The following is a 72,089-nucleotide window of genomic DNA, read 5'->3' as shown; positions in this document are numbered from 1 at the left end:
GCTTGATTAGGTGACCACAAGGTCAAGAGGCATTGTATTCTTACTATTTAGGTCCCCCTCAGATTGATAGATGGTGGATGCTCCTTGATACAGTGGTACCATTATCATTCTTTCTCTTATCTTGAAGACTTTTATTCATTTGATGTATCTATTCATCACATGTTTTGAGATCTTATGAGATATTGTATTGTATATTGATGTACTGGTATCTATTTTCACATACCCTGTGACATGTGTAGTGGATGTTATTCATTAGATGTTCTTTCATATTGTTAGTTGTACTTATGCATTTTCTTATATGACTATGTACATGTTTATTCTTTTAATGATTATGGACATTGTAATTGAGATTTAAACTTATTAATAAAGCTTTCTTAAAAGTGACACAACATGAAGGAACCCTTCAGGAATTAAAATTGTATTTGTAATTGATTACATATTTTTGATATGTATGTATATATTGCTTCTTCATTATTGTTACTTTAATGTTTTTTAAACTTTTAAAAGAAAACAGTTCAATAAACTTTGTAACATATTAGGTTTATTTCTTTTGGGTTTCTAAGTGGGGCATTACAGTCATTATTGTATACTAGGTTGATGTCATGGTGCATATCATTGCCATCAATTCTCTCAAACTTTTCATGGAGTGAATATATCAATGAGTATCCTTTACATGTAAAAATCTACTAGGTACTTGGTGGATCATCTTCAAGGGAAATGTGTGGGTGCTTCTTATACTTCTACCTATGTCATTCACTTAAATCATATGCTATGGAGTTTCTATTATTTTGAATTAAAACCTTCAAATTATGATTGCACAAGTGATAAATACCTTTAAATGTCATGATAATAGGGCACATTGGATTTGCTTTCAATTTTCATCAACACACTTCAATTCTAGTCTCAATTTATTTTTTATGCTCCTTAACTTCTTACACCATCAAATGGTACTAAAAAAATGATTTCAACCTTTAAATCCTTTCCAATTTACTTCTGTATTGATTGCACAAGTACACATGCTTCAATAAGTTGTTCTTATTAGTGAGAGAACTTGTGTCTCTTTGCAAACTCACATATGAATTGTGAGTCTTCTCGACACTTACGTGTTTCTTGGTTACATCCATATCTATCTCATATTAATTATGAAAACCTTGATTCAATCATACAATGGTTAAATAATTTTTAGATGCTAACTCCACTTTATTTTCATTTTTTGATCTCAGATTGGTTTTGACAAGTGAGTGTCAACACAGTTAAGTTGCTTACTTAGTTCATGCCAAACTAGTAGTACATGTCAAGCACAACATGTAAATACTAGACCATGCCTAGTCATAGTGAGTGTCAAGCCACTCATTAGCCATGTCACTCAAGTATTCAGAAAATAGACTATGTTGAGTGATACAGAAGCTCAGTAAATAGTGGATGTCAAGCAATATAGGTGTTGAGTCATAGTATAAAGATTAGTGTATGCTGAGCATCAGAGACTTTAGATGCTAAGGTAAATAGTTTTTGACATATTTTTTTTTAATGGCACAAACAACTATGTAAACTATTTTAGAGCTGACTTAAGATTAGATTTTGATAGTTTGGAGATAAGGGCAAATCTCTAGTTGGATTCCCTATGCAATTACATGCAGCCAATCAAAAAATGGGAAGGTTTAAGTGGAAAAATGGATGAATCTCAATTGTAGATTCATACCTAACCCTAGGTCACCAAGTCTTCTTAAGGAGGATGAAACCCTAAACTCTTAGAGAGTGTAAAAGGAATTGAAGGAGTGAAGAGAGAAGTTTGCATTCGCAAATAGAGCATTCATGGTGACTTAGAAAGTTATGAATTGAAGCTACATTATAGAATCAATTACAGAAAAACAAAGGATAGAGAAAAAGATACAGCAAAGAGACATTTGATCAAGAAGGATCAAGAAAACATTGCTCAAAGGTGATCTATTATCAAGAAAGAAAGTGCCAACCACAGGATCTATACTGAGACATTTTAACAGGTTATTTTAGTCAAATCTCTTTATAGAGTAGTCCAAACAGGTTGCATGAAATCATTTAATAGGGTGTTTACTTAGTTCTAAGTTAAAGTCCTTTAACTAGGCACACTTTTAACAGGGTGTTGAAGTTCTTTAACAAGGTGAGACCTAAATGTCTTTGTAAGCCTTTAATAGGTTAGACCTTTCACAGGGTAGATCGTGTTCCATGATTAAAACATTGTAACCTTCATTGGATACACTCTATTGCTATATTAGTGAAGATTTTTGCATGTCATCCTCACCCCAGTTTTACCTTCTCACTTGGAGTGTTTCTGGGTAATCATATATCATGTTATGTGTGTGAATGCTTTCATGTTTACATGATTTAGATTTATATTCTTTACATGTTATTTCAGTTTATCTATTAAATGTATGAGATGGATGTATAGTGAAAATTTTATGGGTCCAAGTTTTAACTACTGATTCACCCCCCTGGAAGAAATTCACCTTTCCTATTGTAACTCTAACAATTGGTACTAGAGCTAGTTCTCTGAAAGAGACGCTTTGCAACTTTGAGGAAAGATTTTGAAATCGAAGTCTAAAAATTGGGAAAGATTATTAAGAATTAGAGAATTGAGATACAACTCATTCCTCATCAATTGGACGGAGCAAGAGAAGAACTAAAGAAGTCCTTGAAGAGAAGGAAAGAAATTGCTATTGTAGAAAATGACACACAATACAAAGAGATTGAAATTACCAAGCTATTTACCTATGGTGACTCCAATGAATTTGATTCAGTAATTCCAAATCTGATGAAAAAGAATAGAGTACAAGATGAGAAAATTAGAAATCTCAAGATAGAGTAAGAATCACAAGCCATACTGCTATGTGAGATAACTAAACAAAAGAAGAGAGCTATGGAAGACAAACCCATGATTGAAGAAGACAAAAAAATCTTGAACAAAAAACTAGAAGAGAAGTCAATAGAGCTAACCAAGATCTCCAATATGCAATTGGATATTCTAATTCAAATGATGAATGCCAACTATGAGTTAAATGTCAACGAAATTGAGATAATTACATTGAAGTTGCAGAATGAACAACCGCAGAGTGACCTAAAGAGAGAAAAGGAATTTGTTGAAAGTTTTAACAAGCCAAATGAAGCCATCAAATACTTTTAACAATTATTGAGATCCCCTATATCCAATAATGATACATCTAGACTAGGATATACAACTACTAAAGAAGGAGAGTCATCCAAAAGTGTTGAAGAAAAAAATAACAAAGGTAAGAACTACAAACCTACTTGTCATAATTGTGGTAAGAAAGGACATACTACTAGTGTGTACGAGCAAGACTACAAATAAGAATGTTAAGCCCAAGAACATGATTCATTATTTTAAGTGCAACAAGAAAGGTCATCAAGCACATGAATGTAGAACCAAGACCATGTATACACAGAGATTTGAAGTTTATTGCTATAACTATCAAAAGAATGGACAATCCATGTGGTCATCAAGTAGGCAAGAAAAGGTAAGAAACAATAGAAACTCTTATAACTAGGATTATAATACAAAATATAGCAATCATTAGCATCAAGAATATGGACATGTTCCTAAAAATTGCATTAGGACACATTTTAGAGGTAACTACCAAAGGTGGTTGAGTCAAACCACATGTTTTAGCTATTTGAAAATTGGTCATATCAGTAGGTATTTTCCAACAAAGTTGAAGGCACCAAGTTGTAAATTTGATAAAGAAAAAGGCAAGACATCAAATGGAGAAGGGATCACTTCAACCAATGGGTCAGGTGATCACACCTCATCAAACTAGGCAATCAAAATGTATGTGGGACTGACATCTAAAAGTTATATCATACATCAGTTCTAAAAGGTTCTAGTACTAAAAGGACTATATTAGCATAAACAAAGATGTAAGATGTTGTTAGGAATTCAAGACAAATCTTTGAGTTTTTCATGTTGTTGCCAAGAATCAAAAGTTTCCTAAATGTGTTGGGTAGAATGTTAGTTGATGTTGAACTCACAATGGTTGCCAAGTAATTGAAATATCAATGGATCCTGAGTGAGCCTAAAATGAGTTGATGTCAAGCTTACAGTTGTGTAAGCACTTAGCATTAATTGCAAGGTTTTCAAAGGGCATTTGATCAATTTTAGCTCATTCTTCATCATTTCAATTCTAAGAAAGAGCGAGAAGAGTAGAAGGTGATTTAGAAATTTGTTTTAAGCAATTGTAGAAAATTCTAGTAGCAATCTCACACCAATTTATCATATTTTCTATGGTATTTATCAAGAATCGAGCTACACAGTTTTAATTTTCATAAACCCTAGTTTTACATTGTGGCATCAAGTTCAAAGAAAGTAGAAGGGAAGGAAGTTTTGAATGCTTAGCTAGTGCATAATGAAGTTAAGCAACCTATTTTCAAAGATATCCCTGACATTTCTTATAAGGAAGACCCTTTTGGTGCATTGTCAATGATTCTGCCGAATGTAATAATGGTGCAAGATGTAAGAAAATGCTACAATTGTAAGATAAGAAGCATTGGGGATATGGAAATCAGAAAAGCATACAACAAACTTTGTGACAATAGTGTTTTGAAAGAAGAATTCAAAATTGTTGAGAGCAAAGGGTTAACACAAGCCCTAGATTTTCCAAATGTATTTAAAATGGAATGGATAAGAATTATACTTATCTGAATCAATGATGGTTCCTTATGGCTAGAGAAAAAACTTATCAAGATTACTAAAAGAATAATCCATAGGGTTATTGGCTAACCAACCCTAGATCATCCTAAGACATTGAGGAGTGATTCAAAGGAAGTAATTAAAAAGAACACTGGAGCTATTTGGAACAAGAGATGTATGATAATAGAAAAATCATTGATCCTCTAATATAATTTTTTGTAAGAGTCATACCTCATAGGTTCTATCAATCTAGTAGATTTAATAGTGTGCCCAATATAGCCATGGATATTGGATATAATATTGTAAAGAAAGATCATAGATATGATCTAGTAGAGCTACAATTGCAAAAATTCATGTAGAATCTTGGAGCAATCAGGAAAACTAAGAGTGCACAATGAAAATTTAGCTCTATATGGATTTGTATATTCTTTTATGTGTAAAACACATTCCCCTTAGTTGGTATTGTGGGATGGAAAACAAATAGATCAATAGTTGTATAGATTGGTGAGTTTATTGAGTAGTTATGAGAGAATTTTGAATCCCTAATGACAAGCTACTTTGAAGATTTTAAGAAGTCAATGAAAAAGAGACTAAGAATACTAGTATCCTTAGTTGAGAAAGACTATGATGACCTTTTTTTTCTTGTGGATATTCACTATACATTTATACAAGCTACTACACAAAGGGTGAGATGGTTGAGATCCTTAAGTTATGAAATAAATGTGGATGAAGCCTCTCTAGTCATAACAACTTTACTTGTAGAAGAGATAGACAAAAGTACAAAAAAATTGGAAATTTTGAAGTTGTAAAGTCTAAGATCACCATGGAAGTGAAGACTTCTTCAGTTATCAAGAAGAAGGACAAGCTAGTGAAGAAGTTGAAAGCTAAGTTTGGAGAGGGTGCTAAGGAGGAAGAAGAAAAAGAAGAAGACGAAGACGAAGAGGAAGAGGATGGAGAGGAAAAGGAAACCCAAGCACAAGGACCTCTAGCATTGACTCAAGGTATGGGAGAAGACAAAGAAGATGAGGAGATTGAAGGTGCTGAGGGAGAAGAAGCTGATGAAGCACCTACTCCTTTCAAGCCAAAGAAAAGGAGGGCCAAGGTGCAACCTTTGGAAAGGATAAAGAAAATTGCCAAACCATGTCAACCAGAGCCCATTGCACCTACAAAAAGAGTTAGAATGCAAGAAACCATACAAAAGGATAAGGAAAAGATAAAGAAAATAGAACAAGGAGGTCAAGAGAAAAAGAGACCATGGAGAAAGTATGTTGCACAACTAGATTCTGAAGAGGAGAAAACAAAGTCAGATGACATTAGCCATTTCAAGGTGGTGATTCATAAGCCTCTTTTAGATCTTGAAAATTTATGTGAAAATGTTAAGAATGCAGATTTATCAGGATTTAGTCATGTTGATTTGTATAAATTGGATAAAGTGGAGAAAAACCAAGTGTAGGAGGCCCTATATTCCATGATGGAAAAATTCAAGACAACTCCACTAGAATTTGCTAACACTATACCTAAAAGTCTTTATGACATAGTTGAGCAGAAAAGACATTACTATCTTAACTTGGAGAAACAAATCAAAGAGACTACACTAGCCCAAGTAATGCCTAAATCAACTCAGGCACAAATTGCTAAGGTTTTAAAGAAGTATGCTATTAGGTTCACACCTAAATACAAAGCCTTTAGCATTTTGAAAAATAATAAATAAGATATAGTCAAAGAGTCCACACAAATATGGAAAGTAACATATGGATTGACTACAGTAAAGAAAGGAAAACCTAAAATTCCTAAGGCTGATGATGATGAGAAAAATAACATAGTTGGAGGAGAAATAGAAGTGGAAGTAGGTGACAAGGCAATAGTTGAGCCTAAGAAGATAGAAGAACAGAGTGTGCAAGACATACAATTGTTGAGTGTCATCCCTCCATAGGACACAACTGAGACAACTAAAATAATAACTTTCAACGATGTTTTTGATATATCAATTGAGAAAATCAATCCCCTTATTGAAGAAGATATTAAATCAATCTATATTACAAGCTAAACTTTTCAATAATCCTAATTTAATCAGTGTATATGAGCTACAAAAGTCAATGATTGATGTTGCAAGGGAAAAGGTGAACCAACAAGAACCACCTTCCATCATCCCTCTAGTCGTTAATGTACAAAATTTGATCCAAATGCCAAAGGATACATCTACCAAGGTTGATAAAATTGCCAAAATTGATATTGATGACAAGAAGATAGCAAAAGAACAAGCCACCACTATAGGACAACAGGAAACAGGTCAGATAGACCTATCTACACAAGGACAAGGTGAAAGTCAAGTCATAGTGCTAGAATAGGTAAAGCTTGAAGAGAGTGAAATGACAACACAACTGAAGGAGAAAATTGCCATCCAAGCCCTCATAACCTTACTAGTATTTGACACTCCTTCCACACAAAATCTTCAAAAGTTGAGTACAGAAGCTACTCCACTACAAATCTTAGTGCGAAGCCCAAGCTCATCAAAGGTTGAAAAGGTAATTCATTATGGAGATGTAAGCCTTGATGAAGAAATTATTATACCCAAATATGATTATGAAACCAAGACATTAGAACAAATAGGCATATCATAGTAGGCCCTAGAAAGGAAAAAGCATCAAGAAATGCTTAGGAGAGACACATGTAGAAGCAAGAACTATAGGACATCAAAGACATCTTGTTAGATGCATTTAGTCTGCCAATTCTAGATGAGACCAAGCTACTACTGGAACAACTATCAGATATAGTGGAGAAGGTCAGTAATGAAGACCTTGATACTAATGCTAAATTTTTAGAATGGTCAGAAAAGAAATTCTAGAACAAAGTAAATAAGAAAATATCTGGTGACATAGCACTCACGCAAGTTGCATTGGCAACTAAGGTTGAGGATGTGAAGAAGGTACTTGGGAACATATTCTCATTTTACACTAAATTTTACAACCCATCACTCTTCACCCAAGAAACTAGAAGTCATATTCTAAGTCTGGAAAGTCAAATTTCTACATCAGGTGCAAAACTACCAACAAATCTAGGTCAGAGCCAGAAGCATTTCAGGACATTGCATCAAACATAGAATTAGATAGTTGTACTGATAGCAGATGAGGCCAACATAAGGGCTAAACTAACTAGCATCCAAGAAACCCTCACCCCCCATATGGAAATACTACACAAGGAGCTAGGGTATGTTGAAACTCTACTAAAGAAAGATGCCAATTTGTCTACCTTAGATGGTCTAGTTCATTATGCTATCGAGCTTGCCATCCAAATCAAGTCATTGGATGTTGCATGTGATAACTAGGATGCAACCCTCAAGATGATATTGGATGTTCATAAATCCTTTTTGGACAAACACACAATAAGTGTATAGCCCATTGACATAAGTGTCAAAAGGGGGGAGATATATTTTTGAGGGGGAGACTAAAGTGAAAGGGGAGATACATTTTTTGAAGAAATTGAGAATAATAGAGAAAAGGGTGAGAATGACATAATAATTAGCAAAACAAACCATGAAGTCAAAGTGTATTAGTAGAGACACATTTACTCAGTAGGAGTACAAAATTTTTGTTTCAAAACATATCAAGTCAAGGGGAGTTATCAAATTTTGAGGTATGTAAGTTATTACAAAATTTTGATATTTTGAAGTTTTTATATAAGATGAGTTAAGATATGTTATTCTTGAGATATCAAGGATATTAACATATATTCAAGCTTTTTTGACACTTATGTCAAAGGGGGAAATTGTTGATCTCAGATTGGTTTTGACAAGTGAGTGTCAACACACTTAAGTTACTTACTTAGTTCACACTAAATTAGTAGTACATGCCAACTACAAAATGTAAATATTAGACTGTGTCAAGTCATAGTGAGTGTTGAGCCACTCATGTGCTAAGTCACTTAAGTGCCAAGCAAATGGACTATGCCAACTAACATAAGAGCTGAGTAAACAATGGATTTTGAGCAATACAAGTTTCAAGTCACAGTATAAAGATTAGTGTATACCAAACATTAGAGACTTTAGATTTTGAGTGAAATGGTTTTTGACATATTTATTTGTAATGGTACAAACAACTATGTAAACTATTTTTGAGCTGACTTAAGATTAGACTTTTCTATTTTGGATATAAGGATGAATCTCTAGTTGGATTCCCTATGCAATTTCAAGTAGCCAATTAGGAAATGGGAAGGTTTAAGTGAAAAAATGGATGAATCTAAATCATAGATTCATATTTAACCCTAAGTCACCAAGTCTTCTTAAGGAGGATGAAACCCTAAATGCTTATAAAGTGTAAAAAGAATTGAAGGAGAAAAGAGAGAAGTTTGCATGCACAAACAGATCATTCTTGGTGACCTAGAAATTTATGAAGTAAAACTAAACTGCAGAATCAGTTAGAGAAGAATAGAGGATAGAGAAAAGGATATAGCAAAGAGACATCTGATCAAGAAGGATAAAGAAAACATTTTTCAGAGGTGATTTATCTGGCAAGCAGGTGCCAACTATAGGATTTGTGCTGAGACATTCTAATAGGTGATTTTAGTCAAATCTCTTAATAGATTAGTCCTAATAGGCTGTATGAAATCTTTTAATAGGGTGCTTACTTAGTTGTAATTTTAAGTCCTTTAACGAACCACATTTTTAAAAACATGTTGAAATCCCCTAAAAAGGTGAGACTTAATAGTCATTGTAAGCCTTTAACAGAGTAGACCTTTCACAAGGTAGATCATGTTTCATGATCAAAACATTGTAACCTTCATTGGATACTCTTTATTGCTATAGTAATAAAGATTTATGGGTGTCATCCCCACCCCATTTTTACCTTCTCACTTGAAGGGTTTCTAGGTAATCATATTTTTTGTTATGTATGTGAATGATTGCATGTTTACATGATTTAGATGTATATGCTTTACATGCTATTTCAATTTATCTATTAAATGTATGAGATGGACATATGGTGAAAGTTTCTTGGGTCCAAGTTTGAATTACTGATTCAACCAGCCGCCCCCCCCTCCCACCCCCCCATCCCACCTCTCAGAAGTTCACCTTTCCTATTGTAATTACAACATCTATGAAATGAGTTGTTCAAATAGACAGAGGTTTTTCAGCAAAAGTCACTAATTTTAGTTGGTTTTGGGTGTCTCGGTTGTCTTCTTCTCAACCCAAAATTTGTGTGATTGTTGAAGTCTGATCATTAACAAATGTTTCATTTAATTTTTCTATGTGCTCTTTTACATTTTCCTTTTGACTATCATTGCTATTCTTATTTGTTCTAACATTGTCTATAATCCTTCTAAAGTTTGGTATTCTTATGTTGTTCCTCATGTTGTTTCATATCCTCATGTTGTTCATTCTATAGAATCTTGTTGTATGCCCCAAGTTGTTACAAAATTGACATGCTATCACATTATTTTCATATCTAGGTCCTAATTGACTAATTTTTAATCTGCAATCTCTAGCAATATGTCCAAAGTTGTTTCACTTATAACACATAGCTCCATTTCTTATGACATTATTTACTCTAATAGGGCTATTAGGTGTAGGGTTAGTATCTTGATACATATTATTGTTAAATCTTGGTTTCCTACGTTCACTAGCTCTATATCCATAAGCATGATAATTAAACAATAATTAGAGATGGGGTTAGTATACTTACCTGTATAGTCCTTATTTATATGACCAAATTCATTGCATGCATAAAATTTTCCTTGTAAATTTTCTCAGTACTCCTTCAGGTGGTTTAGATTGTTTTGATACATCTTCAAATAGATTAGACTCAAGCTTGTTCGGATATTCTTGTAGTTGTTCAGGTTGTTGGGTCACAAGATCTAACTCCTCAGTAACCTTAGATATCTATATTGATTCACCTTCATAGTAACCAATGCCAATCTTATCATAGGAAGGTTTTTGTACCATGATCTTCTCATTGATATTTTCACTACTTGAATACAACTTCTCAAGATGTTGCTTTATATGTGTAAGTTCTCCTTTCACTATAGTATTGTACTTCTCAATTTATGTGTATTGTAATTTTTAACATTCAAGTTTAGATGTTACCTTGACCTAAGTTTGGATTTTAGATTTACATTCTTAGATCTCAAATCTAATTCAATCTTCTTGTCATCATCCTTCAAACTCAATTTTAGGTTTGTGATCTCTAGCTCATGCTTCGAGATCACATTATCTTTCTTAAGTCTTGAAATTGCATCATTTTTTTTGATCTAATCATTTCACTCATTCATCTACAAATTGGTAGACTAAATCTCATTTTTCAACTTTTGAATAGTACTTTTTTCTTCTTTGTATTTCTTCTTAAGACTATCTCTTGATTCAGTTATTCTATCAAGTTACTCAAGAGCTTCTTCTAGGTACTTCTACAACTGATCCATATCCATAAATATCTTACTCAAGATTTTAGGCCTCCTCTAAGTAACTGTGCTTTGATACCAATTGTTAGAAATAGGTAATAATAAGAGGGTGGGGTCAATCAATATTCCACAAACTTTTACCCAACTATGTATATCTTTTATAACCATAAAAAATGCACATGTGAATAAATTGAAAATTAAACATAGTAGTAATACAATGAAACTCATAAGAGTATTATCTTTTACTTAGGCAAACTCTGGCGGGGATGGTACCCACAAAATGGTCAATTAATAAAAAGTATCTTGTGAAAGATATTGATCCGGTTAGGAGTCTATTAAATTAATGTAGTGTCTTGGTCATTGTTAGAAGCCTTATCCATGTTAGGAGTTGTTAATACAATTACAAAATGTATGCAAGATTAGCCCACTACCCAAACATGCAATATACAATATTTTTCTATACACAAAAGGTATATATACAAAATCCTCTTGCCAATTTTGACATCTTTAATATTTGATTTGACCTTTGCAGCTCATTGTACAATATTTTCACATATACTATGTCTTACTACTCTTAACATAAAATTCACATCATAAAACAATAGTATATCAATTTCATAGACATTGTACAACTTCACATCTATAGGTTTGTCCTTTATACCAAGTAATATAGTTCTTTTTTCCTTAATGTCTTCACACCTATCCAAAATTTAAAAAACATACTTTTCTCACTTAGGGTTTACATCTAGGATGTCTTCCCTAATTGGTTAAAAAAAAATTTCCTAAAAAAAAATCCTTAACTTAAAATACATTTTTCCTTATCTATATCGTGTTCTTCCTGTGCATACCTACAATTACTAAATCCTTCATGTCTCTATTTGTACTTATCATAATGACTTTCATATATAGGTTTTGTATCTTGACACTCTATACTACCTCTAGATAAGTGTGTGCATGCCAAAACTTTGTGTGTGAAGCACACCAATAAAAAAGGTGATTGTGTTGACAGATAAATTTGCAATACTTAGACAATTTTCTAAGTGTTTCAACCAAAATTATATCTTGATAATATGTTGACTCAATAAAAATAATATATTACCATAAATGTAAACCTTAACACACTTCCATACTTTCCTCTTAGCCAAATTTCCAACACTTATATCCCTCATGGGTGGAAAATATTCAAGTTGTTCTCCTAACACAATGTTTGGAAACCATTTCAAGAAAATATTCACCTCCTTAGGAAATGAATTTTTCTTCATCTTGTCATCCTTGGTCTTAAAAATCATTACATAACCCTAAAAAATTATCCTCCTTTGTCAATATCAAAAATTCTTTTCCTCCTACTAACATCATAGATGACACACCTTTGTCCTTGCCAAATTGTTTAGGGAAAGAGACCATCTTGAATTTTCTACCATTCTTGTTGATAAGGTATATATTTTATTCCCCATCATGTAGAGCTCTAACCTAAAATCTCTATGATCTTTCAAGTATTAAGTGACATGGATCAATAGGGATGATTTCACAAATATTTCTATCCATGTACCCCCTAATTTAAAATTCAGCCCATGCTTGTGTTAGAATATATAGTCAACCAATATAACTTGGGGGGATGGGGGAGTGGGGGTTGGGGGGTTGAATTAGTTATCCAACTATTATTAGAATTGTCAATCTTAAAAAAACTTAACCTTATGAGCAATATAATAAAAAAACCACAACAAGATACTCATGAACAATAACACTAGATATGTTAACTATTGAAACCCTTGATTAGAGGTAAAAATCAACTAAGGATGTTACTCACAAGATGATGTACTGTGTTAATATAATAGTTACTTCTTAGAGGATGGACCTTTTAGGAGTCTATAAATAGATTTAGTACATGTTTTTCCTTGTTAGGTGAATTTGACTCCCTATTAGGAGATTCCAACCCTGTTAGGAGTTATGGAAGACAGCTAGACCCACTACCCAAACAACTTCGAGGCAAGACCAATAAACCCTCTACGAAATGATCTTTGTATTATCCCTTGCAGAATAATAGAAATAAAATATGCTTCCTTCCTCTTTCTTTGTCCTAACAACCAAACTCCTACTTCTTCAGATCTTGTAGCCATATCATAAAACTCACATCCAATAATCCCTTCGATCACTCACATGCATTCAGTAAGCACTCCTCACCTTTTCACACTTCACACTTCATACAATGATTACAACACCATACATACAATAAAAACAAGGAAAGCATATTTCCTTTATACCATATCGTCAAAACAATTCCTTGAGTTGGCCTTGAAACTTTCCCAATTAATTATAATAAGATAATTAATTATAATAAGATAATTAATTAATCCATAATTACAATAGCATTGTGAACTCACAGTCTATACAAAACATTATAGATGCACACTTCTTGACATCACCATTAAATTGTCTTTTGTCCCTGACTAATTGCACATCTCTTCATTACATCTTAGATAAAGATATCATAAAAACATCAAAAACTTCTTCCAAAGCACTCTTTCTCTATACTACTCTCTATAATTTTGGAATATCTTTCACACATCTTCAACTTAGACTCTACATATTTAACCTTAGCATCAAGACACCATATAGAATATGTCCTTATTGATGCATCACCATACAATCAAAAAATTATCCATACAACTAAGATCTCTATCTATTACTCTGGCAATCTTCACAGACTTACTAGTATGTTGACATCAATGACAAACACAATCATTAATGCAACATGCCAATACTCTCCAATGTTTTAGATACTCCCCCAATGTAGTATTATCAATATTCATGCTAACAATTGCCCCCTTTGGCATTTATGACAACATAGATGAAAAATATCTAAGTTTGATGAATACCAAAATAGTACTCTAATGTTGTTGTAGCTATTCTCAAATTTTCAAATCCTCTTCATCAATCACTTCTAAAAACATCTAGAACACTACTTTATTCATCATCTTGTTAGGACTAGCAAAATATTCTCACACTAAACAACTTACCATAGATCAAGGTTCTTCATGCTGCATATCTCCCCATAGAGATACTACCCCTTCTTTCTTACATGAATCTTTCTAAATCTCCCTAATCTTCTCTTCATACATACTTAGAAGATGCTTTCTTCTCCCCCATTACTTAGGAGATATTTTTTATGCAAATTATCCCCCATTAACATCAATGTCAAAGGCTTCAGTATGTAAAATTATTGCTTCAAGTCTTCAACTATCTCAAAGGTCCAAAGACACTATTCAAGACCAAATACCAGGAGTCCTCAATGAATCAGTTCATCTAAGATACTCCCCCATATAGGAAGCATCGATGTTCAATCCAGTCTAACAATAGTGCTTTGTACCACTAGAGTAATGCACTTGTTGCAACATCTACTCAGAAGTAGGTAGGGGCATAACCCCAAGCATACCTCTCAAGTACTCAAATGTATCTTTAGGTAAAGGCTTCATAAAGATATCTACAATTTGAGCTTTAGTATTCACATACTCTAATTTGATCTCTTTTTTGAAACTACTTTCTCTCTCAACACATGATACTTAATAGATATATGCTTAGTCTAAGAATGCAATACATGATTCTTTGACATACTGATTGTACTTGTGTTATCATATTAAATGATAATAGGTTCTACAAACTCAATCCTAATATGCTTTAGCATTTGCTTCATCCACATAACTTGATTAGAAGTATTTGTTGCTACAACATACTCTACCTTAGATGTACTCTAATAAATACAATCTTTTTCCTTTCTTAGCCAAAAAACCAATCCTCCTCCAAGGAAAAAAGCTCCACCATTGGTGCTTTTTTTTCCATCCATATCATCTACCTAACCTGCATCAGTATATGCACATAGAGTGAAATCACTCGATCTATCATACCCAATTTCATAGTTAGACGTTCCTTTCAAATATTAGAATATCCTCTTTACCACTGCATAATGATACTCCTTAGGATCATCTTGAAATCTAGCTACAAATCCAACTACATTTTCTATATCTAGTCTAGTGTGACTCAGATACTGCAAACCTCCAATCATGGATCTTGACTTCTTCTACTCAATTATAGGTGTCTCATCTTTGGTGGATATCGTATGACCAATTATCATAGGTGTACCAATAGGCTTGAAACTTTCCAAGCCAAATCTCTCCAATGAGTCTTTCAAGTACTTTTCTTGTTAAATGAAAATACCATCATTGTTCTATACAATTTGCAACTCTACGAAAGACATCATTTCCCCTATGATGCTCATTTCAAATTAATTCTTCATCTCTTCAGAAAACTTATCACTTTCCTCATCATTACCTCCAAATATTATGTCATCGACAAATATTACTATTATCAACAAAAAATTCTCAATTTCTTTTAAATACAATTTATTATCTGTCATACCTTTAATAAATCCAAGTTTTTCAAAATAGTTTTCCAACCTTTCATACTAGGTTCTAGATGTTTGCTTCAATCCATATAGAAATTTCTTTAGTCTACATACCATGTCTTTGTCTTCTATCATAGGGAAACCTTGAGGCTTCTCAATGTAAAACTCTTCTTCAAGTTCTCCATTTAGGAAGCTTTATTTAACATCCATCTGATATACCTTGAATTTCTTATTTGTTGCATAAGCCAAGAACATATGTTATTACTTCCATTCTAGCTATAGGGGAATATGTGTCCTCATAATCAATTCCTTCTTGCTGCAAATAAACTTTTCATACAAGTATAGCTTTATGTCTTACAACTTCACCTTGCTCATTCATCCTGTTCTTGCATACCCATTTGGTTCCTATAACATTCTTGTCTTTTGATCTAAGAACTAACTCCCATGTATCATTCTTCACATTTTGATCAAGTTCTTCTTTCATTGCTTGAATCCAATGATCATCTTTACATGCTTCATCAACACTCTTAGGTTCAACTTGGGAAATTAGACATAATTCCTCATTAAATCTATTTCTTTTCGTCATACCTTTATCTTGGCTTTCAATTATCTACTCTAGAGGGTGATTCTTTGTCATATTTTTGTTAGAGATAGGAGTTTCTATCTCAACTCTAGGTTCAGATCTTTGTTCTCCTCTTTGCTCAACAATTTGCACATCATTCTATAGATCATTATTAGTCCCAAATAAAATCTTAAAAATTCTATCCAACAATTCCAGTATTATCTTTGTCTTCATCAAAATTGTAATCTAACATCTTTTTCTTAGTTCCAAACTTTTCATCAATCTTTACATTTGTGCATTCAACTATTATATTGTTTCTAATATTAAAACATGTATATGCCTTTCTTTTCAATGAATAGCCATGAAACATACCTTCATCACTTCTTGGATCAAACTTACCAATATCACCATCTCTCTTAATGTAACACATGCTTCCAAATATTCTGAAATACTTTACTAATGGTGAATGACCAAACAATAATTCATAAGGTGTCATGTTCATAACATTTTTGACCTATACTATGTTCAAAGTGTACACTATTGTATTGAATTCTTCTCTCCAAAATGCCTTGTAAATGTCATTCTCAATAAACATTTCTCTTGCTGCCTCTACTACTAATTTATTTCTCAATTCTACAATCCCATTTTGTTCAGGTGTCCTAGCTAAAGATAGTTGTCTCTCGATTCCATTCTCTTCACAAAACATGTTAACCTCTCTAGAGGTGAACTCTCCTCCTCTATCAGATATCAAACATTTTATCTTAACACTAGATTCATTCTCAACTTTATTCTTGAATATCTTAAACTTCTCAAAAGCTTTAGAATTTTCAAGTTAAGAAATGCCACCCACATCATTCTAGTGAAATCATCAACAAAAACTATGAAATGCGTTTTACCAAAGAATCATCTTTCTCTAAAGGGACCAATTATATCTGTGTGAATAATCTATGGCTTATTTGTGGTTGTGAACTTCTTGCTAGGAAAATATATCTTCTTCTACTTAGCCAAAATACATTGTTTGCAAACAATATTAATAGGCTTAATAATCTTAGACAAATCTCTCTAACAACATATGGGCTACTAACTTTCACAATATTATCAAAGTTTATATGAAAAAATCTCCTATGCCATAGCCAACTATTATCCACTTTAGCCATCAAACATGTCATTTTAATGGGATTCATCTGAAATGCATTACCTCTAGACCTAGTTCCAGTACCAATCATCTTACCATCTTTATCCTTGATTGTGCAAGTCTTTTTAGTTAATTGCAATAGATATCCTTTGTCCACCAACTGTCCAACACTCAAAAAATTATACTTTAATCCGTCAACAAAGTAATGGATGGTATTCTTGTAATGTGATAGGTTGCATTGTTCCCAACTCTAACAATACCTCCATCATATTCTTAGAATTTAACAAACTTATTCATGTCTCGAGTCATGTGATGAGAACATCCATTGTCTATTATCCAATCAAATTTCTTTTGTACTTGGGAAACTATAGCTTTTCTTCTTTAATCTCTTTATCAAAATAATCTTCCTTAATATCTATGAATCTTATCTCATCATCACTTTCACTCTAACCTTTTTCATCAAATTCCTCATCTTTATTTGCATACAAAAAGTTTCTAGGTCTTCTAGGCTTGAATTTTCCTTTATACTTTTTCTCTCATTTAGGACACTTAGATACATAATGACCAAACTCATTACAAGTCCAACATTTAAAGATATTCTTACCATCTTTTTTTCTTCTCACATGAAGGGCTATACCTTCCTCAATCCTCTTATCTTCATCAGATCTAGTTATGCTACTGCTACCAAAATCTCCATGTGTACTTATGCTTCTAAATAGACTTGGCTGAACATTTAAGGCATTGAATGTTGTTTCTACTCCTATCAGTTCTTCTTATTTTCTTGGACCTACTTTTTCTACTTCCAGTATCCCAATCAATGTTTCTATTGTAAAATCTATAGTACATGGTATAAGTATCTTAATCATTTGAGATACTTGCTTGAATGGTGGTGTCAAAGTTTTCTAGATCTTCCACACAATCTCATCTTCTTCCTTCTTTCCTCCATAAGACTTGATTCTTGCAAAAATATCTAAAATCCTACCAATATAGCTTCTTAGATATTTATCTTCCATCATATTAGCATCTATATCCAATTCTGCAATCTTACTCTCTTTGCATGTTTATCACCTTCAAAAATAGATTCTAATTCTTTCCAAATTTAATGAGATGTTTCAAGTGACTTTACTTGAATGTATTCATTTTCTAGAAGAGTTAATAGTAAAGCTTCTCTATCTCTCATGTTGCACATGAACATATCTCTCTCTACTTCACTACATTCTTCAAGTTTCTCTTCTTTGATAATACTCTTATTATTCTTTGTCAAAAGCCAGTAAACTAGACCTATACAAAATAGATGATTCTTCATGTTCTCCTTTCGACTATTATAATTGGCCCCCTCAAATCTTGGACTATCCTTTCTAAAAATATTCACCATGGATCCCCCTAAGCTATTAAGCTTATCCTTGAAGGAGTTGATGCTATGATACCAATTGTTAGAATATATAGTCCAACAATATAACTAAGAGGGGGGGGGGGGGGGGGGGGGTGTGAATTAGTTCTCCAACTATTGTTACAATTATCAACCTTAAAACAAACTTAACCATATGATAAATATAATATGAAACCATAGCAAGATACTCATGGATAATAACACAAGATATGTTAACTAGGGAAGTACTTGATTAGAGGGAAAACCTTGATGGGGATGGTACCCACAAGAAGATGTACTAATATAAAAGTTCCTTGTTAGAGGATGGACCCTATTAGGAGTCTATAAATAGATTTATTACATGTTAGTCCCTATTAGAATACTTTGAATCTCTATTAGGAGATTCCAACCTTGTTAGGAGTTGTGAAAGACAGTTGGACCAACTGCCCAAATAGATTTGAGGCAACACCAAAGAACCCACTATCCAAATGATCTCTATATTATTCCTTGCAGAATAATAGAATTGAAATGTAATTCCTTCCTCTTTCTCTATCTTGTCAACTCAACTTCTGCTTCTTCAAATCATGTAACCAGATCATAAAACTCACATTGAATAATCCCTTTGATCACTTGCATGCAATTAGTAAGCACTATGCTCCTTTTCACACTTCGAAACTTCATACAATTATCACAATATCATGCATACATTACAAAAAAGGAAAACATCTTTCATTTATACCAAGTCTTCAAAATAATTCCTTCAAATAGCCTTGAGGCTTTCCCAATTAATTATAATAAGATAACTAATTAATTCATGATTACAATAGCATTGTTGGCTAATAGTATATACAAAACATTACATGTGTGATACTAGGGTTTGTACACTTGTTGACATCACCATAAAAATATTCTTTGTCACTAATTGACTTCCTTTTAGGAGGTTCATGTTTCAATGTAACTTTTAGGAGAGTCATATTTATCATCATGTTCTCCATATCTAAGATAGATGTTTCACTCCCAAAGTTAGTGTATTAACACTAGTTGTACTACATTCTTCATCCACTATGATTTGGTTCCTTCTATCTCTGCATGTAGATGAACTAGAAGCACTTTCTGGATATTGATCACTTGTATGCCCAAACTAATCACATGTGTGGCATCTACCAATGAAGACCCAATTTCCTCTTCAAGGTCCTCCACTTTTTCCTCTATCTCTATTGTATGGCCTTCTTTGACCCCTAAAGTTCTTTCCACCTCTGTAACTAACTTCACGTATAAATTCATGACTTTTATTCTCTTCATTTCTATTTATCTAACCTATGTGATAGTTACATCTACTTTTACTATTCCTATCTCCTCTACCCCTATTTCTTTGATCACCTATCCTTTTGATTTTTCCATCATCTCTAATGGATAATTGGAAACACTCATCAACTGTCTTAGGAATTAATTAGACTAATCTCATCTTGGATTGTACATTTTAACAAATTCATATATCTAGCCACAAGGACTATTGGTTCTCAAATTTTTCCTCACACTAAGTTTGTCCAACTCCTCAATATACATAGAAACATCCATATATCCATATTTTTTTATGTTATGAAATTTCCTAATGAACTAAAATTCAAAGTAAGAAGACATAAATTTGTATTCATTATCATATTTATCAACATCTGTCATTTCATAATTAATTTCTTATTATTCTATCCCCTCTTATTTTGTGTGTAGTTCCATGAAATAAGTGCAAAACCCTTAAGCATGGTCCTTGCATACTTAAGACATTTCTCTTCTTCAACATCATTTAAATCAAAGTAGGTGTAGAAGGCATATATCCAATCTATTAGCTTATCTCCATCCATTTATCAACTAAAAGTAGGCACCTCAATATTGAAGACCTCTTTCTTAGTTTCTCTAATGGAACCTAGGAAGGAATGTTGTTTTTTCTAACCATAATTTCAACTCTATTTCTTTATTATTCGGGTTCTTGGATCTATTCCCCATCTTCTTCTTGTTCTTAATAGTATTACACTTCTTTAATGTTAGAAATAATTCTCCCTATCTTTCAACTTCTCCATCATCGTCCTCAATCTTTGTTCCCATTTTTGTTCAATCCTCTTCTCCATTTGTTAAATTACCATTTTGAGGTGCTTAACTCCTCTAGGTCGCATGTTGACCTATCAACACAAATGCACTTTGGTATGGTTCTAATAGATACAAATATGATGCATCTAGAATTGAATCAGGTAAGCTAAGATCGCAATAAGCAAGGTAAGTCATAACAAGACTATTATCCCAGTCTTTCAATGGTTTAGAAAATCAGGTAGAATGGTAAAGATGTTCACAATCCAACATAACACCCCCTAATTTTCCTATTTCTACAATCACCCACAATGCTTCACCAAACTCCGAGATAGCTCTTCACCTTCTTGGCAAATCTACAAGCAGCTCCTAGGATTTCCCAACTCTAACTTTATCACCACACCCCATAAGCATGTAAGAGGCTTTGAATAACTTAAAAAACATAGATTCAATCATTAAAGAGGTTACAACTTTCATCACAAATTCCCACAAAGAGAAACCAACAAACATGCCTTAAACAAGCCTAATTCAATTAGTCCTCTAAATCAATTATTTGAAAACTAACTCAAAATTTCCTTAAATCACGCCAAGGTTAGAGTTGATATTTTGAAACCCATTTAAGACTTTTCCAATATTCTAGAGTTTTATCTCTCCAAGTCGTTGCTAAGTCACAAAACCACAAAACTCTAGGATTAAAGGTTTTAGGCCTAAAAATTAAGGTTTATACTAATTGAAATTGTTGATCAATACCCACTTGGAAAAATCTCACTATCTTGATGTGATCGGCTAATAAAATCCTCTATGCAACTTTTATACTATTTCAACTATAGTTCAATCACTAATGCAATGAATTGAACACTCTTGAAATAGTTTAGTCACATAATGATGTCTAACCTAGAAGAGACAAAATTATTCTTGAATATGGTGAGTGCAAGAACTTATGGTATATTGGAATACCCGCTTTTCTTGAAATTTTCTTTATTTTCAATGCTTTAATCATGACAGATAACCCATTCTATGGTAAAACCCTAGTTATAGATTTATAGGTACTAGTGAGTAGTACTCCTAGTTGTAATTTATTCAATTCAAAAGAGGCTATTACCTCTTCATCTCAAAATAATTCAAAATACAATGTAAATAATCCTCAGATGAATTCCATTAACTACTTAGCAAGTGTAGATACTATGCAAGATAACACATTGACTTATTGGTAATCATGTAATATAGTTTTTGTTCACCAAATCCAATCATATTCTTCATTAACTGGTTCAAATATCTTCCATACTCACTACACAAGTGTGGTAGATGGAGTTTAGCCTTCCATATAGGTGTCTCCATGTCCAAAGCAAAAGGTGACTCTTCACCTTCAAAAATGCAACTTTGCAATTTCATAATATTGCAACATTTACAAATTTTCCAATCCAAAGGAAATGGGACCCAAAATAGTATGATCAATGGATCACAAAGACATACTACAACCTAAACAAATAATCACATTTCAAATTTCAACCTTCTTTAACCCTTTGACCAATGTTGACTTTTGTTAACTAGATGGCTAGCATAGCCTTATTATGGCAAAAACATGTACAAATGACTTCAACTCAACATTAAATGACTTTTACATATTCTATGCATGACAATACATTCTGCTACTAACTCTCACACCCAAATTGAAGGGAAATGGTGAGGATCATCCATGATTCTCTTACACCACCCACATCTTCTATGTTGTATCTCAATCAACAATACACATAACTATATGGTCCTTAACAACATTAAGGATTAGCCATCATGCCTTGGCATCATCCTTCTTATACGCTAATAGTTGTGTTGGATTTGTAGGTACAACTCTAGAACACTAGTTGCATATTCATTGGTACCATTCTCTTCTAGCAATAATTAGATTTTGGTTTTGCAAACACCAAAACTTGAGGCTTCATCCAATCTTACTTAATCTCTTAAATCTATGAGGCTATCTCAAAGGATAAAAGAAATTATAATTCTAAAGAGGTCAAAATAGGTTTTATAAACCCTCAATTTTCTTTCCTTGACCCATGCTAAACATTTTCTATCCTTAGATCAACTCTATACTATGTGAAAATTCTATTGCAGTTATTGATTGTTTATCTCTTATCTTATAGATTATATAACTACCAAAAGATATAATTCTTAATATGTGTTGAAAATTAACACAATTGCAATATTACAAATAAATTTACAAAAAGAAAATGTAGAACATAATGAACACAATACTTTTAGTCAAATTGTCTCTCAAAAATCCCAAAAGAAGAATCAATAATACAAATGATTTTTTTTTGAAAAAAATTTAAAGAATGGAGAAAAGACAAACCATTCATTTTATTATTCTGTGAAAAAATCAGAGTTTTTAATACTCTTTAAGTCGCCTGGTTCTAATTTCTTTCGAATAAAATTCATGTACGAATCCTATAGAATCATGTCTTACAATATTTCCCAACTTCTTTAATTTTGTTACGAATCTTTGAAACTTAAGTCTTCTCAATGAGGATCTCAGATAGCATTTATCTATTTGACACTGAAACTAGATGGATGCCAAACCTATCAAAGCTCAACATATACTGATTTTCTGAAGTGAACAACTAGACATGAAACCATTGATATTATAAATTCTTAAAATAAAAGTTTGCCAGCATAAAATCCACAATTAGTACATCTTGAATGTCTTTTGCTTCTTCTATTACTTCTGAATCAGCCCCTATAAATGTGCTCCTAGCGTCGCCATTTAAGAAGTTTTCTAATCCAGTGAGCCACGTTGTAAAATAGACCAGTGAACAATAACACATTCAATATGTCCCCTATGATATATAATATCGCGACAATCATAACGTATGGAAATGAGACTGCAACCCAAATTTTGTACCTCTCTGGGTAGAAAATAAAGAATTTTGAACGAAAGTGCAGGACATGTATGGCAAGGGGAGCAAGGGACACCATAGCCCATACAATCCCTGCTAACCATGGAGATGGTGCGATTACCAGCGATAACAGTGCTGACCACAACAAGTAAACGCTGTATAAAACCTGGGGTTGATCTCGCTGGTCACCCTGGCCTGCATGTTTGACAAGAACAGCTGATGCAATCGAAGTGCAGAAGGAAAATGCGTCGCATATCAGAAACACTTTGAATAGAAGAGCTTTAATGAGTACGGCTTTCTTATCTTCATCCGCTTGTTCAAGTCCTCCTGGTAAAGTGAAGGCTGCTGCAAACGACACTGTGGCGACCAACACCGCATTTATTGATATATTTTCTGGTTTGATCCGTGTTTTAGTAATTGAGAGCTGTATCCTTCTTGTATCTTCCAAAATTTCGGAAGTGAGCAGCGCACCACGGATTTGAAGCTCGTGTATTATCTGCACGAATGAGAAAGTCTTTTGAAACAACTCTACGAAAAGAAGTTTCGGTACTTTTAAAATACAAATTGTAAATCTTTGTATAGAAGTAGTAGAAGCATACTAAATAACTCAATCCAAACACTTACATTCCCGTAAAGTGCTCTGTCAGTTTCAATATTCTCCAGCGCTATGTGCAATGCAGTTCTCCCTGTGTTGTCGCAATGATTAATCGATTCCCTTGACATTAATGATAGCAACGTCCTTTTGAAACTGTATAGTCTACCGATATTGATAGTTCGGGTACTCCGAACTGCATTCATGATAGCTAAATGAAGAGGTTTTCTGCCCTCGCTGTCCACTACTTCGATGCTGTCCCTGCTATACCTTAGTAGAAGGCTGATAATATAATACTGTTCCCACTCCATCGCCATGTGAACCGGGGTCTGTTTTTTATTGTTCTGTCTGTAACATAACGAATTGTCTCTTTTCAAAAGCAGTCTGAAGATCTTATTGAAGTCATGAACACGTGTCCAATCTGAACCCATAAAACCAGGGATAGGAGAAGATAATGCAAGCATGTGCATCGCTGTTCTTCCACATCCATTTGTTTCTTTTTGTTGAATTGTGAAGGCCAACAGACACTTGTGTTTTTCCTTCCATTTATTTTGTCTTTTCAGCTGATCATTTGTGATCTATAAATGTTGATCGCATGTATTGTAAACTCAATTTAGTTTTCTCATTAATATTATTCCTCTACTCTCAGTGTGGACGTAGCCACGATTTGTGGTGAACCATGATAAACTCTGTGTTTATGCGCTTTTGTTGTTCTGTATTTTCTTTCGCATTCTTAGTTTTATCACAATTGGTATCAGAGCCGTAATCGATTTCGGTGACCAAATTCCGAAGTCATGGAGGAAACAAGAGTGCAAAAATTCTCAGGGAAGAATTTCAGTTTGTGGAAGGTACAGATGCGATCACTTTTTGTCAAGGACGATCTTGCAATAGCAATTGAAGGTAAAGCAAAGAAACCTACCGCTATGTCAAATGAAGACTGGACTAAAATTGATGAGAAGGCAATGGCAGAGATTTTTCTTTCGCTATCTCTGAATGTATTGTTCAATGTGAACAATGAAACATCAACAAAGGATGTGTGGGACAAACTTCATAGTATGTATCAAACGGCATCTACTGCAAACAAAATTTTTATCATGAAGAAGCTTTACAAATTGAAGATGAAGAAAGGAACAGTGATGTCGAATCACATAAATGAGTTAAATACTCTTTTATGTCAAGCACACTCCATTGGTATGCCTCAAGATGACGAAAATAAGGCAGTCATCTTGTTATGTTCCTTACCGAATAGCTAGGATGGTGTGGTAACAGAAATTAGCACTTCTATAATCGGCAAAAACAAGTTGGTCTACGATAAGGTAGTCTCTACGTTGCTTAGTGAAGACATGAGGAGAACTAATAAAGAGTCTTCATCCGACAATGCACTAATAATGGTTAGTATGAAAAATAGGGGCAAAACTCAGCATAGAGGTAGAAATAACAACAACAACCGAAGATCACAATCAACTAGAAGGTCGCAGTCCTGAGGTAGACAAAATGGTTGTTGGTTTTCTGGAAAGGCTGGTCATGTCAAAAAGGACTGCAGAAAGTATAAAAGAACTCAAGAAAAAGTTTTGGACAGCGGAGCAAACATCATTCATGATCTCGGTTATGGTGTTTTGGTTCTTGCGTCAAGTGAAACAACTTCGAATTCATGGGTAATTGACTCTAGGGCTTCATTTCATGCATCTTCTTGCAGCAAAGCCTTCACAAACTACAAGGAAGGTAAATTTGGGAATATTTTTTTGGGTGATACAAATCTTGTGAAATCGTAGGAAAGGGTGATATTTTATTATCAATTAAAGGAGGTGCTCAATTATTGCTTCAAGATGTGAGGTATGTTCCCAAATTAAAAAGAAATTTGATTTCAGTCAGTCAATTATATGCTCAAGGTTTTCTTACACTCCTCACGGACACATGAAAATTTACCAAGGGTTCCATGATTATTGCCAAAGGGGATAAAGTTGGCAATTAATATGTTATAGAAACTAATGATGAGGTGGGAGCTGCGATGACTGTTGCAGACAACGATGCCGCACTTTGGCATCAAAGATTAGGCCACATGAGCAAGAATGGCCTACAGGTTATGCTTAATAGAGAGCAACTTTTGGGTCTCCAATCAGCAGATTTAGAATTCTACGAACATTGTCTTCATGGGAAACAAAAACGTGTTACTTTTTTGAAGCATGATCATGACAAGAAGACAACACCATTGGAGTTGGTGCACTCGGATGTCTTCGGTCCAACAGAGGTAACCTCCCATGGAGGCGCAAATTTCTTTGTTTCCTTTCTTGATGATTGTACTAGAAACGTTTGGGTTTATATGATGTCTAGAAAGTCTTAAGTTTTCTCCAAATTTAAAATTTTTAAAGCTCTTGTTTAAAATCAGAGCAAGCACAAAATTAAATGTTTAAAATTAGAAAATGGAGGTGAATTTTGTTCCTTGAAGTTTGATAACTTTTGTGCAGATCATGGTATTTGATGGGTGAAAATTGTGCCATACACCCCTCAAGAAAATGGGGCAGTGGAAAGACTAAATCGAACTACACTTGAGAAAGTTTGTTGTATGCAATCTAATGCCGGTTTAGGCAAAGAATTTTGGGCAAAGGCCTGCAATACAACAATATACTTGATTAATCAAAGTCCTTCATCACGTTTGGACTTTGGAATTCTAGAGGAGGAATAGCTGGGTAGACGGATTTCTTATTCACATCTTCGAGTGTATGGGTGTCAAGCATTTGTTCATGTTCCTAAATAGAAAAGGAGCAAGCTGGATTCAAAATCACAAGAATGTATCTTCTTGGGTTATGGTGAAGATCAATATGGATTTTGATTATGGGATCCTATTGCAAAGAAGATTGTATGGAGTTGCGATGTGGTATTTAATGAGACGAAGTTTCCAGCTCTTCATTCAGTGCCACAGGCAAGAGTTGTTGAAGATTTTATTCCTATGCTAGCCTATCATTTCCACTCCTACCTCTATTTTAGCTCCTTTTCCTAGTATCAGCAGTGATTTAGAGCCTTTTTCTTCTAATATTCTGCCATCATTACAATAGTCAGAGCATACTTCTGAGTATGAGAAATTCCATCCATAGGGATATGGGCAAAGAATTGATAGCAGTTAAAATCAGTCAATTTGCAGGAGATGTGGAGTATTGGACAGCAACCAGAATGGTGAAAGTATAAGAACTTTATGTGGCAATGCTCCTACTGAGGGAGAGCATCCATATGTTACACAGGGAGATCCCATAGTCTGCTCTACATGGCAAGAATATATTTCAGCTCACGGCAGGTATAAAGAGGGTGCCATTCAAAGGGTCGATGGTCCTAGTCTTGGTTATGATGACTACCAAGGACATGGTAACATTCACTCCTGGCCCCCTCCATTCAATCTTCAATCAGTGCTTTCTCCTCCAATAGTTTCAGCTCACGATATTGACCCAGGCCACAGTAGTGAGCAAAATGTTTGCGGATTTGGGGGTCTTTCACCCATGCAGCAGTGGAAACAAATTCCTGCAAGTGAAGATCATAACACACCTGGTACTTCCTTTGGCCCAAGCAGTAGCTGGAATTCACATACCTTTGAAATATCTGCACCTTCTCAAAGACAAACTTGTGGATCTGCTGCACTCACGCCTAGGATTGGCGGTGAAAATGATTTCTATTCTGATCATTGTCATCAAGCAGAACACGGGCAAGACAATGATAGATCAGTTGGAAATCATGATTTTGGAGCTGAAGAATCAAACCTAACTCCATCTTACACTGGTAATTCGATGGATAAGTCTTGTCATCGAATTCAACAGAGGATGGGAACATCTTCAAAGGGTAGTGATTACGAATTACTAAGAAGTAATTCTCAGAATGAGCAACAAAATCCAGACTTAAGGCAATCTACAAGGCAGAGGAGGATGCCTGCAAAATATTCAGATTATGAGCTTCTTTATTTCGAGGAGGCAAAGCCTGAGATTTTAATCTATGATCAAGTAGAGCCATCTAATTTCAAAGACGCCTGCAATAGTACTGATAAAAATAAGTGGATGATTGCAACGGAAGAAGAGATGAACTCTCTTAAAACAAATAAAACATGGGATTTAGTTCCACTTCCACCCAATCGGAAAGCTCTGAAAAATCGTTGGGTATATAAGGTGAAAGAAGAAGATGGCAGAAGAAAGAGGTACCGTACTCAACTTGTCGTCAAAGGATATGCACAGAAAAAGGGCTTAGATTTTGAAGAGATTTTCTCACCTGTTGTTCGAATGACTACAATCTGGGCAGTTTTGGGCTTGGTAGCCATTTGGGATCTTGAGCTCGAACAGCTTGATGTCAAGACAACTTTTCTACATGGTGACATCAATGAAGAATTGTACATGGAACAGCCTGAAGGCTTTGTTCAAAAGGGGAAAGAACATCTCTATTGTCGGCTGAAGCAGAGTTTGTATGGGCTCAAACAAGCTCCAAGACAATGGTACGTTAAGTTTGATCGGTTCATGGCTAAACATAACTTCACCTGATGCGAATCAGATCCTTGTGTCTACTACAAAAGACTTCCTAATGGTGAGTTTGTTATTCTGTTACTTTATGTTGATGACATGCTAGTTGTCGGTACTTCTCCTCAAATAATTTGCTAGCTAAAGCAAGAGTTAGCTTCTCGGTTTTCCATGAAAGATTTAGGAGCAGCCAAAAAGATTATTGGGATGAATATCACTAGGGATAGACAGAAAAAGGTATTGACATTGTCACATGTAACCCCCCGCCAAGGGATCCAAAACAAATAACCTAAAGTTTGACTAAGTTTGAAGCATTTATTTTATTTTATTTTTAAAAGAAAGTATAACATACACATCAAACACAAAGTAGCAAAAGCAATAACATACATAACAGGTTGCATTCCTTAAAGATCCCATGACGTTGAATCACATGTAAAATCTAATCTAAAACCAAGTCCATCATTTAATACATCAATATGAAAGAATAATGAAAAGTCCAATGTTCGTAAAATATACAATTGTTCTGAATGCCTCTTGGAAAATTAATTCGGAATGCTCATTCATCCACTGTACATGTCACAGGGTATGAAAGGCTTTAAAAGAATATACAAAAACAAGATAAATATACATCATCCTCTTTGGATCCATGATACACATGCAATAAATAAATGAAACCATTCATCATACATAATAAATCCATACATCAAGAAATATACATACATCATAAAATGATACTACATCAAACATATAATATAACCATCTATCATAATGATCCATGAACAGAATGAAGGTATAAGCAACAGTAATACTCCAGCCACGGTGTCTCGAACAGATCTCAATGGTAAGAGTGAAAAGCACTACCACCCGACCACGTGGAACCTAAATGGTCCACTCCCACCGCACTGAGGAGATAGTCTCAAGTCCCAATGGAAACAAAACATGTAACATCAATACTCTCTAAGTCCAAGAAATCCTATAAGTATGCTAACTCAAAGGTTCCTAAAAATAGATTGACATCTAAACCTAGAGGCACACAAAGACACGTAGGAAATCTACCATGCAAACGGGAAAGTGTCATCGCAAAAGTCACGTCAAAAATTACCCGAGTAATCCCTTAGGAATCTCGGGTCCCCTGTGATCCTGCGGCCACTAGTATCCTCTCGTGCTGACGAGGCATACTACGAAAAGCAAGGTCGCAACCAAGCGTTCTCTCTACCCCATCCTAGACTGTATTAGCACACAAGGCATGAGAGAGAACATACAGTTATCTTATTAGATTCATTTAAGTCAGTATTTAGGTGAGATGTTTTCACTTATTAAAACAACTTACAATGAGTTACCCTGGCAGCCACTTAGGGCCCCAGCCCCCATCGCAAGCCACTTTCTGACGCTACACATAGATAACCTACCCTAGGCTCATGAAATCACAAATCACAAATATCACCTCAGCCCTATACAAGCGACTGGAAAGCATCACATGATAATCATAATGATCACAACAGTTCTCTATCAGCAATTGAAGGCATCAATAATAAGTCACAATATCTAATGGTTCTCCAATGAGCAACCAACAAGTATCTCAACAATAAATCACAATACTGATCGAAGACTCCAAAAATGGTCAAGTCAATACATGTCACAATGTGACATCACCAAGAACAATTCACTTTAAAACACCTCAGCTTCACACAAGGAAATTGGAAAGCAGTAACAACCAGTAAAGACATCCATAATAGAGCATAGCATCACATTACCAAGGTCGAGTATAAAAAATCGAGAACAAATCACCATAACATCACAATCGCACAACCCCAGAGCCTCTAGTAACATCCTAAGACTGGTCAACATCTAATCAACTCCAAAACATAGATAGCATAAACAAAACAGTACAATTCATAGTTTGGGTTGATTTTTAAAAAAACATAACAGGGTTAATAGTAAAGTTCAGTTTGTGTTTCAAAGTACATTCTAAGTACATGAGATTCTCCGCTTAATTTACAAGTCAACCCATTAATTCATTGGCTCAAAAATACATATAAGATTACCCTTAATATTAAATTTATTGTCCCAAAAATAGTTTAGAATTAATCTTTAATTAAATCAAATATAATTAGACTATTATTCATGAATTAATAATTTATTTAATTATTAATTAATAATATAACTTAATAATAAAACTTGATTTAATAATAATATAGATTTATAAATAAAATTATTAATAATTTGATTTTAAAGAGGGGTAAACGCTTTGACCTAGAGCTATGAACCAGTGAGGCCACAAATGGGGGACCTCATCCCCATGAGATTTGAACCTTGATGGCAAGGATAACAACATAACAACTTAACCATCACAACATTCCACTATTGGCCATATTATTAATAATTAATATTATTAATAATTAATATTATTAATTTAATATTATTTTAAAATTCCATAAAATGGAAATGATTTGACGCACGAAAAAGAAAGGAATTCAAAATTTTAAAAAAATGGAAAGCCTTTTAAAAAGGTTGTCAGCCTCTGTTGCCACAGTACCTACTGTCGCAGGGCTTGCGGCGGCCAGGTACAAAGTACCCTATCGTCGCAGTACCTGCGATGCAGAGTACTGGTCGCAGACGGCAACAGGGGGTGGGGCACGGGGTGAATCCCTCCCCCCCCATACCTTCAATAATTTTTTTTTATAAATATTATTTTTTTTTTCAAAAAAAACTTTTAAACTTAATTTTTAAAAAAATCGCCCTTTCTAAAAAAATAGTTTTGTTTATTAAAAAAAAAAGAAAAAAAAACAATTCTCACTTAATTAGATTTTAATTATATATATATATATAAATAATTATATATATATATATATACATAATTATGTATATATATATATATATATATATATATATATTTTTTTTTTTTTTAATATTTTTTTCCAAATATTCACAGATATATCTTGGTAGAGAAAATAATATTAACCATTCGAATTTCAATCTACAATTTTCATTTATAAGTTTAAAATTTAACCCTTCCTCGATTAAATTCAAATTTCTTTAATCTATCAAATGAGAACTCTTGATCACTCTTCTAATTTTTACGTATGTCGAATATATTGACAAGCATTTAATAATTTGCAATTGAAATATTTAAGCTTTCATCACAGGGAATTTAGTTATACAATCCACAGGCACGAAGAAGACAGGAAAGGATAATTGCGTATTTAATCGATGATCAAAACACAAGACCCTACCTGATCCTGATGCTATTATGCAATCCCCAGGAACTGTAAGAGAATTCCCTCCTCTTCAATAACCTTCTTCCGAAAATCTTTCTTGGAATTAACCTTCTGAAATTCGCTTCCAAAAGTTGTCTCCCAAAAATTCTCGTCCAAATTCGTGTCCCCCCAAAAATGAACCAAAAAGTTGTGATAAGAAGTTTTCTCCTCAAATCAGGGCACTAATTGTGCGTTCACCTGAGAAGACTCTTTGCTCAACTGAGTTAACTCAAAATTAACTTTTATTATCTTATCTTTTATTTTGCATTCATCTTTTCATGCACATTAAGTTGAATTATTAAATAACTTTATTTAATATTCGACTTGACTTCTATTTTCAATTAATTTATTACTTTAATCTCATGTGCACTTTATGAAAATAAAATAACATTATTATTTTCAATTATTTTATCTTTTTAATTAATTTCTCATATTTAAAACTCATGCTTAGATCATGCGATCTAGAAACCTTTAATAATTTAATATCTTTTCCACTTTTAATTTATTTAAGAAACTTTAATTGATAAAATATTTATTAATTCAATTAATAATAATATTTAGCATTTATTTAAAAATGAACTCTAAATATATTATTATTGAATTAAATAAATATTATCACATTCTAAAATTATACTTAAAACTTTTATCTCCTAATTCAATTCTATTTTTTTATTTAATTAATTTCTTAATTAATTAAATATAATGAAATATTAAAATATCATAATAATTTTCTATTAAATTAAATCATTAATTAATCTTTTTAATTAGAATTAATTAATAGAAAACACATCAAGGACTCATAAGGTACATACGAAAACCCATCATAGAAAAACACATACTAAATCAAACAAAAGGGTTATAATCACGAAATTACATCATTTGATGCATTCGGAGGTACTTAATTCATATACTTGTCCTAATTATCAATTAGGACAATTGGCTAAAAGGGTTTATGATTTGGACTTAAGAGTTTATCTCCCCTCTCTTACCATTGAGATAATGCGATAGGTACGCTCATCCTAGCAATTCAGGGAAGTCGATATCTGGTACCTACAACCTGCATAAAATCCACGCATGTACCAACACAATATTCTAAGCTAAACAGACAATGGCAGGAAGTGGTGCATCGTGTAGATCCTGACTAGCAAGTGACTACGACTCCCTTCCTTAACCACATCAGAAACACCATACACATTCAGTATGGGGTAAGTATCCATAAGAAAGTGCATGTGATAATAAACCATCTAATTAATCATCATCGATAACTGAAAACATTGAATAATCATCATACATGCATGAAATATAGAGTACCAAGTAATCTCATCATATAATAAACTTGAGTGTAAGACAACATCTGATAATCTCAAGATAATGCTACTAATTATCAAACATAAAACTTGGCCTAAAAGAGTTTGGCAATGATATTAGTAATGTAACTAGAAAAATGTAGACTAGGGGTAGGCAATCTCACAAAAATCATATATTGACAAAGTTGTAGAACAGTTTGGCATGGCTGAAGCTAAACATGTTCCTATTCCTCTTGCTTCTCATTTCTTCCTCAGTTTTGAATTGTGCCCCAAAACACAAGATGAGAAGGATTTTATGATTAATGTTCCTTATAAATCAGCGGTTGGTAGCTTAATGTACGCTATGGTTTCTACACGTCTCAACATTGCTCATGCGGTGGGAGTAGTTAGTAGATACATGAGCAATCCCGAGAAACCTCATTGGGAAGCAGTGAAATGGATATTGCGGTATCTCAAGGGTGCTTCTAATTATGCATTGTGTTTTGGTAGAAATCATACTCAGCTGCAAGGATTCAGTGACTTAGATCTTGCCGGAGATCGAGCAAAGTGCAGGTCTACTACTAGTTATGCTTTAACATTTTCCAGGACTGCCATTAGTTGGGCCTCAGGACTGCAACATTGTGTTGCACTTTCTTCTGTTGAAGCCGAATACTTGGCTCTTTCCAAAGGGGCTAGAGAGATGATTTGGTTACAATGCTTATTCAGTGATTTACATTGGCAACAAGATGATTATGTTTTATTTTCAGATAGTCAGAGTGTGATTTTTATGGTTCACAATCATTCCTCTCAGCGATGCTCCAAACATATTGACAAGCATGCTCACTATGTTCGTTATGTGGTAGCAGAAGGAAAACTGAAGGTTGCCAAAATTGATACCAAGATCAATCTGACGGACATGTTGCCAAAGGTTGTTCCCAAGGAGAAGTTTGAATGTGCCCGGACTTCTCTTGGCCTTGTTAAAAAGAAGTAAGTCAGCAAGTAGAGCAGGGGAATAGATGATTAGCTAGTGTATCTATTGTCTTCAGGTGGGAGATTTGTTGAATTGTGAAGGCCAACAGACACTTGTGTTTTTTCCTCCATTTATTTTGTCTCTTCAGCTGATCATTTGTGATCTATAAATGTTGATCGCATGTATTGTAAATTCAATTTGGTTTTCTCATTAATATTATTCCTCTGCTCTCAGTATGGATGTAGCCACAATTTGTGGTGAACCATGATAAACTCTGTGTTTATGTGCTTTTGTTGTTCTGTATTTTCTTTTGCATTCTTAGTTTTATCACACTTTTCCCATGTTAGGGAAACCTAAACTATTTATGTGAAATGTGAGCTCAGAAACAAATCACGAGAAATATACACACTCTTAAGAAGTGGCACAATGTAGCAAATAATTCTACTAGTAATATATTGGAGATTTAAGAATGAGTTAAAAATTTAAATGAAAATGAATAAAATTAATTTTAAAATAAGTTTTTTTTTTGGGTGGGATATTATATTTATATTAATAATAATAGGTTCAAAAATAGTTCTATGACAAAAGAACTAGAAAAGAAAAGTTTCGGTCATTGTATATAAAAAAGATGCAAAAGAAGAAAGACTACATCAAGAGAGAGTATCTATCAACACTAATGAATCTTATCATTGTGATTCCCAAATAGAGAATATTGTGATTACAAAGAGCCCAAAACTCATATGAATACAATTCACTATTTGGTGTCAAAGACAAAACCAAGAGCCAAGCCAAAAACTATCATAAAAGGTTCCAACATTGATCTTCATCCAAAACTCCAATTGAGAGTCATCTGATGCTAGTGCAATCCAAAACTCTGAACTGCATACAATATCTCAAAAGATCAAGAGAGATCCATAAAAGTAAAAACATGTGAAATTGCAAAGAAGCTCCGATTTACTATTAAATAATACATGAGAAGGGCTCAACATTATTCTAAACATATTCTTTTGTCATAATATTAACCAAGTTGGGGAAATCAAGGAGGTTAAGTGGTGAAAGTAAAGAGTTAATATAAACCACATCATTACCCAAATTAGCCAGACAATCAACTAAAAGATTGTCTCCTCTATAAGTATGCATGATGTGACATTCAAAGATTGAATCAAGAAGAGACCATACTGGATGCAATATATAGTGTATGGATCAATTATATACATGAAATTTAATACATGCATTACTAATAATGGTCAAATCCCCTTCAACATGTAACATAGATATAGATAGTGATTTTGTAAGGTCCAAAGAAAAAAGTAAGGTCAAGGCCTCAACTTTTTTATTAGTACACGGAGGGAGAGGAGATGATTTTGTTGTAATCACATAACCATTAAATTCTCTAATGAATATGCCATAGCTAGAGTTACCTAGATTTTCTCTAGAGGCCCCATCAAAATTGAGTTTGAAATAACACTCATTTGGAGGAATCCACTTGGTTTGTGCTTGGATAAGAGGAATCTTGGATGGACATAATGTCGCATGATGATAAGGAAAAAGTAAATCCTTCCATCAATGAGTAAAATAGCCATCCCAAGGAGAAAAAACATGTTTACCCTTATATTTACATACTGGAGCATTAAAAATTTCAACAATTTATCTCCCTAACCCTTCCATAAATTGAGGGAGTGGAGATAATTTCTATCTAAAAATTCTCTTGTTTCTTTCTCACCAAATTGCACATACTACATATGTAGGGATGCACTTCCAAAGACATGAGAACATTAACTCAAAATATAAGATTGGCCATGCCTGGAATAAATCCCATAGAGAGTAAGGTAATGACATATGAAAATTAAGCTTATTAAGAACAAAATGCCAACAATCTTGGGTGAAATGTTAGTTTAAGAGGAGATGATCTATTGTTTCTATAACTTGTAGATGACGTACACAATTAAAGGGATAAAAAATGTTCAATCTATGAAGCCGATCACTAGTGAAAATTTTGTTCTTTTATGCAAGTCATGCAAAGCATCCTAGTTTTAGCGAAACTAAGCTATTCCAACAAAATTTAAAAGCATGAAATGTGGTCTGATTAAACTGGTTGTGTTGGACTGCTAAATATCCTGGTTTGACAAAGTATTTACCATCTTTACTCGAAACCCATAAGAGCCAATTTGGTTGATTAAACATAAAAACATTCCTTTCAGCTAATACTTGTTTGGAACAAGTAGCTTGATTATGGGATATAGGAAAAATTGAGGGGTCTTGCCAAATGACTAGCCCTATGAATCTATGTATAGCTAAGAAATAATTAGAAAATGATGTCCCCCAAGCTTGAATCACTATGTTTGAGAAATCTTTTAAAGAATCAATAGTGGCAAAGGGGGGGGGAACCCATTCCATGAATCAAACCAAAAATTGATACTATCCCCATTGTTCACTTTACATGATATGAATGAAGTAATAACTTTTCGAGAAGCCATCATGAAATCCCAAATGAAAGAGCTCTTTGTTAGGTCTAGGACATTAAGAACTCTGGAAGCTTTCAACTTATCTAAATATTTCTCTTGTAAAAGGTGACACCATTTGGTAGAGGATTTTCCATACATTTGCCAAACAAGTTTACCACCAAAAGCCCTATTCCGATTAGTAATGTTGGGAAGTCTGACACCTCCTATTCTAAAAGAGGTTGACATGGCTTGAATAGAAATTAGAGGTATTTTCTTTTGTCATTTCATATTTTCCGGCCAAAGAAAGGTGTGGGTTAAAGTTTCAATTTGAGAGATGATACCTGTCAAGGCTTGTATAATGGAGAATTAATAATTAGGAATGGCAAATAGAACAATTTTGATAAGCAAAATTCTACCTGAGAGGGATAACTAGCGAACCTTCCAAACACTAATTGTACTTTTTATACTATCAATCACAGATTTCCAATAAGAGGGTTTTTCTAATCCCATAAAAAAGGGAACACCAAGATAAGTAGAAGGCAAATGATAAAGGGGAAAACCAAAAGATGGGTTCTTCTTTGAGTAACCAATTGGGATGTATTAAGAACATAAATTTTAGATTTAGTTGCATTGATACATTGTCTCAAAATTTGTATACATAGATCAATGGCTTTCTTCATACATTGCACTTCTTGATATGTAGATGATCCAAAGACTAAAGTATCATCAACAAATAGAGAATGGGTTATGGAAAAAGATGTACCCAAAATATTGAAACCTTTCCACAACCTTTTTTTATTAAAAGATCTAATAAAAAATAAGTTAAAACAAATTAAAATATTATATTAGTAAACAAAAATAAAATTTTAAATATATTTAAAGCAAATTAGAATATTTATATGCAAATAAAAGTACTTTAGTAAAAAATAATTGGATATTTTGAAGAATTAATATTTTAATAATATGTTGAACATTTAGTAGTGAATATAAAAATATAATTTAAAATAATAAAAATAATTTAAAAATAAATATAAAAAATGGAATATTATTTAAAAGAAGCATATATTATTATAAACAAACTTTCGATAGAAACAAAATTTCTTAGTTTCTATCGAAACTATTGGCAGTTTAACCACGTAGTTAGCAAACCACTTTCATAGTTTCGATCGAAACTATCCACCTAGGTTCGATCGAAACTAGGAAAGTGGGATAACCCTTTTTTTTTTTTTTTAAATAAGTCAAAATTTCTTTAAATATAATGAATACTATCTAAATTGAAAATATATGGACAAAGTGTTTTTTTTAAAAAAAGAACTATTAAAAGAAATATACTCGTCAATAAAATAAATTAACTTTGAATCTATGTTCAAAACTAATCCTAAATTGTCTTAGATGGAAATCAATCAAACAAATGTATAAATAAAAAGTAAATCAACAATTCATTTACTGAATATTAGTTAAAGATAAAATTATTGTTAAATATTTTTTTATAAACTTTAAATTGTCTTTCATCTTATTGTACTAAAACAGAATGGCTATTATCGAAATGCTCTTTAATTTTTCTAAAAATAAATATACAATACTAAATTTATTTGAATTAATTTCAATTAATTTCAAATATATGTTAAAAAAATTTGTACATGATTTATAATCCTACTTTTAGTATAAGTTTTAATTTAAGAATAATTTAAAAAACTAACAAAAAAATTTAAAATTTATTATTATTCTGCATCTCCCTTTTTAATCTAATATGCTTTAATTCATTAAAAAATCAATTAGAACATTTTCTTTCAAAATCATTACAATTGATAGAAATAATGTAGTGGAATTTAAGGCCTTAGTAGAAGGATTATTCCTTTGTGTAGAATTGGACTTGATAAATGATGAAAAATAAAGAGATTCATTAACTAGGACTAATTTCAGATAGAAACCACCTCAAAAAATAGAAGAACAAGAGTTCTCAAAGGAAATTTGTGAGAAGTAAGAGACCCTCACTTCCCCCAAACATGCTACTGGAAAAGGTCATCATATTCCTGACAAGCATATCCCTTGGTCCCCATCTACTGCTATTCAGAACGGTGGTCCAAGGGTCATTAACATGAACCTAAAGATGTTGGAAGAAAAGTAAGGGATCTTGGAGAAGAGGTTGGATGAGTTCACTAGGTTTTCTATGTGAGTGATGCATTCAGCGAACTCCACCCTGCACAAGTTACACCCAGAGAGGAAAGGCCTCACTTCTATGGCATGGGTGGACACCACAAGATTTCTTTATAGGTTCTTATCTAATGATTGGCTCCAACTAATACTGGACAAGCTGGAGGGAAAGGAGAAGAACAAGGAGAAATAGTACCCCCATTTGTGTATGTTTCATTATTATTTTTATTACTATTACGACACTCATCCTATGAGGGGTTTGTTAATGGTGCTTTTATGGACTCTATGTTGAGATAATGGGTGTTGCACACATTGCATAATATTTTTATATTATATTATTTTATTTATTATGCAATTTTGTACCTAGATGGACGTGCAACATGTAAAGATTCTATGGGATATACTTAATGAGTTGTAATATAACATTGTGATAATATTTGATGTAATTATTTAATATTGGAGAAAAGAGTTAAATTTTCAATATTAAATGTGGGGTCAATGGGTTAGGTAGCACATGGTTTTAGCACATAGTTTATGTAATACCACTTGGTGGTTTTTTGGAACTTGCTACTATATAAGCAACCACAAGGGTAGTTGTTCTATGACAAGAAAAGAGACAAAAAGGGGAAAAACAAGAGTCAAGCGGGAAAAGGCTTGAAAAGTTAGTCAAGGGAGCATTTATAAAGGTTGAAAGCATGACATGGGATGTATGGATTCATGCTTGTTCACATGGATTACTTGGTCCAAGCTATGGCTTTGAAGGCTTCCATGGTTGTATTGCAATGGTGTTTTTCCTGAATAATACATGGTGATGGATGCTTTTGGAGGCTGGTTTTTTTTTTCCCTCAATGAGGGTTATATCTTGTGTCATAACTTTTGTGGGTATGTTGTCTATTCTCTTGCATGTGGATTTCAATTGCATATTTTTTTCAGATCTATTATGAGTTATGTGAAAACGGTTATATTCTTTGTTGCAAGTTACCTTACAAGTGGTATTAAAGCTATGGTTTTATTATTGTAACCCTAAATTGAATCCATGGAAATGCATGAGAGGATAAAAGAAAGGGAAAGATATATGATTTGTTTATTACAAATCTGAGGGTTTTGGGTTTGATGTTATGATGGGATATTGGTAGATTTTGTGCATGTAAAATTGTTGGACAAAAGGGTTTTTTCAAATGTTTCATTTAAATGTGGATTTTATGGTGGAGCTTCTATAAATGACCTCCTAGGTAAATAAAAACTTCACCATTGGATTCGAGTTGATGTTTCCATAAATTTTGATATATAATATGCCCTAGTTTGGCCATGTTCAGAGGAAATGAAAAAGTTTTTAAGTTTCAATCTAAGATGGTAGTCAAATTTAATCCCATCAGAATTTTTATCATAATTTTAAAAAAATAAAAGTCAAAATGGTTAAAAGACTGTGTTAGTAAAACGACCATAACTTTCTCTTAGAATATCAGAGTTCATATTTCCTATAGGTGTTAGAAAGATAATTCAAAGCACTGCAACTTGCTGTAGGTTTGGTTCTATAATTTTGAAATTTTGTTAGGTTTTATTAGCTTGAAAGTCAAATGTTTTTAATTTTGAGCATAGGTTAGGGCATAACTTAGGCATACAAAGTCAGATTTTGGAATCTGTAGTCAATGAAAATCTCTTGGAGAGCTCTACACATTGGTTCAGATTCGATGTAGATTTCACTTGGCTTATTTGGTGGTATATTAATCTGAATAGTTTATGGTATATATTGACTATAGTAACATTACAAGTTTATGACATTGTATATTTTGAGATTTAAGATTTGATGTCATTACATACTTAGTTCATATTTCAGATTGGTCTTATGATGATATGGTTATTAGTGTTTGATTTGGATATTTATGATGACTTGTTGGGTCTACAAGTTTGGTAGTGCTATAAGTGGTCTATACTTACAGGTTGCATTTATGGCTTGGTTATGGGTTGTCTTTGCCTATTGATATTTCATTATTGATGCATATTCAAATTGGTGTCTTGGATTTGTGTTGTCTATGTTGTAAGTCACATTATTTGCTAATTTTTCTTCATGTAGAAGGGATGAAATATTGTTACTAGGTATAGTCATGGTGGATGATTGTGGTTGACTATTTTATACTGATAGGTTGGACACTTTGAGAATTAGATGATTAGTTCATGGATGTGATCATGGTGCCATAAATTTTGCCATGACATTATTGGATATATAGGTACATCATCGATTTTCATTAGCTTAGATTCTTGATTTGGTTATGGTGGTATATCTCTTGGTTGAGGATCATGGTTACTTGGTTTCTTTTCAGGAGCTCATGATGTGCACTTTGAGTTTTTTGATGCCTTGGCTGATTCTCATGGTTAGAGGATTTTTTTCTTTTCATCATGATCTCATGGATAGCTTAGATGCATGGTTTAGTGGAAAATTGTGATAGTTATGAGGTGACAGTGTAGGATTAGTTCCTAGTTTGGTTTGTATCTTCTTGGTTTGGAGATCTTGGTGTTTACTTGGTAGTGACACTTTGGTTGTGTATGTGTAGACCTAGAGGATCTTCATGTAGGAGATAGATTTTTTATGATACCATAGGTGACTTAGTATTATGGTTGAGTGGGATTTTTTTATGGCATTGATATATTTATTGCATCTTTATAGATGTTGGAGGTTTGTCTTGGATCATGTTGCTCCAAAAGCATTTTCGACATTTGCATGGTGCACTTGGTATAGGATTTTATGGTCTTCTAATGCAATAGGTTGGGTGTCTTTGTCTTTGGATGCCTTCTATGTATTTTCAATGGTAGTGGCATAATAGGAGGTGAGATCATTCATGTTTGAGAAGTTGGATACTTTGATTTTGTTGTGAGTACCAGGATGGAGCACTTGGTGTACCTTGATCCATGATGGTGGATGTGCTAGGAGTGATTGTTCACTTTTTCATTTATGTAGCTAAATATTGACCCTATGTAATGTATACAACAAGTGGGAGATTGTTAAGATAATGAGTTGAGGTAATGGGTGTTGCACACATTGCATAATATTGTAATATTATATTATATTATATTATTATGTAATTTTGTAACTAGATGGACATGCAACATGTTAAGATTCCATAGGGTATACTTGAGGAGTTGTATTGTAATATTGTGATAATATTTGATGTAATTATTTAATATTGGTGAAAAGAATTAAATTTTCAATATTAAATGTGGGGTCAATGGGTTAGGTAGCACATCATTTATGTAATACCACTTGGTGGTTTTATGGGACTTGCTACTATATAAGAAGCCACAAGGGTAGTTGTTATATAACAAGATAGAAGACAAAAAGGGAAAAATTAAGAGTCGAGCAGGACAAGGCTTGACAGGTTGGCTAAGGGAGCATTTGTGAAGATTGGAAGCATGGCATTAGATGTCTAAATTCATACTTGTTCACATGGATTGCTTGGTTATGGCTATTTCTTTGAAGGCTTCCATGGTTGTATTGTAATGGTGTTTTTGCTAAATAATAGATGATGATGGATGCTTTTGAAGGCTGGGTTTTTTCCCTCAATGAGGGTTTCCTAGGGTATATCTTGTGTCACAATTTTTGTGGTTATATTGTTTATTCTCTTGCATGTGAATTTCAATTGCATATTTATTTTAGATCTATTATGGGTTATGTGTAAATGGTTATATTCTTTGTTGCAAGTTTCCATACACTTTGTTTATTATGAAGTTTGTGTATTTTAAGTTGTATTTTCTTTGTATATTTTTTTTGTCATAGTTGGGACGTGTTAATATGGGTATTTTTGAAATTGAAAAGAAAGGTAGGTTAATTATGCATATGCCTATTAATTATTTATTTATAAGCATCATGTACTTTGAGTCAACCCCCATTTTCCAACTACTTTCAATTTTAGAAATAATAACTAGGATGAAGCAGATCCATAACTAGAAATTAAAGTTTATTATGGACAATGTTGTGGAATTAAGAGAAACTTTTAACCGTGTAACAATGAACCATATTCCTAAGGAATTAAAATTTAAGCATGTAAATATGAATCATTTTTATAGAGAAGGTAATACTTTTCCACATGAATTATAAAATTTAGAAGCTAACAAAATGAACATCTAACAAGTTTTCATATAATTATTATGATTTCTATTTATATTCCTTCTCCAACAATAGCTGCTAAAATAGTTTGAATTCAGTGAAGAACTTAGAAGTATATTGCAATGGTGACATATTACAATGGGGATGTTAATGTTTGAAGTATAGTGTAAAAATTTTTTAAAGAAGACTTTGAATTTGTTGAAGTATATGAATTTACATATTAAATTTTTAGAAATTTGTAAATATGATAATTTAATTTTTTAATGAAATTTTATTTAATAATATAAATATAAATACATAAATATATGCTATGTATGATATATGTTTATAATAAATATTTATAATATATATTAATGTGTGTGTGTGTGTGTGTGTGTGTGTGTGTGTGTGTTTATTTTATATTTTTAAATACTATTAATTTGATCAATTTTATATATTATTACTTCATAAATATTTTTATCAACATGACACTTGAATTTATTAATAAAATTTTAATAATATAAATATAATTATAAGCTATGCATGATATATGCTTAAAGCTAATAAATTATCCATGGCATAGTAGGTAAATGCATAATAATTAATAACTATTAGTTGTCCAAAAGAGATATACAAAAACTATGCATGACTCTAATCTATGTAGTTTGGTTGTGGAACACCAAGCATAAGTTCTCTCAAGAGTTGTATTATTCATATATAGTAATGTGGATAAGGAAGAAAATTAATTATATAAATTCTATTATTATAAAGAAAGGTCTATAATTGTTTTTGGTTTGTTCATGCATCTTTAAAACATTCTACATGTATTGATTGTCATATTGCAACAAAATTTATCTTCAAGATTATTACAGGAGAAATATCTATGAGAGATCTAAATTATTTCTATTATATATATAGATGTAATTACCTTTTTATCATTTTATAACCTAAACATAAAACCCATGTAGTCATATATGGTTAGGGTGTTAGCAGAAATAGAAATGTTTGTTCTCCAAATAAATAAACTAACACTTGCACCTTTGAAGGGTTCAAGGATTACGCTGATATATATATATATATATATATATATATATATGAGGGGGCAAGGACTGTAGAGAAATAGCCGTGGGTGCCCTATTATTCTATTATGCCTACTATTCTATTATTCCCTCTATTTTTTAGTTGCTCACTCAACCCTGGAAACAATTTGAGTAGCAGTGATCGAAGCTGGATCCGATCTAGCTCAATTCGAAGCGGAACTACAAGTAAACCCTGTTTGCCCTCCTTACCATACTGCTTTGCCGGAGAGGATTTCTCATAAAATTTTGTGTGCATGGTAAAATATTGGTAAGCTCACTTTTATATTTATTATTTTCACTTCCTTGGTACCCATGGAATACACCCTCTTAGACTATTCCTCCATCGAGGTTCATCTATTTCTTTTAATGATTTATCTTCTTCACAACTTTTTCCAGTATCTTTGCACCCTTTTACATTCATGATGAACTTTATAGGCTCTTGGTCATTATGACTTGTACTTTGATTGTCCTCCTCCAAAACATGGGTTCCACAAGAACATTGGCATTTCTATTAATGAAGTACAAACTACTATAGCAGCTTCCATCATGATATGAAACATGCAACATAGGAGTATTTGAGATATCAAAATTGTAGATTTGGGATACTTTACCTTTAAAATGGTGCACATGAATGTTAGTTCGAGTCACCATGGAGGCTCCTTGACTCACAATTTCTCTATCTACCTACTTATCCCTACATTTATATCTTTCTTACATACAAACATAGACACTTATTTCTTCCTCATTATCTCTATCTTTCCCATATCTTTACCATTAGCCTCATTATATCTATATTATATATCCTCTATTTGTCTTTGATCTATTTATCACCTCATAATCTTTATCATTTTATTTGTTCATGTCCCCATCCTCTCTTCTCTTCCCCATTTTGATATTTGATAATAATTCATTTATACGCATCAATCTTTTCATAGTTATATTTTTGTTATGTCTTTCTTTTATTCATCTTACTCACCATCCCCCTTCCTACTTCTCCTTATCCCTATAACTATTAATTCCTATATGAAAATAATGACCTAGACTTTTTCAAGTTAATAATTCAAAATTGGCTCTACTTCATCATCTCTACCACCTTTTCTCCATCTTATTATATCATTTTAACTCTTTCCCTCTATCGCTCTTCCACTCCCACTCTCCATATCTTATTTTTGTATTCTCATATCTCTCTATATTTACTTTTTCTATCTATCACCTCATAATATTTATCATTTTATCTCTTCATCTTCCCATCCTCTCTTCTCTTCCCCACTTTGATATTTGATTCTAATCCATTAATCTCTATCAATCTTTTCACATTTATATTTCAATTATGTCTTTCTCTTATTCATCTTAGTCATTATCCTCCTCCCCTCCTTTCATATTTCTCCTTATCCCTCTAACTATTGATTTCTATATGAAACTACTTGTTAGGACTGAAAATGAAAGCCCTGATTTTGAGTAGCATTCTTAAAATTAAGCCCTTATAAGTGCTTTTCATGCATTGTGTACCCTGTCATCACTTTGAGAGCCATGAAGTATTTCAAGTTTCTAGCACCTTGCATTCATTATGTGCATGTGTCCCATAATGATAAATTGTCATTCTGAATTATTTCGTGAAGTCTCATTTTGAGAATTGTTCAAAATTGCATTTTGCCTAAGTATCAAACATCAATAGGAAGCCTAGTTTGCAATTGAATATCTTGCACTCGGTTAAATTTCATGACTCACCACTTTTAGAGTGTTTAATATGCATACCAGAGAACCTATATTTCAGCATTTTGATATCTTTTGACTAGGTTTTGAATCCCTCAAAGTTTGTTGTTTATTGTTGTTATGCTAGTGCATTTTTCTCAGAATTTTGGAAAGCTCTATTTGACTAGTTATAATTTTCACCCAATTGTCTAAAATGAAAATATTCCTTTTGCATTGCATTCTAGGGGTCAAAGACTTACTATTTTCTAGATTTGAGTCTATGATGAATATGTTTAACTAGCTTTCAAATGTGATTCCAAATGCAATTTATAAAGTTTTATGCATATCTAAAAGTGCATATTGATCGGTAGCCCCATTCGAGATGTCATAACCTTGAAGCTATGACAAATGAGACCAAATGGATTGTACCACTATGTTCTACTCTAAAAATAATTCAAATGTGCCCATTTTTAAGTCTTAAAAAATTCGTTTGCACACTTTCTAAGGTCCATTCTATTTGTGAAAATCACTTTTGATAGTATTCCCAGTTTGACAATTCTAAGAACCAAATTCACACAGTTGCCAAATTTTTCTAGTTATTCATCATGAACCCTATTGGTAAACATATTGTTCTTTCCAATGTAACTCTTACATGCCCGAACCTATGAGAAACAATTTGATACCAACAGTTGGATAATCTATCATGAGATTGATAGATTTCCCCTAAATTGAAAGGTACAACTCCCTTATCAATGATATTCAATGAATTTGTTTGTTCCTAAACTAATTGGGTATGTTCTTAACCTAAGAATGGAAGAGGAAAACCAAGCCAGCCCTAGACAAAACTAACTCAAGCAAAGAATTCAATTCTACACCTAGCCAACCCCAGTAATTCACACTTCCTATGACTCCCCGACATTGGTAATGCAATGTGATTGTTATGTATGCAAATGTAGTGGAAAATGAAATGAAAGAGACTGTTAAGTAATCCCAATTCTTGTAATAGGAATGTCTGCAAATACTCTAATTTACAATCCATTCATTATTCAACACAAAATGGAAGATGATGCCCAAAACTGAAAATAACAATACTCTGATTGCTAATAATCAAAGGAAAAATAACTAAATGCTCTGATTTAGAATAAAACCCCTATTGCTTTGAACATCACAAATAAGAATACTCGTATTTTATTTGCTCACAACTTATGCGCAATCTATTACAAAAACTCAAACTCTTAACATGCATAATGAAAATGCAAAAAAAAAAAACTAAGTTCCTTCCCCTTCCTCTAGCTCTCTGTCTCTTGCAAAAAAGAAGAACCCCTGCAAATGAAAAGGTTTTACAATAAATACATTCTCCAGCGATCATTTGGTTTCCTCTGATGACTTTTCAATTCTTGTCTCTTTGACTTCTCATCCTTTCCTTTTGAAAATTGATATGTTTATTAACTTTTAAAGTTGATAATAATATATATTAACATATTTAAATTATATTTTAACAATTGACATTTAAATATGTTAAATCAATATCAAAATCTTTCCTTTGTTGAGCAGACAACAAAATAAATACTACTGCCAAGTAAAAATGAGTCATTTTTCGTGGGGTGTATCTTTTTATTCCACCATTGGATTGAGCTCATTTCTAGATATGTTCTTCCAAACTTAGTTATCTTCATCCTGACTGGAGCGATCGAAAAAATAATCAATGAGTCAAAAGATATGAATTTCTAAATTCTGCTCTATATGACTGCTACAAAATCAGAATTAATAAAATAAAGTTTCTAGCCATTCTTCTTTCAATGCTCTATAATCCATGTCTTCAATCTGCAAAAATATTATCTTGCATGCTTACAATGTTAATTCTCTACTGAAATTTGGGAGAAATTCTCTAGAACGCTTAGAGTGGAAATCTAATTTTGGTCTTCTCCTTTTTGTGGAAAATTGAACTTTGACTGTGAAAGGCGCAATAAAAAATGAATTTTCCATTTATATGTAGTGGGCACCATTTTGATGTAGATTGATTAACAAATTGTTTTTCTGGAGTGATCTTGATGCTAGACCCCATATACCTTCATTGTGGATTGAGATTTTTCCTTTTCTCTCTTCATGTGGAAAATTGGACTTTGCCTACAAAAGTCGTAGTGAAAAATGAATTTTCAGCTATGCATTTTTCCTTTTGTTGGAAAATGAAATATTTGCTTCTCCAATGGAAAATTAAAAAATGACTACGAAAGGCAAAACAGAAAATGAATTTTCCATTACACATTTTTCCTTTGGTGGAAAATGAAACATTTTCTTCTCTAATGGAAAATTTGAAAATGACTGTGAAAGTCGCAGTGGAAAATGAGTTTTCCACTACACTTCATTTTTCTTTTGGTGGAAAATCCCAAGTTGACTACTCCATTGTGGAAAATTAGAAAATGACTAGGAAAGTCACAGTGGAAAATGAGTTTTCCACTACAGTTCATTTTTCCTTTGGTGGAAAATCTCAAGTTGACTACTCCATTGCAGAAAATTCAAAAATTGCTTCTCCATGGTGGAAAAATGATCTTTGACTTCTATTTGCTTCCACATTTGTATATCTGGACCCATAAATAATTCAATCCTTCATAGAAACTTTGTTAAGCATACTGGGAACAATTTTTGAGAAATTCTTTATGGGAGGCAACTTTAAAAGTTTTTAAAATGGTGTACTGAAAGTGCACCTACAAACCCAAATCATAGATTTATACTCTCAACATGACAATAAACTAATGCACCAATTTCTATGTCTCCAAGTGTCTGTTTGAACTATTTTTAAAGCCAAAATAAAACATACTATTTTTTTTGACATGTTTGTTTGCTGGTAGTTTCAAGTGAGCAACTTTGACAGTCAATATCTTTTGACCAAGATGTTGTCATGACAAAAAATTTGACAAGATACAGGAATGTGGAACAAAGAATCAGTATGCATATTTTCAAGGTCAAATTGTTTGATTCAATCAATTTTTAGAGCCTACTCATAGGCCTTCCTATCAGAAAATCACATTATGAAAGAAGGGGTAAAATAACTTTTTCAATGTTGTAATAGTGATTGAATTTGAATCTAGTCAATGTTAGGTGATTAGTTGATAAGTTAAGGATTTGGTGTTTCAGTTTGAATTTTTTTTAGCCAAACCCACTTTGGGGTCCAACTGATGTCACCAAATTTATATGGCACTTAGAAGATTGGGTGTGATTATAGTGATGAAAGTGCAACTTAAGGTTAACACCATTCTCAGTCAATAAAACTTTTCAAGGGACCATTTTCAAAAGTTTACTATGGGCCCTCTTTACAAAATTGACATATATCATTTGTTTAGGATCAAATCAATATACGAGATTAATAAATGACATAAAGAGGAAATGATCCTTAGGTTGGCATAGTTCTTCCTATTGAGCCATCATGTACTAAAGAATAAGGGATTCAATTTTTCAATCATATCCACATCTGAACTCTTAAATTATGTATGGGAAATATGATAGTGTTTTCGAATTTGATATGGGAGATCATCTTGTTATGGGAAAAGGTTGTTGGGCACAACTCCTTTATATCATGAGCATCATCCTTAAATGAAAAAATGGTACTAGATGGTAGCTATGTGAGTGAATATTGAGCTACATGTTTGATAAGAGCTTGTCAAAAGTCAAAGACTACGATGCCCACACATCTAAAGTCTACTCCATCCTATAGATGCCTCAAATACTACCAAACACCATTCTCATAAGAAAAGGGTTAGAACTCTATGAAGGACATAAAAAGGTGACTCCTAATGCTTTTGAAATTGAAATTGCCAATTCTGAGTGGGTCTATGCATTTAATAGACAATGCATATTTCCAAGTTCTTCCTTGACAAAGATAGATATGGGAAATGAAGTGCTTGAGACCTTTTACCTTGAGAGGTTTTTCCTTAACCATGCTTGGAGTGCACTATGATTGCTAGAGGCATCAATGTGAATATTGTTGTAGGATCATGTTGTTGTTAAGGACCAACTTGACCAATGTGAAAAATTTTGTTATGACTTTCTTCACAATCTGTTCACAAATGCACAAGAATGAACACCAGTGTTTAACTTTTCATAAGAGAGACTAGGAATCATCGAGTTTTGACATGGCTTCAATGTGTGATTTATTGAAATCATGTAAAGTTAAGGCCATGAGAGGAAGATGGGATCATTATTTCGTGCCCAAATGTGCCAGTAATCTTTAGTAGTTACAAAATTTGTATGAATAAGTCCATGCCAATTCTATTGGAGAGAGGTCAAAGGAAGCAAGAAACATTAACCTTTCACTTCACAACTTGAGAATTTGTTAGAAATTCTCGCTGAAGTTTCACAAACAGGGAAACAGATATATTCTTCCCAAGAGTGAAGTGAAATTGTGATCTCTGCCATTTTGAGAAATCGTTTTCCCAACCTGCCAAGTGAGCCTCCAAGTATAAAAGGTAGATGGAAAGTCGTTGGTGAAGGATTATGTGGAGTTGCGCCTAGGAGATGAGGTAGACGATCTCCCATTTTCCTGAGAACAGAGTGTGCTTTCATGGGTAAATGAAATCTCCGAATGTTTAATAGCGAGAAACACATGGATCAGGTAGCGGTATGTCTGAAGGGAGGGAATATGGAATCCTATTTTGCGCTAATATCTATTCATTGTAGATATGTTTCCTCTTTCTTAATAAATGGTCAGGGCTTAGCATTTACAATACGTTGATTCATTGGTCATTTTTTCCATGACCATGTAATAAAATGGTTGCCGATTGGCTGAACTTAAAGAGTAATTAGTTTTGACCGTCTAAAGAATTCACCAGATAGTTTTGACCGCCTAAAGAATTCACCAGGGATCTGCATAAAGAGAGGTCTTGACCCGCATACCTATCACTCATAACTCATAGTGCTAGTGCTAAGAACATATATCTCAACTGATAAGTTGGAAGTTGTGTTCATCTAATGAGGCTTGTGAAAGCATCGTCGGGCCATTGGGATGTTTTCTTTCAAATATACCAGAGGTGTCATCGATCTGCAAGTTGTGCATAAGTTTTCTTTGTGGAAAGAGTGTTATCTTTTATCCCACATTGAAAGTGGTAGAGTCCTTTTAACCTTTTAAGTACTCCAACGTTTCAAACCGAAATTTTAAGGCTTGCCCTTATAGATAAATTGAAACATGCAGGTGGGGCCGAAAGAGGTTGATTTAAGCATGACAAAGTAAATTTTAGTCCAACATAGCATTGATAAGATCATGATGTGGTGACAGGAGAATTAATTACAATGCGACAAGTGACAGCTAAGCAACCAATTAGATTTTGGCATGTGGCACCAAGTGAAAAAAATGGAAAAGTGACACATGGCAGTCATTCCCAAGCCTGGTAGAGATTTTGAGGTGCTGATGTGGCAGGTTCAACATGTGGCAAGCTATCGTTCATCAGTGCATTGTCACAAAATTGGTGACAAATGTTGATTCAATTGTGAAGAACCTCCTTATAGCAATATCGTGAGAATGCTCGAAATAACAGAATACAAAGTGATAGCAGAACTCAGAATGAATCTACTGATCGCAGGCCACTTCGAGGGGGTAACCTCCTTTGAGCAAGCTCAATACAATAAATTCGTCCGTGCCCATCAAGGGCCTCAACCTATTCTTATATACTGGGTACGATCTAGAAAAGTAATACTACCTATGCATGTGGGATAATAAAATATACTCACGGGACGACTTACAAAGCATATGCGTCCAACAACACTACTCTAACAAAATAAACAGAAGGAACACACAGGTTCCTAACATCCCCTCTCCCTTAGAAAAAAGCTTTGTCCTCAAAGCTTAAGGTGTGGAAATTGTTGTTGAATCTGAAGAAGGGGTTCCCAGGTAGCATCCTCTGGTTGCATGCCATGCCACTGAATCAAGACCTCAGAGATGGAGCGAGAGCGAAGCTGGCGAGTGCGCTGGTCAATGATTGCCACCGGCTCCAGGATAATGGATCCTTCCGTATCCATTTCAGGGAGAGTAGTTTGTGCTCTGACAGTGGTACCCAGAACTTTCTTTAGACAAGAAACATGAAAGACTGGATGAATGCGGGAAGAAGGAGGAAGTTCCAGTTTATAAGCAACTAAACCAATCTTCTGTAGAACCTTATAAGGCCCATAAAATTTTGGGGCCAGCTTATGACGCCCTTTCAGCTTTAGGGAGGATTGTTTGTATGGCTGTAGACGAAGAAAAACCATATCCCCAACTTGAAATGAGCGCTCAGAACGGTGTTGATCTGCTGGCTGTTTCATCCGATTACGGGCCATGTGAAGATTATCCTGTAAGGTACGAAGAATCTGATCCCTGCTGCGGAGAACTATGTCAACTGCCTGGACTGGTGAGCTGTTGGGAGTGTAGGGAAGGAGCACTGGAGGTGCCTGACCATAGACTGCTTCATATGGAGTCATTTTAGAGGCAGTGTGGTAAGAGGTATTGTACCACCATTCAGCTAAAGGGAGCCACTTGGCCCACTGATGTTGCTGTTCGGAAGTGAAGCAACGAAGATAAGTTTCGAAGCATTTATTGACAATTTCAGTTTGACCATCAGTTTGTGGGTGATAGCCCGAACTCATCTTCAGTTTGGTGCCAGTTTTCTGAAACAGTTCAGTCCAAAAATGACTGGTAAAAGTTGCATCACGATCAGAGACAATGGAAGAAGGGAGTCCATGAAGACGAAATATCTGATCCATGAAGATTTGTGCAACAGAGGAGGCAGTATAGGGGTGGCTGAGGGCACAAAAATGACTATATTTCGAGAGACGATCAACCACAACCAAGATCACTTTCTTGCCACCGGATTTAGGAAGCCCTTCAATGAAATTCATAGAAATATCAGTCCAAATCCGTGTAGGGATGGGCAATGGTTCGAGCAAGCCAGGAAGGAGGGTCGTTTCACCCTTGTGGCGTTGGCAAGTATCACATTCAGCCACCATCTGTTGAATCGTCTGTTTCATCCCTTTCCAAAAGAAGTTTCTCCTTGCTCGCTCATAAGTTTTGAGGAAGCCTGAGTGCCCTGCTGAAGGAGAAGCATGGAGTTCATAAAAAATAGCCTGATGTAGAGCTGGGTTCTGAGGAAGCACGAGCCGACCCTTGTATCGAAGAGAAGCACCATCCCAAGAGTAATGTGGTATAGCAGAAGGATTATTGGCTAGCTGGTAGATGATTTGAGATAAAGAAGAGTCACTGTCATAGCCCTGCTGAACAGACGCTAACCAATTGGGAATGGGCATAGAAATAGCGAAAAGGGAAGCTTGATTATCAAATGTGCGAGAAAGAGCATCTGCCACAATATTCTCCTTACCCTTCTTGTAGGTGATCTCATAATCATACCCCATGAGTTTGCTAACCCATTTCTGTTGTGTAGGAGAGGATACCCATTGTTCCAGGAAGTATTTCAGACTTTGGTGATCGGTTCTGATGCAAAAATGACTCCCTAAGAGGTATGGTCGCCACTTCTGTACAGCATGCAAAATAGCCATCATTTCTTTTTCATAAGTAGAGAGGGCTAGATTCTTACCAGAGAGGGCTTTGCTAGTGAACGCAATAGGATGGTCATCTTGCAGGAGAACAGCACCCAATCCATTGCCGCAAGCATCACTCTCAATAGTGAAGGGTTTGGAAAAATCTGGCATCGCGAGAACAGGTGTACTGCACATAGCCTGTTTCAGTTGTTCAAATGCAGTCTCAGCAACAGGGGTCCAGGAGAAGGCATCCTTTTTTAACAGAGCTGTCAATGGTGCTGCAATTTTCCCGTAATCTTTGACAAACTTGTGGTAGTAGCCAGTCAACCCCAAAAAACCCCGAAGGCTCTTGAGAGTTTTAGGATGCGGCCAAGTTTTCATGGCATCTATTTTTGTAGGATCAACCCGCACTCCATGGTGTGCAACAATATGCCTGAGATACTCCACTTCCTCCTGGCCAAACACACATTTAGATAGTTTTGCACAGAGTTGATGATCAGAGAGAAGTTGCAAGACAAGCTCCAGATGATGGAGATGCTCAGCCCAAGTTTTGCTATATATGAGGATATCATCAAAGAAGACCAGAATGAATTTCCGGAGGTATGGTCGAAATATGTTATTCATCACTGCCTGAAATGTTGAAGGAGCATTCGTGAGGCCAAAGGGCATGACTAAAAATTCATAGTGACCATCATGTGTGCGGAAGGCAGTTTTAGGTATATCCTCCTCATTAACCCGAATTTGATGATACCCAGAACGAAGATCTAACTTGGAGAAAAAATGAGCCCCATGAAGTTCATCAAGAAGTTCATCAACAACTGGAATGGGAAACTTGTCCTTTATAGTGAGATGATTAAGTGCTCGGAAATCAATGCAGAGTCACCATGACCCATCTTTTTTGCGAACAAGCAGAACTGGAGAAGAAAAGGAACTGGTACTAGGGCGAATAATTCCTTGCTTCAGTAAGTCACGGACAAGTATCTCGATTTCGGTCTTCTGATGAAATGGGTAGCGGTAGGGCCTGATGTTGGGCGGAACACTACCAGGAAGGAGCTGAATACGGTGGTCCTCTGGACGAGAAGGAGGTAATCCCACAGGTTTAGCAAATATACCAGAATACTTGTCCAAAATGTGTTGGAGATAGGCAGGAGTGCTAGAGACTGCTGATGGCTGCATTTGAATGGAATGGAGCTGAGCGATGACACCATGTGAATTCTTCTTAAGAAGTTTTTCCATATGGTGTGAACTGATGATGCTGAGAGACCCTGGTTGTAAGCCTTTCAAAGTGTGTTGGTGCCCCTCGGCTGAAAACTGCATCCAAAGTTCAACAAAATCCCAGAGAATGGGGCCAAGAGTGCGTAACCATTGGGCACCCAAAACCACATCACAGCCACCTAAGGGTAAGGCAAACATGTCAGAGCGCATGTTATAATCTCCAATAGAGAGACGCACATTGCGACATTTCCCTTTACAAGGTAAAGTGCCCCCATTGGCAATCATGACTTCAAAGCTAGAGCAGGGATGGATAAAGCAATCAGCCTGTTTGGCTATTCGTGCATCAATGAAGTTATGAGTGCTACCAGAATCAATGAGTATAGTAAGAGGGATCTTCTTGAAGAAACCCTGGACCCGCATGGTTTGTGGAGTAGTGACTCCTGCCAAAGCATGGACAGATATCTCTGGTGGAGCTTCTGGTGAAGGAGGTTCAGGCTGGTGAGGCTCAACCTCAGCATCCACTGTTTCCTGAGCATCTACATATTCTTCCAGTTCCGGTGGAGAATCCACATCCAAGAGATAGAGCTTTTGCTGAACACATCTATGGCCCCGAGACCATTTCTCATCACAATTATAACAAAGCCCTTTGTCTCGCCTGACTCGCATCTCTGTTTCAGACAAGTGCTTGATCGGAGTAGTTCTGGGAGCTGGTATGACTGGAGGGCTGTGAGAACCTGTATTTTTGAATGGAACAAAATTAGATCTGGAGCGTTGTAGAGCACTAATCTTGTCTTCCGCTAACTTAGCCAACCCAAGGGCTTCCATCATTGTAGTAGGTCGAAACATTTTGACTTCTGAGCGAAGTGCATCCTTCAGACCACTGACAAAACAACTACGGAAGAATTCATCAGACAAGCCCTCTGTGTGATTAGCTAATTTTTCAAACTCTGTCTGGTATTCTCTTACAGTGCCTGTTTGACGTAGTTTAGTGAGTGCTCCTGTGAAATCATCAAAGGAACTAGGGCCAAAGCGCTCCAAAATGAGGGTGCACAATTCTCTCCACGTTGGGCCTACATTAGCCTTGATGTACCAACGGAACCATTGAAGAGCTTCATGTTCCAAATGAAAAGATGCAAGGGGGACTTTGTGGTTATCCAAAGTATTATGCAAGCTGAAATACTGCTCTGCCCTATAGATCCATCCAGTCGGATCAGAACCATCGAAGCGTGGAAAATCAAGCTTTGGTCCACGGAAATTGCCAGAAGAGGACCCAGTATCTCCTGAATGGTTTCGGCTCAGGGCTGACTGCTGAAAGTTAAGACCCAGAATTTTGTCATCCAGATCTTGAAGTTTGGTTTTGAGGGATGCAATTTCCTCTTCCATGATTTTTGCTCCTGCACGCATAACAACCATAAAACAAGGTTTTTTTTTTTTTTTTTTTTTTTTTTGGAATGGGTAGAAGATGAGAAACAAAAACTTTTTTAGTTACGGCAAACTTGGATTTGGGGAAAACTCATATAGGAAATGGGTGTTCGACGGGTGGTGGGAGACTATCTGGGGACAAGGGAAAAAGAAAAATGAGGGTTTCAAGGGTAGGGAGGCAAAATGAGGCGAACAGTCCAAGAGGGATAAGGGAGCAAAATGAGGAATTGAATCTTGTGGCTCAGTTTGGTGGCGATTGGATGAGAGGTGAAAAAGATAGGGCAAACCCTAAAATTAGATAAATGAGGAATTTAGGGCTTTGATATGTAAAATTTGGGGTTGGGTCGCCAAGGAAGGAAGTATGCGAAATGATATTGCAGACGTTCTGCGGAAGTATGAGCAGAAACAGAAGGCAAACAAGGAAGCTACGACTAAAAAATAGAAAAATTTTTACTCTTTGTTTTTTTTTTTTTGAACAGTCGACTTAAAAAAATTCACTCACAGACAGAACAACTGAAAAGAGTTATTGCAATAACAAGAGATATTAGAAGTGAGAGGAACCTGAAGGCCACAACAGAAAAAAAAATTTGATGTAATTTCCACCCAGCGAGCCCAAGAGAGTGCTCTGATACCAGATGTGAAGAACCTCCTTATAGCAATATCGTGAGAATGCTCGAAATAACAGAATACAAAGTGATAGCAGAACTCAGAATGAATCTACTGATCGCAGGCCACTTCGAGGGGGTAACCTCCTTTGAGCAAGCTCAATACAATAAATTCGTCCGTGCCCATCAAGGGCCTCAACCTATTCTTATATACTGGGTACGATCTAGAAAAGTAATACTACCTATGCATGTGGGATAATAAAATATACTCACGGGACGACTTACAAAGCATATGCGTCCAACAACACTACTCTAACAAAATAAACAGAAGGAACACACAGGTTCCTAACATCAACATGCAAAAATGTGACGATGACATGTGGCAAGGTCATGATGTGGCACTTGTGATGTGGCAAGGACAATGAGGCATGGTGACATGGCAAGAAAGACATGTGGTGTGATGTCACATTCTCATAAAATACATCGTAGTTGTTGACTCTACATGCAAAAATATGATAGCACAACATGTGGCAAAGATGATGACGTGGTAACATGTAGATTGACGCACCAGATCGTGCCACTTGGAAAAAATTCATGGTTCTCACAATGTTGCAAAATAAGGATGCTTGAATGTTAGCTAAAGTGAAAATGCAATGACCAATGAGAAGATGACATGTGGTAGTGTGTCAAAAGTTAGTGAGCAGTCAGTAGATGAATCAGATGGCGACACATGCTAATGATGTGGTGAGAGCTTAGTGAGGACGCTAACTAGATAGGTGACTGTGTAAGCATGGACCAATCATATCATGACACATGTCAAATGGGTGGTCAACCAAGTTTGACCCAAACTAAAAAGGGAGGGAAAGTTGAAAAATTTAGGAAACAATTTTTTTTTATTCATTTTCTAGGTTTGAGCGTGCATATAATTTTAAATCAGACTAGTTGTGTTCTAAAACTTTGACTTTAGCATAAATAGAAAATATTTGTATAAATTAGGACTAAGAACCATTTTAAACATGGAGTTTTTCTGTTCTCCCTATACATGTCCTAGAGGTCAAAGTATGACTATCATATACCAACGAAAAGGTCTTAGAATGAACCTTGTAGTTTTTGCATTTTTTTTGCACAGGAGGCCATTGGTAACAATTCTACAAGGTTTTGTCTGAGGTACTCAAATTTTAGCAGCATTCTAGTATGGGCAGTTCACTTTCAATTTGTGGTATAAAGACGAAGTGGTTAGCTACCAAATTTGGAGAGGACCTTAGTAGAAGTGATATTTTGCTTCCAAATTAATTGGCCAAGGATTTTGTAATCATTTTATTCTAGATTTGATGTTCTATCATAAATGGTCTTTTCTCATCTTTGTTGAAAGATATTTTCAGTTTGTTGAAAGCAACGATGGGATTTGATCTATTTTTCAATTCTAGAGAGAAGAAAGAGGCTTTGCATCATCAATGGTGGAAGGTTCAAGTGGATGAGTGTCAATTCCATATTAGATCTAGGATTTCCCCTCTTCTATATCTTTCTTTCTTCTCTCATTCTCTAGGATTGTATGTTGTATGTTCTAGACTATTGAGCAGAGCTTTGGTTGTGACACCACCATTTTTACTCAACATTTCTCTCTTATATATGAACAAAATTTGATGGATTTTTATGTACAATTATGATCTATTTAGTTGTTTTATGAGTTATTTACATGCATCTTGAATGTATTATTTCAGAGAAACGAATACAAAGAACAACAAACTCTTTAGTTTCATTCTAATTCTCATCTCCTCTATCTGTTATGTGCAATGTTTTGTGATTTAAGAAGAAAGGGTTTAAACCTATTTGCAGCTCCTTAAAGTTGTATGTCTCAATATAATTTTCTATTGGAATAAAGAGCTAAGTAAATTCTTGATATATTTGATAGGTTGCATGTTCCATGAGAAGGATATCTAGTAAGTATGAGGGCTTTTATGAACACTGATGTCTGATTCACAAAGTGCAAGAATAGATCTGATACATTGATGTATGAGATATGTCACTGATATCATGGTTTTATATTTGTGATTTGTGGAATTGCCCAATAGATAAGACACTGGTTAGCCATAGGATCAACATGTTCTTGTTGTTGCATATATGGGTTTTGCTGATATCAATCTTTAATCAACTATCCTTTTCCCTTTCTATTTAGGAGCTGAAAGGATACCCTCACTAAGCTTGTGGATTTCATAGATTTTGCAATTTGCTAATGCATGCCTTTGTCATTGCATAAGTATATGAGAAATTAGCATTTTATCTACTTTGTATAGATTCAGATGTATGTTTTAGGTACTGGTACCATATAAATGAATATAAGGTCTACTTGCCTCGGTCTTGCAAAGACTGAAGTAGAAGAAGGTTTTTTCCTTATCCTTGGCCATGGTGTCTAAGTATATATGTTGAACATGGAAATTAGCTACCCCTAGATGTATTTTTTACTCTCATCAGGTTATTCAAAAGTTGTTAATTTAGGAGCCAACAATAACAACTTAGACTTTGTCAAATCAATAATTCAAAATTAGCTCGACTTCATCATCTGTACTTCCTTCTCTTCATCTTGCTATATCATTTTAACTCTTCATCTTCCTCTCTTCCTCTCCTTATCTACACCTCTCATTTTTTAATTCCCATATCTCTCTATCTTTACCTATTCCAGGGTTAACTTTAAGAAAGCCACCTCCAAATAAAGAAATCAAATATTGGTGAATCTTTCATTATTTTGGAAAAATGAAATTATTTCTATTGGCGAATCTCTCAATTTTTTATTCTAAATATGATTAATATTGGCGATTATTTTTGAATCATAATTTTTTTTGTATAAAATATTGATGAATCTCAATAATAATAGGAAGTTCATTAATCCCCATGTAATATTACAAATCAAAATTGAACATTTTTTTACCTTGTGGAATATTATGAGAATCATTACATATACTTTAAATCAATAGTGAAAAATAAATATTGGTGATATATACCTAAAGTAACTAATAATTATGATAATTATTGGTCAGTTCAAATTAATTTCTCCAATAATATATTATATTTAGGTCACTCAAATGTATTCGTGTAATGAATATTGTCGCAAATATTTGAATTTAAATTTTTTAATAAAATAAATTATTGAGTGATTTTAAATACTCTATAACTGAATTTTATAAAACTATGGCGATTTAGGTTGTATCAAATCTTAAATTATTAGCCAAATTACTAGCCAAAAAATTCTAAAATTAGCCAATTTACAAATATTAGCCACTAAATTATACCCTAACCTATTCTATTACCTCTCTTTATCAATTTTCCTCTATCTTCCTCACCACTCCACCTCTATATACTACTTCATTATGTTTTCATCTTTATCTCCCTCCAGACTTATATGTTTACACCTCCCTCCCTCCCCGCCGCCCCCCCCCCCCCCCCCCCCCTCTCTCTCTCTCTCTCTCTCTCTCTCTCTCTCTCTAAATAATGAGTAACATCCACCTATTTTTGCTAGTTTTTTCCAATTAAGCATAGGCCATCTAGAATATTTCTCACTCAACCTATTTTGCCATACATTTACTCTAATTGCACATTGGTGACCTTGAATCTTCTTCAATAGTTTTTACATATATATTTTTAAATATATTTGATTTGATTTGTAATTTTGAAAGGAGTCATTTTGGTCAACCATAACATAGGTCGCATTCATTTTAATAATCAAATATGTTGAATGAATATGGTGTTTCCCTAGCTACACTATTATATCAAGATAACAATCTAGTCAATCAATAAATATTTCATATCTTTATTATATGATTCTTCTTAAGGATATTTAACCATATGAATTATCAGTGTTACTTTCTATTGGGTACGTCATTAAACTATCATTAAGAATTTAGTTAAACTAATTGAGATTGAAGTTAATTGATAGTATAATATGATACTATGATATATCACAAAAGAACTCAAAATTTCTATTGATCATCAAATTTATAATTTTTTATTGTAGATTTTAATGCACTTGAAAGTTGAAGGGACATAAATTATATGATTTTTTAATCTAATAAAGGAACGCAATAAATTTAAGAAAATAAGGAAATAACTATTATAAAAAAATAATTTATATATCTACCAATATTTTTGATTCATTTACACTGAAAGAAAAAGCTATATTATATGTAGCAAGACAATTTTATCATAGTTGTCTATTATCTAAAGGGAATTTTCCTTGCTTCATAGTTTCAATATTCAACAAATATTTCCATCTTGCTAATTTTCACTTTGTTGTTTGTTAGTGTTAAAAAATTTCAAATAATTATAGATAATTTGTGTTTCTAAATATGTTATTACTCTAAATCTCTTTCCACTTATTTATTAAATAAGAGATTTTTTTTTTTATAACTCCAAATATTTACTAGCAAGAAACACATGGATAGATAGCGCTATGTCTGAAAGGAAAGAATATGGAATCCTATTTTGTGCTAATATCTATTCATTACAAATACATTTATCTTTCTTAATAAATGGTCAGGGCTTAACATTTACAATATGTTGATTCATTGACCATTTTTTCCATGATCATGTAATAAAATGGTTGTAGATTGGCTAAACTTAAAGAGTAATTAGTTTTGACCACCTAAAGAATTCACGAGGGATTCGTGTAAAGAGAGGTCTTGATCCACATACCTATCACTCATAAATCAGAGTGTTGGTGCTAGGAACATATATCTCAGTTCATAAGTTGGAAGCTGTGTTCATCTAATGAGGCTTGTGAAAGCATTGTCACACCATTGGAATGTTTTCTTTCAAATATAACAGAGGTATCATCGATCTGAAAGTCATGCATAAGTTTTCTTTGTGGAGAGAGTGTTATATTTTATCCCACATTGATAGTGCTAGATTCCTTTTTACCTTTTAAGTACTACAACATTTTAGATAGAAATATTTTAAGGCTTTCCCTTATAGACAAAGTGAAGAACACTGGTGGGGCTAATGGAGGTCGATTTGAGAATGACAAAGTAAATTTTAATCCAACGTGGCACTAACAAGATGATGATGTGGTGATAGGAGGATTAATTACAGTGTGATAAGTGGTAGCTAAGCAACCAACTAGATATTGACATGTGGCACTAGGTGGAAAAATGGTAGAGTAGCATGTGGCAATCATTCCTGGGCCTAACACAGATTTTGAGGTGTTGATGTGGCAGGACTCACATGTGGCAAGCTATTATTCATTGTCACATTGTAACAAAATAGGTGGCATATGTTGACTCAGCATGCAATAAGGTGACATGTGGCAAGGTCATGACATGGCACCAATGATGTGGCATACAAAACAAGGCATGGTGACATGGCAAGAGAGACATGTGGTGTGATGTTGCATTCTCACAAAATACATGGCAATTGCTAACTCTGCATGTCAAAATATGACAGTGTGACATGTGGTAGAGATGATGATGTGGCAATATGTAGACTGGCACACCAAACCATGCCACATGGTATAAATTGATGGTTCTCACAATGTCGCAAAATAAAGTTGCTCAAACATTAGCTAAAGTGAAAATGTGACAACCAATGAGAAGATGACATGTGGCAGCATGTCAAAAGTTGGTGAGCAGTTAGCAGACTAAGTAGATGGTGACACATGGCATTGATTTGGTGAGGGCTTAGTGGGGATGTTCACTAGATAGATGATTATGTAATCATGGACCAATCATATCATGACACATGTCAAATGGGTGGTCAACCAAGTTTGACTTGAACTAAAAAGGGAGGAAAAGTTGAAAATTTCAAGGTTTGAGCATGCATATAATTTTAAATCAAACTAGTTATGTTCTAAAATTTTGACTTTAGCATAAATGGAAAATATTTGCATAAATCAGTACTGAGAATCATTCTAAACATGGAGTTCTTTTGGTCACCCTAGGCATGTCCTGGTGGCCAAAGTATGACTATCATATATCGATAGAAAGGTCTCGAAATGAACTTTCAAAATTTTGCATTTTTTTGTGCATAGGAGGCCATTGGTAACAATTATACTAGGTTTTGTTTGAGGTGCTTATATTTTAGAAACAATCTGGCCTGGGCAATTCACTTTTAATTTATGGTCTAACAATGAAGTGGGTAGCTACCAGATTTGGAGAGGACATTAGTAGTAGTGATATTTTGCTTCTAAATTAGTTGGCTAAGAATTTTAGCATCATTTTATTCCAGATCTGATGTTCTATCAGAAAAGGAATTTTCTCATCTCTATTGAAAGATATTTTCAGTTTGTTGAAAGCAATGATAGTATTTGATCCATTTTTTTAGTTCTAGAGAGAAGGAAGAGGCTTTATAACATCAATTATCTAAGATTCAAGTAGACAAATGTTGATTCCAAATCAGATATGGGATTTCCCCTCTTCTTCTATATCTTTCTTTCTTCTCTCATTCTCTAGGTTTGGATGTTGTATGTTCTAGACTATTGAGCAGAGCTCTGGCTATGACACCACCATTTTTCCTTAGCATTTCTCTCTTGTATATGAACAACATTTAATGGAGTTTTATGTATAGTTATGATCTATTCAATTTTTTATGAGTAATTTACATGCATCTTGAATGTATTGTTTCAAAGAAATGAATACAAGGAACAACAAACTCTTTAGTCTCATTCTAATTCTCCTCTCCTATCTTTGTTATGTGCAATGTTTTTTGATTTAGGAACAAAGGGCTTAAACTCGTTTGCAACTCCTTAAAGTTGTATGTCTCAATATGCTTTTCTATCAGAACAAAGAGCTAAGTAAATGCTTGATATATTTGACAGGGTTGAAGATTTCATGAGAAGGATATCTGGATATTAATTATCCTTTTCCCTTTTTGTTTTGGAGCTGAAAGGATGCCCTCACTAAGCTTCTGGATTTCATAGGTTTTGTAATTTTCTAATGCATGCCTTTGTCATTGCATAAGTATAGGAGAAATAAGGGTTTTATCCGTTTTGTACAGATTCAAATGTATGTTTTAGCTACTGGTACCATATAAATGCATATGAGTTCTACTTGCCTAGGTCTTACATAGCCTAAAGTAGAAGAAAGAGTGTGCCTTATACTTGGCCCTAGTGTCTAAGTAGATATGTTGAACATGGAAATTAGCTACCCCTAGATGTATTTGTTCCTATCATTGGGTTATTCAAAAGTTGTTAATTTAGGAGTGAACACTAACAACCTAGACTTTTTCAAATCAATAATTCAAAATTAGCTCTACTTCTTCATCTTTACCTCCTTCTCTTCATCTTACTATATCATTTTAACTCTTCCTCTTCCCCTCTTCCTCACTTCCTCTCCCTATCTCCACCTCTCATTTTTTTATTCCCATATCTCTTTATCTTTGCCTATACTTTTACCTATCTTTATCAATTTTCCTCTATCTTCCTCACCACTCTCCCTCTATGTACTACTTCATTATGTTCTCATCTCCATCTCCCTCTAGACTTGTATGTATACCCCCCCCGCCCCCCCCCCCCCCCTCTCTCTCTCTCTCTCTCTCTCTCTCTCTCTCTCTCTCTCTCTCTCTCTCTCTCCAACAAAAATGATCCATAACCAATAATGAGTAAAATCCACCTATTTTTGCCAATTTTTCCCAGTTAAGCATAAGCTATCTAGAATATTTCTCACTTGACATATTTTGCCATACATTTACTCAATTGCATATTGGTGATCTTGAATCTTGTCCAATAGTTTGTACATATTTTTTTTAATATATTTTATTTGGTTTTTTAATTTTGAAAGGAGTCACTTTGGTCAACCATAACATAGGTCACATTCATTTTTATAATCCAATATGTTTAATGAATATAGTGTTTCCTTAGCTCCACTATTATATCAAGATAACAATCAAGTCAATCAATAAATATTTCATATTTTTATTTGATGATTCTTCTTAAGGATATTTAACCATATGAATTATAAGTGTTACTTTTTATTGAGTACTTCATTAAACTATCATTAAGAATTCAGTTAAACTAATTGAGATTGAAGTTAATTGATAGCATAATATGATACCATGATATATCACGAAAGAACTCAACATTCCTATTGATAATCAAATTTATAATTTATAATTGTAGATTTTAATGCACTTGAAAGTTGAAGGGACATAAACTATATGAGTTTTTAATCTAATAAAAGAAAGCAATAGATTTAAGAAAATTAGGAAATAACTATAATAGAAAATGATATATGTATCTACCAATATTTTTTATTCATGTACATTGAAAGAAAATGCTATATTATATGTAGCAAGACAATTATTTCATAGTTGTCTATTATCTAAAGGAAATTTTCCTTGCTTCATAGTTTCAATGTTCAACAAATATTTCCATCTTGCTAATTTTCACTTTGTTGTTTGTTAGTATTAAAATTTGTCAAATAATTGAAGATAATTTGTGTTTCTAAATATGTTATTACTCTAAATTTTTCTCCACTTATTTATTAAATAAGAGAAATTAAAAAAATAATAATAATGTTTAAAATAATTGAATTTTAAATCATTTTGTTGAATATGTCCAACAATTTCTAAATATAATAATAATTATGTATGTTTTTTATTTAATATAAAGGAAATCAGTGGTAATATAAATTATGATTTGGAGCTCTATAGTGAACGTTTGTGTTTAGAATAATAAAGATAAATAATATAAAGTTTATTTGATGAAATTAATTACGAAATTATAAAAAATATGTTAATATTTTTAAAATATAAATAATATTTTAAAATAATAATGTAAAAAGGATTGATTAAAGCTTCAAAATCTAAAAATAATAATTCGTCATTTTTCACCAAATCTAATCTAGTTTCTACAACATATAATTTTATTATAAAATATGCAAAATTTTGATGTTGGAGAGTTTCTTTGCACACCTTCATCCGCATCAATCTCGAAATATAACTGAAAAGATATCAAAAACCTCTACCATAGTTTTACAATCGTATGATCAGAAAAATATTTGTTTTACAAACAAAATGATAAATCAAATTGGCAATAAAGCGACGCATCACAAGGCAACTTCTTTTCTGGTTTCCTCTTTTATAGGGCAGATAAAAGGCTGGGATACATCTTTAGGACTTTAATAAATAATTAGTTCAAGAATCATAAAATTATTTTGATAAAATGATTTGAGGTCAACAATATAAAGGCTTGCCCGGGCATGGAGGACCTAGTTCCAACGCCAAGTTCCCTTGTGCGTGTGATAATGAATATATGTACAGAAGATTTAATTGTGATGTTTGAGGAAACTTCAGAATTCGAGTCGTCAGATGGAAATGATTGCCATGAATAAGATTTGAGGTCGGTTGATGTGAACCTATTCGAAGACACGCTTGTAGAGTAGCCTGTACAGCCATTGAAGCTGTTGTTTACCATGTCACCCATTTCGTCTACCCTACTACCCGCGTGGATCTGCCTGGAGATCATACACTGCGTAAGGCTGATGATTTGGACATGACTGATTTCGGCATTTACCGTCACCAGACTCATCTTTATGGGCATAAGACTGTTGGATTATCCGAACAATACGGCTAAAGTCTTCTGACGAGAAGCCTATCGACTTAATAAATAAACTTTAATTCAGAACGTACCAAAACAAGAGGAAAGAAAAGTCCATATGAGTAAAGGTGAAAGCTTAAGATCTAAAACTAATTTGGGAGCTTAACAAGGCATATAGCATGTGTAACAAGGCGAAGAAGCTAGGCAATTGACACCAAAGCTTATTTATTTGAATCTTTCTTGCAAAATTAAACAGGTATGAAAGTTAGTAACTATATAGATAAGGAGGAGATAATTTCCACATCAAGTCAAATCCTGATATTGCTATCAGGATTTAACTGTGAGATATCAAGAAAATGAAGCATGGAACAAAATCAACAAAAATCAATAAGAAGAATGGGGGCTAGGTAGAGTTTCTTCTATTGTGTTTTTAATATAGTGCGAGATCCCACAGATTGACGTCGGTGGACTCAGAAAAACAAAAGAGAGAAAAAAGAAAGAAAGAGCATCAATCATGGGTAGGGGCCGACGCAGCACATGCATTCTCAATGATATAACATTATGTTCAATTTAAGGAACCACTGTCAATATATGTGACTACTCATACGATAGGTGTTGTTGGAAGTATTGGGAGGCTTCACATATCTTGAAAACTATGTATTGTGAAGGGGACATAGATAATCAACCAAATTTAATTTTATTGGTTGAAGGTACTTGTAGTTGTAAATGATGCAGAGGCTAGAACTAAAAGGTAATGGAGTGTTGCATAATAGAATATAAGATAATGTATAGTGATTGAAGATGTGCCCAATGAATTTTCTGTTTGTACTTAGGAGTCATCCACCTTCTTTAACTACATTTGATTTGTCTTTAGTTTGTCTGGACTTTCTCGTTTCATTTAAGTGTAATAGATGGGCTGTTTACAAAGTTATTTTACAGTTCAACTAAGTAAAATAAAAATAATTTCTAATATATAAAAATACGTTTTTAAAAAAATATGTTATAATTAGAAGGTCGGAATAAACTTTCAGAGAAACATACAACAAAAGCTATAGGAAGTGAAAGAACCAAATGCTCGTCTATCGATATCTGGGAGCTATTATAAGAGTATAAAAAATTATATTCTTGATTTCAAAAATAAAATAAAAGTTGAAAGAAGTAAGGCAAGGAAGACTGAAGAGCACTTTTATTCATCTTTACTTGGTTTTGTAAGATTGAACAGAGTTACCTGTGTGCCTGTACAAGACCGCGGCATGAAGTGGTGTTTGGCCGTCTGCTCTCTTCATATTGCTGTTGGGAGTCATGGAACGCAGCAATCTCTCAACGATATCTTCATGACCACTCTGGCAAGCTACAAAAAGAGACGTTTCACCCGCACTATTTGGTAATCCAATCAGATCATCTTCATCACGGGAATGCCTCAGTAGTGCCTCAACAACCTCATAACTTCCCCCCTTTGCCGCTTCATGAAGAGCGGTGTTTCCTTCCTCATTTTGAAACTTCAAAAAATTACCGGCCTCTTCATCTCCTCCCATCAGACTGAGGAATTCTTCCACCAATTCATAATGCCCATAAAAAGCTGCGAGGTGAAGTGCACTATTTCCATCTGATTTTTTAGCCCTAACGAATTCACGCCCTGCATCCAAATCTGTCTTGACCTTTTCAAGCAGCTTTCTAATAAATCGCAGATTGCCTCGAGAAACTGCTATATGCAGTGAACTATTCCGTAGAGCAGTAAACTCGTGGAGAATATTGAGCTCTTCAGCAATGAGCCCGTTAAGTTGAAACACATACCCCTGTTCGGCGGCTGTGTGTAGCCGACTGTCCATTCCCGGGAAGAGACGGGGAGACTCACTCATGGAGCTACATCATCCCTGTATAAACTGGTCATGCCAGGAAATAGATGGGCAGATTCACACGTAGCGGTTAAGAATTAGGGTTGGAAATGAAAGAATTAGGGTTGGAAATGAGAGCAATGCAATGAATAAAGATAGGTGAAGTAACAAACTATTAATATGGAAAGGTAAAGTAACAAGTTATTAATAAAATGGATAGCCGTTGCATAAGAGAGGCTGGCATCCAGCCCGTGGATAGCCGTTGCCGAATGGGTGGATGTGACCATGTGGGGTCCACATCCCACTCATCCTCCCCTCTTCTCCAGTGTCACGCAGACGCATGCTACTTCATGATCGAAACACACAAAAAAAGCGGTAAACAAATTTAATTCCAAACTTAAGTTGGAGACTCCAATGTCTTAGGTGGGGCCCTCACGCATCTACTTACCTTAATCCATGCAGCCTTTTTCGGTGTCTCTTCAATGGCACTTAGCAATTGCTTAATGTGTTGTTTAGGATTTAGTTAGTAATTAATTTTTGTAAGTTACTTTTTGTGTAAGGTCATGTTAATTAAGCCATGGGAACATTTTAATAATCAGTTTTGTAGTTTAGCTTATGGCCTAGGTTAGTATAGGGTAAGTAGGATTAGGTATTGGTTAGAATTTTTACATTACCATAAGATTATTAATTAGGATTCTAATTACTATGGTTTGCAATTTATTTCAGTTTTATGTTAATTGTTATATGAGGTTTTTTTAGTAATCTGTTTTGGTGGAAAAGAGATGGGTGATTGCAAGTTAGTTATATGGTGATTAGTATAATTGTTTAGTAGTGAGATCTGTTTTGTTAGTTAAGATTGATATTAGTTGTTGAATGTTTAATGTATATTGTAGTAAATTTATTTATATACTAAATTTAAATAGTATTGTTCAAGTTGTATTAAATTTATATTTGAATCTTAATTAGTTATAGTGCTTCTTTATTAGAAGGTAAGAATGTATGTTAAGAGGCCGACCTTATACAATTAGTAAGTGATGTTATATCTCGTAGATAAGATGTAGGTTGTGAATGTTATAAGGCTAATAACATGTAGGAGGTTATAATCTCTTAATATTCAATTACATGTATGTTCTGAATAAGTGTCTTGCTAAGGAAGTTAGATGAGTGTTCTAAAGGGTTAATATGTTTTATCTTTCTTATGAAAACCTTATAGATTGAACCTCATATAATGAAATCATAATCTAGCGATTTCTTTTTTTTAATATTACTCATGTAATCCCTAACCTAATAGTATAATTTTAAAAACTTAATCAACCTGTGTGAAGTGTTTCTGTAGCACAACAACTTTGGTTTTGAACTAGTGCAGTATGTTTTGATACTAACTCTGCACCTTTATGAAATGTAATTGGAATTCAATTGTTGCCTAAACCTTGAAACAAGGATGAACTATTTTATGTGTACTTTAGCCACACATTTTTTTACCTCTACCCTTATCAATGCTTTTGATCATAAACTAAAAAACCGTAGAACTCTAGTAAACTAATGATGCAACCTCAAGATTAAAACTCAACTTTGTATTGTTGTTATCTTTCTACACCGCGTTCAATGTTAGTATGTAATAACTTAGTTATAATTATCTTTCAATAAAAAAATATTGGTGTGTTTTTGCCCTAATTTTCAAGCATGGCAATATGATATCATAGCCTAGGTTTGTAACACTTGGGCAACAATGGGTCCATGTTAAGTAGGAGTTTATAGGTTACTATACAAAGTAGAGATTTCTCATTGTAGAATTCCAATGAGCTAATTTAATCTTTCTAAACTGTAACAGTGATAAGTAAACCTAAGTTAAACTTAAAATTGGCATTAACAATTGTAAATGGTCAAAGATAATAGATAAGTTGATCTTAATGACATAAAAAAAAATGATTAAAGGAAGGAATGTTGTATTTGTATTAAGGTTGATTATGATTTCATAAAAAAATTTAAATTGTATTAAACATTATCACCTTGGGGAAAACTAAGTTAAGAATCTTAAAACACCTTTCAATCATGTGATCAAAAATGTGTAAATAACCTAATAACTAGAGAGAAAGTATTTAGCATTATCTTTAGTAGAAGTTGGATTAGGCATGGCCATCCTACTCATGAAAGTATTATAGTTCATATCAAGTATAGAAGGGATTTAGTAGACTAGTGTTGATTTGGACAATATAACATAAATAAAGGAAATCTAGGATCTTCATATTTTAGTTTTGTTCCTTATGTTAAGATATTGTATAGATAAAAACAAATGGTGAGTGAATAGGAAAGTAACACTTTAAAAGTATTTGATGTTATCAAGCTACAAGGATACTTCCAACCTATTACATTGATAAGATGTATTTTTTTAGATGCAAGTAACCTTTGGGAACCTCAAACGATATGATAATGAATTCAAAAGCTATTTGACAAGTGAGTTAGTTATAAACATGTAAAGCAAGAGAATATCTCAGTTCTACTATAATTAATAAAACCGTAATTAGGTAATAAGATTTTCTTAATATAATGGTAAGTAAGTAAATATATGATGAGTAGTATGAATCATATAGCATTGAACCAATAAGATAGGAAATTCAAACTTCTAAGTTAAAGGCTATGTGCATGTTTTTGTGCTAATAGGCTTATTGTGTAAGTGTGAGTATTCTGTTAGACCATAATATTGAAAAAACATTAAGGAATCAATTTTAACTTTATAATATAGAGCAAGTAAGGGAATGATGAGATCATTGAGTTAATATGAAATGAAGGTTCAAGGTAAGATATAAAAGGATTGCAAGCCATGATGAATGGTAGGAAAAGAGATTATGACCTTTTACCTTGGTGAGGAACTGGTATTAAGAGTAAATAGTAATCATTAACAAACATCTTACCTGTGATTTTATACATACCTAGACATAGACCTACAATCTAAAGATGAATTTGCAAGTCACATATGGCTAAGGGGTGTGAAAATACTGATTATTAAAAGGATTACCAACATTTAGTGCATTCTCTAATGATAATTAGAATTTGTGTAATGAATGAAGTAATATAGGACAAGGATATATATGTATATAGGATCATACCAAATTTCATGAATTTGATAGCACAAATTCAACTTGTATATTGTGGTGAATTCGACCAGTCAACATTAGTTGATTAACTATCATTAATTTTAACAGAAATGATAAACATACATATATGCTCCAATCTAAAAGAAACTATAATTTCATTACTAGATTACTGATACCAGATACTGGATTCCAAATAGTCCAACCATGATAACCAAGTTAAAATGAGCTCCAAAAACTATCTAAGAACATAAGGGTGAGAATATTGTAGGAATGTTTTACCACCCTACCATGAAGCTGTTAGGCTTCCTCAGAATCTTTCCTGATATGAAAGATACCTAGCCCGAGAATGAGGAAGTCTAAACAAATAAAACAAAGAGAAGTAATGGAATTGTGTATAACAAATTATATATATATATATATATATATATATATATATATATCTGTGTGTGTGTGTGTGTGTGTGTATTCCCTGAGCTACTACAATGAAACTTACCCTCCATTGAACAATATTCCAAGAATGTAATCATGTCTTGAAATGTCCTTATAAAACATAGATATACAAGGTGCATATTAAAGTAACAACATCATTTCTTTCCATTCATTTCCACATCTTAGAACCATGTTCTCTTCCCAAACTTATACAACACTGAAATGCAACAATGCAATAATAACTTTTTTTACTGTTATTACCTATCCAAGACATCGTGCAATGACAAATTTTATGATTTCATAACATGATAATTTAAACATTAACAATTCTTTTAATGTGCTACCACTCTCTAATTAATAAATGTGAGGTACCACAATGATTAAACTTCAATTTAGTCATAGTAATCTTGTTAAAAAGAGTATTCACATTTTGTTGTAAGTTCATTAATATATCAATGTATCCTTTCAATGAGATGATCGTTTAAGTTTTATTTAAAGGAAAAGTTCTAATTATTCCAAAATAATCCACTCTGAAATGAAATACCAAAATTAACTGAAAGGAGAAACTACGCCTAAAGTATCCATCGTTTAGTACTAGTGGTTAGAGAGAATCAAACAACCCTGAATTCCTGTGTAACCCTCCCTTTTTGTCACATTGTAGCCATCTAATAAAAGAGTTAAAAATTAACACTCAGGATCGGTTTAACATAACACAAAAAGGTTATTTTCCGATTTCATCCAATTTCACCCTGTATTTAAACTAATGCATTCATCTCCCCTCTCCCATTTATCACATTACACTCAGCCATGAAGGAGATAAACCTTGTACAATCAGAACAACGTTAAAGATTTACAGCTACCTTTGAACGAACTTCAACAATTTGTAAAAGACGTACTACGGATTGCGTTCAGAATACGCATTC

The 72,089-nt window shown here is 33.7% G+C and overlaps 2 protein-coding genes across 3 annotated transcripts; both read right to left on the bottom strand.

Moving 5' to 3' along the window:
* Nucleotides 1-23,357: 23,357 nt before the first annotated feature.
* LOC149555133 (uncharacterized) lies at nt 23,358-24,565 on the bottom strand. The gene is made up of 2 exons (XM_089829207.1): nt 24,128-24,565; nt 23,358-23,999 (listed from the first exon to the last, which is right to left on the bottom strand). The coding sequence occupies exons 1-2, from the start codon at nt 24,563-24,565 to the stop codon at nt 23,358-23,360; spliced, it is 1,080 nt and encodes a 359-aa protein (XP_089685333.1).
* Nucleotides 24,566-34,902: 10,337 nt separating this feature from the next.
* Nucleotides 34,903-67,773, bottom strand: LOC149555132 (uncharacterized). Of its 2 annotated transcripts, none has more exons than XM_089833589.1 (2): nt 67,036-67,773; nt 34,903-34,974 (listed from the first exon to the last, which is right to left on the bottom strand). In XM_089833589.1, exons 1-2 carry the CDS (start codon nt 67,664-67,666, stop codon nt 34,952-34,954), a joined length of 654 nt encoding a protein of 217 aa, XP_089689715.1. In that variant the 5' UTR covers nt 67,667-67,773; the 3' UTR covers nt 34,903-34,951. The 2 variants fall into 2 exon arrangements, with proteins under 2 accessions (XP_089689715.1, XP_089689714.1); XM_089833588.1 differs by lacking the exon at nt 34,903-34,974 and adding an exon at nt 47,252-47,672.
* Between the last annotated feature and the right edge of the window lie 4,316 nt (nt 67,774-72,089).

The sequence above is a fragment of the Cupressus sempervirens genome, chromosome 5 (assembly GCF_028749045.1).
Source record: "Cupressus sempervirens isolate cs-2001-9-10 chromosome 5, ASM2874904v1, whole genome shotgun sequence".
NCBI classification, from domain to species: Eukaryota; Viridiplantae; Streptophyta; class Pinopsida; order Cupressales; family Cupressaceae; genus Cupressus; species Cupressus sempervirens.
This window is presented reverse-complemented; position numbering and strand designations above follow the sequence as displayed.

Excerpts from the sequence above, each read along its gene's own strand:
- LOC149555133 (XM_089829207.1), bottom strand. The coding sequence starts at position 24,565 with ATGCACATGCTTGCATTATCTTCTCCTATCCCTGGTTTTATGGGTTCA. Across the intron at positions 24,000-24,127 it reads ACAGAGCACTTTACGGGAAT|ATAATACACGAGCTTCAAAT; the intron begins GTAAGTGTTTGG and ends TCATTCGTGCAG.
- LOC149555132 (XM_089833589.1), bottom strand. The coding sequence starts at position 67,666 with ATGAGTGAGTCTCCCCGTCTCTTCCCGGGAATGGACAGTCGGCTACAC. Across the intron at positions 34,975-67,035 it reads GGTCTTGTACAGGCACACAG|TTCAGAGTTTTGGATTGCAC; the intron begins GTAACTCTGTTC and ends TATTGTATGCAG.